This window comes from Hordeum vulgare, chromosome 3H (genome assembly GCF_904849725.1).
Source record: "Hordeum vulgare subsp. vulgare chromosome 3H, MorexV3_pseudomolecules_assembly, whole genome shotgun sequence".
Taxonomy (NCBI): domain Eukaryota; kingdom Viridiplantae; phylum Streptophyta; class Magnoliopsida; order Poales; family Poaceae; genus Hordeum; species Hordeum vulgare.
In genome coordinates this window covers 40,992,634-41,064,722 of record NC_058520.1, presented here as the reverse complement: position 1 = coordinate 41,064,722, position 72,089 = coordinate 40,992,634, and the positions used below count along the sequence as shown (strand labels likewise).

Here is a 72,089-nt window from a genome sequence, read left to right as displayed (position 1 = left end):
CCCGGAAGTTCTTCTGGAAAGACATCTTGGAACTCTCGGGCCACTGGAATGTTTTCAATCCCTTCAAGAGGCGACGCATTTAATGCATTCAAAGCATACAGCCGTGCCTCAGCATTACGGACGAGATGAGCATGGTAGCTTACTAGTTCATCTGAAGGGTGTAGGAGGTGGACGGTTTTGGTGGCACAAACGATCGATGCCATATGAGCTTTCAACCAGTCCATCCCCAATATGAGATCAATGTTGGATGACTTTAGTAGGATGGGGTTGGCAAGGAATTCTAATCCTTCAATTTCAACTGGAACATGGGGGCAAACCACAGAGGTTCAGCATTCGCCCCCAGGGGTGTTTACCACTATCGGGATGTTCATCTCTTCGCTCCTAATGTCATGCATGTATGCAAAATTTTCCGACATAAAGGAATGCGATGCTCCTGTATCAAACAATACAGAAGCAGGTACTGAGTTAACGAGAAGTGTACCCATCACGGTAGCAGGCTGGTCTTGAGCTTGACCCATATCAATGTTGTTGGCCTGACCACGAACATAAGCAGGCTTAGTGTTGAAGTTGCGGTTCCGGTTGTTGCCACTGCCAGTTGCGGGAAGTGCCAGCTGATTCGGATTCTGCCTGCAGTCTCTAGCACGGTGACCTGGACGGCCACACTTGAAGCACAGCCCGTCCTCAGGACGGGAAGGAGGAACTCGAGGCGGTGGAGCTGGAAGCCTCGGCTGCCTAGGTGGTGGAGGAGGCAGGCGAGGTGCAGCATAGGACGGCCTCGGAGTAGGAGCAGGTGCATGGTACATGTTGTTGGGAATCCAAATCTTCCGCTTCTGTGCAGATGAGCCCGAAGATGAGCCCATGTCACGGTTGCGCTTGTTGCTATCCTTGTATTCCTGCAGACCAGTCTCAACCTGAATAGCCTTGTTCACGAGGGTGGCGAAATCAGCATAGTCCTGAACGAGGAGTGTCAGCTTGATATCAGGGTGGAGGCCTTCACGGAACTTCTCCTGCCTGCGTGCATCAGTCGCAATGTCTTCTTCAGCATAGCGAGATAATTCCAGAAATTCCCGCTGATAAGCATCCACAGTCTTGTTGCCCTGGACCAAGTTGCAGAACTCACGCTTCTTCCGGTCCATGATTCCTTGAGGAATGTATCGAGCACGGAAAGCAGCCTTGAATTCTACCCAAGTGATGATAGTTCCATCGGGCTGAGAGCGCCTGTGGTTGTCCCACCATTGAGCAGCGGGACCCTTCACGAAGTAGGCGACAAAGTTGACATAGCTCGCCAGGGGCACATTGGCAGACTCTAGCTCGTAAGAAATGTCACGGAGCCAGTCATCAGCATCTAGAGGCTGAGTTGAGCTGCGGTAGATCGCAGGGTTGAGACGGCACAAGTCTTGCAGTGTCACGCCTTGTGGTTGGTTCATGTTCGGCCTTTGGAACTGATCCATGAGCCCTTGCATAAACTGGCGGTTCAGCTCAAACTGTTGGATCATCCCCGCCATATACTCAGGAGGCGGGGGTGGTGCATCGTTGGTAGGGGCACGCGGGCGGCCAACTGGTCTAACCATCCTGTTAAATATTTAGCAGGGATAGTTTAGCTTAAAGTAATTGAAAGGCATCGCACGCATTCATGAAGTAATCAAGCATAATGAAAGGGAAATGCGATAGATACTCCATAGTAGTTGAGTTCGACATACAGACCCATACATAAGTTCGATTACAGACTAACGATTAAAAACTCGAAATTTGGCGATAGCCTGGACGCATTTGACGATACCCTGGACTCACTAGGCGGCGCGCAGGCACGCGGTGGAAGAGTACCACAACGAGATGTAGCGATAAGGCTACATCAACGTCGGAGAGGACGATCGAATCCTGGTAGCTGGCGGTGATAGAAGGTAGGGACAGGACCCTGTGTCCCGTTGTGACTCTGGTGAGGGTACCGCATCCAGTCGAGCAGCTGAGGTCCAAGTGCAGGGGTTCTACCCCCAACATCAGTCCACTCGAGAGCTGATGGTAGCTCTGTCCTGCTCGGCTCGCGGATGCGCATAGGTGGAACCCTCGGACAGTGTGATGGTTGTAGCTCTGTCAACGCGTCGTAAAGACGAGCGCGCGTAGCATACAACTCCACAGTCAGAGCTCGGAAAGCACGATCCATTGCCTCAGTGTACTGCACCAGAATCCGCGCGTCGTAGCGACGCGTCACGTAGGGGGCGCAGACAGCGACGTAGGAACGGTCGCTGCGCTCCCGAACGTCAGAAGCGTAGGCAGTGAGATCAGACCCAGTCTCATCCCCAGCAGGAGCATGCGGGATGTATCTGAAAGGGCTCTCCTCCAAGTGAGGGTACGCTCCACGGAGACGGGTGATGGCGATGTAGGCCGCATCATGGACGGCCATCTCGACCGACACTCCAATACCACAGAACACGTGGCGCTCGAGGGTCTCGCCGCCCCTCTGGTCGAAGATGCGAACCTCAGCCTGGTACTGGTACTGGTTGTACTCGCGGAAATCCTCGAACACAGTGTACTCGGGGTACCAGCGATATCCCAGCCTGGTCAGGAGATCGACCAAAATGGCCGGGAACCCAGTCGTCTCAGTGGCCTATGTCAGGCGCACGTGCTGTCTTGCGGGACGCATCTGAAAATAAGATTGACGGATGTCAATGACAGTGTGTGTAATACATATTCAGGAGAAAAAGAGTAGATAGTCCAGTGCTCCGGATTGATGTGATTCGAGAACCTAATGTTAGAGTTAGTAAAATCTTTGACCCAAAAGAGAAGAGAAAGTAGAGCCCAGAGTATAGAAAAGGAGTAAAAGATACTAATACCACCCAATTGAGATGTGGGCCCGTAAGCCACAACATCAGTGTTAGTAAAGTTTTTCAAACACTAGACTCAACTTCGGCCAAGGAGTTGGAAAGGGGGCTACCTACAGGCAGTTGGCTCTGATACCAACTTGTGACGCCCTCGGCTTAATTGTACGCTAACCAAACACGCAAATGCGTACGATCAAACCCAAGGACTCACGGGAGGATATCACAACACACCTCTAAACACAAATAAAAATAACATCAGCTTCATATTACAAGCCAGGGGCCTCGAGGGCTAGAATACGAAAGCTCGATAAACACACGAGTCAGCGGAAGCAACAAATATCTGAGTACAGACATAAAACAACATGGGGTGCCTTAGAGAAGGCTAGCACAAAAGATACAACGATCGAACGAGGCGAGGCCTCCTGCCTGGGAACCTCCTAACTACTCCTGATCATCAGCGGCCTCCACGTAGTAGTAAGCACCGTCGGGGTAGCAGTCGTCGGCTGCGGGGACCTCCATCTCCTGGGCTCCATCATCTGGTCGTAGCAAACGGATCAAGGGGACAAGGGGGGAGCAAAGCAGCGGTGAGTACTCATCCAAAGTACTCCCAAGTCTTACATCAGAACTATTCTAATTATGCATCAGTATCAAAGAAGGGGGTTATGTGTGGACTGACTGCAGCAATGCGAGAATAGAGAGAGAAAGCCTAGTCCTATCGAAGACTAGCATCTTCAGGGTCTTGCAGCAATAGACGAGAGTAGAACAGGGGTAAAACATTAATAGTCATATTGTTACAACAATATTAAAGTGAGGTCACGCCTAAAGATCCTCCCTCGACTCCCCGCGAGGAAGCAATCCCGAGGCAAACTAATTCCAGTTAAGTAACAATTGTAGTTGTAAAAGATCGGGGCACAACTCCAAGTCGTCCTGTAACCGTGGACACGGCTATCCGAATAGTTAATTTTCATCCCTGCAGGCGTGCACCACATGTCCCGTCACGCTCGATAACACTCTGGCCAGACATACTTTTCTGGGTCCTGCCCGGCCTCGGAATATCGACACGTCGCAGCCCCACCTAAGACTAATCAGAGAGGCCAGCCCGCCGGTCTAAATCCTAAGCACAAAGGGTTCGTGGGCCCAGTTCCCCTTCACGCTCCTGCACGTGGCGTGGGCGGCCGACGTCAGTCCTAGCATCCCTTAATCACAAGCGCGATGCATCTCGGGACCACTCGGGCGCGCGCCGCTACATTGCTGGCATCTGAAAAGCTTCGGCTGATACCGCGACGCCGAGTACCCATAATTCTTCCCGCGTAGCCGGTTAGTGCGAAAAGGTCTCCGACCAACCCAGATCAAATACCCAAATCCATTAGCATTTTAATTAGGCCAACAACACAGTCTCACGGGAATCCACCCGGCTTACAACTAAACACCAATGATCCAAGTAACATGGTCGAGTAACTGTGTGGTCGTAACATCGGGGGGAATCCGAGGTATCACCCTCGTTGGATCCCGAACGATGTACCCGTCAAGGTGGGCTTAGAGGAATCACCCTCGGGGGTCCCACACTCGCGGGGTTGCACGACAGAGGCGTCATCGGGAATGGTGAAAGAGGAATCACCCTCGATAACCACGACCGACTAGCTATACTACAGAGATATCATCAGGAGTACTTAGCGAGGTGTCACCCTCGGTACCCGATAGTATCTCTGTAGCGTCGTACAACGAAGGGGGGTGAATGTGCTGTGTCGGGTCTGGCTCGTCGATCAAAGATCGAGATTTGAAAACAAGCGGGGCAACTGAGCTACGGGGTCAGAGGGGATGACTGCTCCACCTATACTAAGCAGATTTAAAGTACAGTACTGAAGTAGCAGTTCATCAAAAACAGGCTATGCATCAGATATAGGAGCTAACTACAATAGTAGCAAAATACTAATGCAAGCAGTAGGAAGAAAGACATAGGCGATATAGGAATGATCAAGGGGAGTTTGCTTGCCTTGCTGCTCTGCGGCAAAGGACTGATCGGCAGGGTCGTAGATGTACCCGGCAGCAGCGTCAGTCTCGGGGTCTACCGGTAAGAAGAGGGGGAAGAAACAATAAATAATAGCACCGATGCAACACAAAGTATGACTTGGCAAGATGCAGGCTAGACATGAGCTAACGCAGCAACATCCGTCATAGACGGGTCGGAAGAATATCTGACGATATTTTCCGGGTCTCGGGCTACTACCGGTTACACTAGAAATGATGGAAAAGTTCCATGTTTGTTATGCTAGGGACGCGTGACAGACGGACGGACCGTGTATCCGGGTTCGTCTCGTTTTGCTGATCAACTTTCATGTTGAAATTATTTCGATCTGACTTACGGATTATTTAATATTAATTTTTAAAGTTTTATTAATTATTTAGGAATTAAAAACAGATTTAAAAGATTTAATAAAATTCCATTATGACATCATCGCGATGTCAGGCTGACATCAACATTTGACCGGTCAAGTGACCTGCGGGTCCCGAACGTCATAGGCACAAGTTTTATTTAAGATTAAATATTATTTAAATCAGATTAATTTAGTGGGGGACCCGCGTGTCATACTCTCATTATGTTAATTAATTATTTTAACTAATATATCTTTTTAACTAATTCATTAACTCATTAATTAATTATAATATCTATCTATTTATTTATTTAATAAAAACATTATTTTTATTATTTATATTAACTCTCGCGTGGGGCCTCCCTGTCATAGACAGCGGGTGCATTGGCCCCACCGGTAAGTGACCTAAGGCTATTTTCTCATCTTTTTATTATTAGATACCTAACCGTGCAAATACCGTATTCCTCTAAATATCCATATACGCAAATACATACATCACATCTCATACATACATACATACGCATCTAATACATCATTTGTTTTTATTTCTTTTCTCTCAAAACTCTCATCTCCCTCTCTGTTAACACACAAACACAGAACTGTGTGTGCTCCAACTCAACCTAGAGGAACCAAATATTCAATCCTTCCTACCGGAGTCTACCGTCGACGGATCGAGGCCCCGTTTGCCGGAACGGAACCGGGACGGCGAGGAGATCGACATGGTGGGAGGAGCCCGAGGAGGGGCTCACCAACGGTGACGAGACGGGCCGGTGAAGCCGGAGTTCGCGGGAAGGGGCGGAGGAGACGGCGTGGTTCCGGTGGTGAAGGAGACGGTGATGATGGTGGTGACGTGCCGGCGAGGGGGAGCCGGCCGGATCCGGCGAGGTGATGACGTCTCCCTGCCCGGTCCCTCCCGAACCGAGCGGGAGAAGGCCGACGGGGGTCGGGGCTCGCCGCGGGAAGAAGGAGGCCGAGGGGCTCGCCGGCGGGAGGAGGTGGCGCGCCGGCCAGGGAGGGGGGGCTCGCCGGATAGGGAGGCAGGGGAGGCCGTGAGGGGGGCTGCCGGCGGGAGGAGGAGAGGCCGCCGGCCAGGGAGGGGAGCCGAGGTGGGAGGGGGGCGAGCCGGCGCTCGGGGCGGTCGCCGGTGGGAGGAGTAGCAGGGGAGGGCGAGGTGGAGGAGGGATCTGGGGGAGTGGGGCGGTCTGGCGTCGCTCGGAAGGGGAGGGAGTAGCGAGGGGGGGTGGCGGCGCCTAGGAGGGGCTCTAGGGTTTGGGTGGTTGGGCCGATGGGGCGAGGTGGGCTGGCCAGCTGGGCCCTTTGGCCCAGCTCGGCCAGGGGGTGGGGGTTGCTTTCTTTTCTTTTTCTTTTTTTTGTTGCTTTGTTTTGTTTTATTTTGTTTTCTTTTTCCCTTTTCTATTATTTCTTTCTTTCATTATTTATTTTACTAATTGATTTTTCTTTTTAAATACTTTCTTTTATTATACTTTCTTTTTCAATTTATTATACATACTTCTAAATCTCTCTTTCATATACATATTCCTTTAATATTTGTAATGAACTTATAAAGTACTTTTCGTTTGTTTTTAAATTTTGAATCCGGACATACTCGAATCAACGCGGGTCTGAGATGGGAATTCGATGACGTGGCATCATTAGCGGTTGATCACTGTAGCTTAATTACAATAATTACTGTTGCAAAAGTCGAGGATGTCACATGCATTGTGTCCATCTTAGTAGATCATGTTGTTGATACACGTTGCAGTGCCTAGTGCATTTAGGATTTGTGCTTGACAAGTACCCTCTTAGTTTATTTCCGCATCAGGTTCAAGCCAAATCTGAAGAAGTTTTTAAATAGCCTATTCACCCCCCCTCTAGGCGTCATCGAGGTCTTTTTCAAAGGGAAGAAGGTTGATGATGACGATGGCGACGATTTCCTTGATCCGGAGCCCAAAACGGACTCCAGATCTGCCCTCCAGATGAAGAATAGGAAGTGGCGGCGCCTCCGTATCGCAAACGCGATGAAATCTTCTCTCTTGATTTTTTTTCGGGACGAAAGGGAATAAATAGCGCTGGAATTGGGGGCGGTAGGGCCACGTGGGCCCCACAAGCTTGGTAGCCGCCACCAGGGGGGCGGCGGCTACAAGGCTTGTGGCCCACTGGCCCGTCCCCTCCGGTGGATCTTTGCGCAGGTATTTTTCATATTTTCCAGAAATATTCTCCGTAAATTTTCAGGACGTTCCGAGAACTTTCATTTGTGCACAAAAACAACACCATGGCAATTCTGCTGAAAACAACGTCACTCCGGGTTAGTTCCATTCAAATCATGCAAATTAGAGTCCAAAACAAGGGCAAAAGAGTTTGGAAAAGTAGATACGATAGAGACGTATCCACTCCCCCAAGCTTAAAACCTTGCTTGTCCTCAAGCAACTCAGTTGACAAACTCAAAGAGAAAGAAAAACTTTGACAAACTCTGTTTGATCTTGTTGTTGCAACTATGTCTAACTCCTAACCAGAATTTCAGCAATATCACAAGTTAACCACATAAGCAAGTGACACAAAGGTCTCACGGTAAACTAATATCAATGGCATAATCAGCTAGCAAGCAAATAATAATGAGTTCCAGATACCAACAATTCAATCAAAACAAGCATGAAGCAATATGAATAAGTGGTATCTCGCTAGCTCTTTCTGAGACCGCAAAACATAAATGCAGAGCACTTTCAAAGATCAAGGGCTCACTAAACATTGTAATTCATAGCAACGAAGATCCAGTCATAGTCATACTCAATATCAATCAAAAGCAAAGCATAAAAATGATAGAGGTGCTCTCTAATTGGTGCTTATACAAGAAGAGGATGACTCAACAGGAAAATAAATAGACAGGCCCTTCGCAGAGGGAAGCATTGATTTGCAGAGGTGCCAGAGCTCAAGCTTTGAAAACAGAGATAATAATTTTGGGTGGCATGCTTTCATTGTCAACGCAATGACCAAGAGTTCTCAATATCTTCCATGCCACTGATGCTATAGGCAGTTCCCAAACAGAAAAGTAAAGTTTTAACTCCCCCACCACTAATCAATCACACTCCACGGCTAGCCGAATCCTCGGGTACCGTCCATACTAACATCAATCCGGGGGGAGTCTTGTTTTACAGTTATGTTTTTGATTTAAGCATGGAACTGGGCATGCCAATTACCGGCCCCTTTCTCGTGAATGACAGTGAATAAACACATGTCGAGGATAACATGCCTAACATGGAAGATACCAATAGCCCCCTGTCACCACATGAGCGGTTCGGGCATGCAAAACAGATTATTTCTTGAAGGTTTAGAGAATGGCACATGCAAATTTACTTGGAACGGCAGGTAGATACCGAAAATAGGTAGGTATGGTGGACTCTCATGGAAAAACTTTTGGGTTTATGGAAGTGGATGCACAAGCAGTATTCTGCTTAGTACAAGTGAAGGCTAGCAAAAGACTCGGAAGCGACCAACTAGAGAGCGACAACGGTCATCAAGATGCAATGAGTTTGACTAACATTGAGTGCAAGCATGAGCAGGATATAAATCACCACGAATACGAACATCATAGAGGCTATGTTGATTTTGTTTCAACTACATGCATGAACATGCACCAAGTCAAGCCACTTGAATCATTCAAAGGAGAATACCATCCTATCATACTACATCGTAGTCATCTCAAAATCTATGTTGGCATTCAAGACAAACCATTATAAGCTCTCAGCTAATTAAACATGGCATCAGAAACTATGATCTCTAAGTTATCATTGCAAACATGGTTCTCTCACAACAAAGCTGAATCTGGGACGACAAGCTAGTCATATTTACAAAATCAAAATAGATAGAGTTCATACCAGCTTTTCCAGTCTCAGTCACTTCATCATATATCATCATTATTGCCTTTCACTTGCACGATCGAACAATGTGAACAATAATAAGAGTGCTCGTGCATTGGACTAAGCTGAATCTGCAGGCAAACACAAAGGAGAAGACAAAGTAATATGGCTCTTTGAAAGCTAAACAGGTATGCATGCAAGAGCCACAAAACATTGTAACCAATATCTTCTACCTTGACCCAAAGAAAAAGAAAACTATTTACACGGGAAAACTCCCAACAAACAAAAGAAGAAAGGAAAATATTTTGGGGTTTTCTCAAAAGGACACAAAACAAGAAAACTAGAAAACGAAAATAAACTAGCATGGATAATACAGTGGCATAGTGTAAACACCGACTAACAAAGTGAAAGCATAAGCATGAATGTAAGGTCAGTGAGAACACGTACTCCCCCAAGCTTAGGCTTTTGGCCTAGCTTGGTCTACTCCCAAGGCGGGAAATAACCAGCTCCGGGATACTCTGGAGCGGACTGTGGATGCCACTGTTGTGTGAGCTCCTCTGGCTCCCACTGATAAACTGGCGTCTGGTACTCGACTGGCGGCTCGGGCACGGGCACCTATGGTTGGGCCAAGCCCCAATATGCGTAGATGTCCGAGGGCATAATAGTGTACATGCCTGCATGAAGATCGAACAAAGAAGGAGCAGGCAAAGTAATAATCTCTCGAGTACCCTGACTAAATACCAGGTTATATTCATCCGTCTACTAGCATCTCTATCCAGAAAATCATGGCGAACCATGTTGTCATAATCCAGATATTTCTTAGGAAGAAGCATCTCTCCTTCCTCCCCCAGTCTAACGGGTATCTCAAAGTGTTTGGCAAGACGGGTAGCATAGATACCTCCATAGGCGACACCCTTGGAACGGTTTGTGTTCAACCGCTGAGCTACTATAGCACCTAGGCTATAAGTCTTATCGTTATAAAGTCCTTCGCGCAAAACCGCAAGGTCTGGAGAGCTAAGTGATCCAGCCTCCCCACGGCCAATCAAACATTTTCCCACAAATAATGAGAAGTACCGAAGCACAGGAAAATGTATGCTAGCAATTCTAGCGCGAGACACTCCTCTCTCCTCTCCAATAGCAATAGTACCTACGAAATCCTCCAAGTCCCGTGGACGAGGGTCATGAATATCCCCAACATAAGGTAATTTGCATACATTGCAAAAATCCGGTAGTGTCATGCACTGGGGGATGTCGTATAACATGAACTCAACCATGGGAGGATTCTTCCTCGGATAAAAGTTGAAGCTTTGAACGAAAATATTGGTGAGGAGGAGGTATTGTGAGCACTTATCTTCAACGAACGTGGTAAGACCTGCGTTCTCCACCAAGTAATAAAAGTCTTCATAAAACCCAGCGGCGCGCAAAAATTCATCACTTGGCCACTCGCACGCTCGAACTTCTGTGACTCGAGGAACCACATAGTTGGGGTGGTTCTTCTCATCCTCCTTGGGGTTACGGCTTGAAGAGCCTCTCAAGAACCTCCTCATCTTTTCCTTTTTCTAGCTCTGAAAAATTCTGAAATTTTTAGAGACTTCGGAAGAAAAGTGAGTAAGGATTAACCCAACTCGTAGCAACTAATCCTACTAGTGCCTAGAGACCGTATCACGTGCTAAAACTACTTGGGACCAGCTAAAATCAACATTTCAAGCTCAAGAACAGGGTCACCAAGGTAGCAAGAATACGTGAAGGATAAAGCACTAGAGCAAAAACTAATTGGACCAATGGAGGAGTCACTTACCAAGAAGTAATTTCCCCAAAATGGTTCGGAGAATGGTGCTTTGAGCTAGGAGATCGAAAATCTCAGCCAAATGAGCAAGAACACGGGTTTGAGCTGCGAAACGATTTTTTCTGGAGGTAGAAGAAGAGGATGGGAGCTGGAATGAGTGGAGGGGGTCCCTGTGGGCCCCACAAGTTTGGTAGCCGCGGCTAGGGGGGTGGCCGCGGCTACAGGGCTTGTGGCCCACTAGTGTGGGCCCCAGGCCAGCTCTCAGTCCCAGTATTTTTCAAATATTCTAGAAAAATCATATTTTATTTTCAGGACCATCGCAGAACTTTTATTTTTGGGGTATTTTTCTCCGGGACGCTAAAACAGAAAGCAGGAAAAACTAAACTAAATCTATCATTTTCCTTCTAAGCAACAGAAAGTGAAAGCTTAAAACAGAGGTATGTGACTCCTTGATTCATCCATTTCATGGTCATCGAAAGAAATTCGTCAATGGGGTTGATCAAATCCTCATGACAAAACCTTTTCGAATCGCAAGAGGAAACGGAGAATTGTCGAATAGCCACTAAGTCACCTCAATGGGGATATGTATCTCCCCAACAAGCAAATCATACTTCATCTTGACACGAGGAATAGGGCATTCAAAGCTCCCAATAAGAATCGATTAAGTTTTTTCGATAGCATTGATGCAATGTACTTGATATCGTTTCTTCGGAAAGTGCACTATATGCTCATTACCGTTGACATGGAAAGTGACATTGCCTTTGTTGCAATCTATAACAACCCCTGCAGTGTTTAAAAAGGGACTTCCGAGGATGACAGCCATGGCATCGTCCTCGGGAATATCCAAGATAACAAAGTCTGTTAAGATAGTGGTGTTAGCAACCACAACAGGCACATCCTCGCAAATGCCGATAGGGAAAGCAGTTGATTTGTCGGCCATTTGCACAGAAATTTCAGTGGGTGTCAACTTATCCAGTTCAAGTCTACGATAAAGAGAGAGTGGCATAACACTAACACCGGCTCCAAGGTCACATAAGGCAGTTCTTACGTAGTTTCCTTTAATGGAGCAAGGTATAGTGGGCACTCCGGGATCACCAAGTTTCTTAGGAGTTCCACCTTTGAAAGTGTAATTGGCGAGCATGGTGGAGATCTCAAGATCTGGTATCTTCCGTTTATTAGTCACGATATCTTTCATGTACTTGCCATACGGAGACATTTTGAGCATTTCAATTAACCGCATCTGCAGAAAGACGGGTCTTATCATTTCAATAAAGCGCTCAAAATCCTCATCATCCTTTTTCTTGGATGGCTTAGGAGGAAAGGGCATAGGCCTCTGAACCCATGGCTCCCTTTCTTTACCATGCTTCCTAGCAGCGAAGTCATTCTTATCGTATCTCTTAGGTTGTGGGTTATCAGGATTAACCGTAGGTTCAATCTCCACATCCTTATCATTGCCAGGTTGAGCATTATTATGAACATCGTTGTCCATATTGTCACTAGGTTCATGTTCATCACCAGATTGTGTTTGTGCATCAGGCGCAGAAATATCATTTGGTTCTTCAGGTGTGACAATATTTGGTGAACTGACATGTAGGTTTCTATCATCCTTCATCTTCTTTGGATGACCGGGTGTATCAGCATTAATTCCTTGAGAATCTTGATCAATTCTCTTAGGATGCCCTTCAGGATAAAAGGTTCCTGAGTCATTTTTCCTCCTCTAGTAATGACTCTGAAAGAGTTGTCATTTAATTCATTGAGCAAGTCATTCTGAGCTTTAAGTACTTGTTCTACCTGAGTAGTAATCATAGAGGCATGTTTACTCAGAAGCTTCAAATCATTGACATTTATGTCTACACAAGCACTTAAATGACTAAGCCTACGAGTACTTTGTTCCAAATGTCTGCTAACATAATCATTGAAACTCTGTTGTTTGGCAACAAAGTTGTCAAATTCATCAAAGCATAGGCTAGCAGGTTTGTCAAAAGGAATATCACTCTCATCAAACCTACGCAGAGAATTCACTTCTACTACTTGTATCGTGTTATCGAGACCATGGATCTCTTTGATAGGTGGTAGATTTTTGACATCTTCAGATCTAATGCCTTTCTCTTGCATAGATTTCTTGGCTTCTTGCATATCTTCGGGACTGAGGAATAGAATACCTCTTTTCTTAGGAGTTGGCTTAGGAGGTGGTTCGGGAATAGTCCAAGCATTATCGTTGATCAAGATGTTATTTAGTAGAATCTCAGCTTGTTCTATAGTTCGTTCCCTAAAAACACAACCGACACAACTATCTAGGTGGTCTCTAGAAGCATCGGTAAGTCCGTTATAGAAGATATCAAGTATCTCGTTCTTCTTAAGAGGGTGATCAGGCAAAGCATTCTGTAGCTGGATGAGCCTCCCCCAAGCTTGTGGGAGACTCTCTTCTTTGAGTTGAGCAAAGTTGTATATTTCCTGCAAGGCAGCTTGCTTCTTATGGGCAGGGAAATATTTCTCACAGAAGTAATAGACCATATCCTGGGGACTACTCAAACATCTAGGAGCAAGAGAAGTGAACCAGGCTTTAGCGTCATCCTTTAGAGAGAAAGGAAACAACTTAAGGATATAGTAGTAGCGGATCTTCTCCTCACTAGTAAAAAGGGTGACTATATCGTGTAGTTTGGTAAGATGGGCTACGACCGTCTCAGACTCATAATCATGGAAATGATCAGATTCGACTAGAGAGATTATCTCAGGGTCGACAGAGAATTCATAATCCTTATCGGTGATAAAGATAGGTGAAGTGGCAAACTTCGGGTCGTATTTCATCTTAGCTTTTAGAGATTTTTCCTTCCACTTGAGAAGTAAGTTCTCAGCGTCATAGGCATCCTTACATGCAAGAAAATCCTTAGCTATCTCTCCCTCCATAACATAACCCTCAGGTATATCAGGCAATTCATATCTAGGAGAGCTAGATCTAGCAGGAGCAAAAGCAGGTTCTATCTCAATAGTATCGGCAGTTTCAGAAGCATCACGAGCATTGGCAGTAACTCTAGCAATATGAGCATCAAGGAATACCCCTAGTGGCATATCAGGCAAAGTGGTATCTCTAGCAGTATCAAGCATAACATCATCAAGCAAAATAGCATCTCTAGCATCATCAGGCAAAGCAGTATCAAGCATAGCATCTCTAGTAGTATCAGGCATAGCATCTCTAGCAGTATGAGGCATAGTAGCATCAGGCATAGCATATTTAGCAGTATCAGGCATAGTATCTCTAGCAGTATCAGGCAAAGCAGCATCAAGCATAGCATCATCAAGCATAGGCGACATATCAAGATTTCTAGCAGGAGGTGGTGTCGCAAACTTACTCATAACTGAAGGTGAATCAAGTGCAAAGCTAGATGGCAGTTCCTTACCTCCCCTCGTAGTTGAAGGCAAAACTTTGGTTTTTGGATCTTTCAGATTCTTCATAGTGATCAGTAGATATAAATCCCAAGTGACTCAGAGAATATAGCAATCCCTTCCCCAGCAACGGCGCGAGAAAAATGTTGTTAGCAGTTCCCCGGCAACGGCGCCAGAAAAATGTTGTTAGCAGTTCCCCGGCGACGGCGCCAGAAAAATGTTGTTGACGTGCAACTATTCCTGACTTGATGCCTCCACGGCAACGGAGCCAGAAAAGAGCTGCTCCCAATTGCTCAACAATTAGAAATTGTCTTGCAATAGCCCACCAGCGCGTGGGATCGAGGCAGTTTTTGAGGGTAGAGTATTCAACCCAAATTTGTTGGTTCGCGCGACGAGAAGTGAAAGAATATTCTCAAGTATTAGCAGTTGAATGTGTGAGATTCAACCACACCTGAAAGATTAGTATCTGCAAGCAAAGTGTCAACAGCAAAGTAGTATGATAACAACGGTGCCAGAAACGATCTGTTGACGGCAGACTATTCCTAACTGTTGTATCAATGGCGCCAGAAAAGTATTGTAGCAGGTAGCAGCAGTGTAATGAGTAACAACAGTGGCAAGTAACAGCAGTAGTGACAGCAGTAGCAAGTAGCAACAACAAGTAACAGTAGTGGCAGCAGCAGCAGGACAAAGCAAGTAACAGTAGCAGCAAGTAACAGTAGCAGCAACAGTAGTAACAGCAGCAGAGCAAAGCAAGTAACAGCGGGGTCCAAAAGGATACTACGAGATATTAAGGTTCTCCTTTTAATAAAGAACCGGAACAACGCATTAGCACTTGGTGAACACATGAACTCCTCAAACTATGGTCATCACCGGGAGTGGTTCCGGTTATTGTTACTCCGGGGTTGCCGGATGATAACACATAGTAGGTAACTACAACTTGCAAGATCGGATCTAAAACACACATATATTGGTGACAACATAATAATTTCAGATCTGAAATCATGGCACTCGGGCCCTAGTGACAAGCATTAAGCATGGCAAAGTAGTAGCAACATCAATCTCAGAACATAGTGGATACTAGGGATCAATCCCCGTCAAAACTAACTCGATTACATGATAGATCTCATCCTACTCATCACCGCCCATCGAGCCTACGAATATATTACTCACGAACGATGAAGAGCTTCATGGAATTGGAGAGGGAAGAAGGTTGATGATGACGATGGCGACGATTTCCTTGATCCGGAGCCCAAAACGGACTCCAGATCTGCCCTCCAGATGAAGAACACGGTGTGGCGGCGCCTCCGTATTGCAAACGCGACGAAATCTTCTCTCTTGATTTTTTTCGGGATAAAAGGAAATAAATAGCGCTGGAATTGGGGGCGGCAGAGCCACGTGGGCCCCACAAGCTTGGTAGCCGCCACCAGTGGGCGGCGGCTACAGGGCTTGTGGCCCACTGGCCCGTCCCCTCCGGTGGATCTTTGCGCAAGTATTTTTCATATTTTCCAGAAATATTCTCCGTAAATTTTCAGGACGTTCCGAGAACTTTCATTTCTGCACAAAAACAACACTATGGCAACTCTGCTGAAAACAGCGTCAGTCCGGGTTAGTTCCATTCAAATCATGCAAATTAGAGTCCAAAACAAGGGCAAAAGAGTTTGGAAAAGTAGATACGATGGAGACGTATCAATCATCCATGCTAGTTTATTTTCTTTTTCTCGTTTTCTTTTCGTGTGTCTGTCTAGTTTGAGAAAACCCAAAAAGATTTTCTTTTTCTTCTTTTGCTTGTTGGGAGCTTTCCCGTGTAAATAGTTTTCTTTTTCTTTCGGTCAAGGTAGAAGACCATGGTTACAATGTTTAGTGGCTCTCGCATGCATATCTGTTTATATGTCAAAGAGCCATATTACTTTGTCTTCTCCTTTGTGTTTGCCTGTAGATTCCAGCTTAGTCCAATGCACGAGCACTCTTATTATTGTTCACATCATTCTGTCGTGCAAGTGAAAGGCAATAATGACGATATATGATGAAGTGACTGAGCCTGGAAAAGCTGGAATGAACTCGATCTATTTTTTTTTTAAATATGACTAGCTCATCGTTCGTGATTCAGCTTTGTTGTGAGAGAAACATGTTTGCAATGACAACTTAGAGATCATAGTGTCTGATGCCATGCTTAATTAGCTAGGAGCTTATAATGGTTTGTCTTGGTTGCCAACATGAATCTTGAGATGACTATGATGTAGTATGATAGGATGGTATCCTCCTTTGAATGTTTCAAGTGGCTTCACTTGGCACATGTTCACACATGTAGTTGAAACAAAATCAACATAGCCTCTATGATATTCATGTTTATGGTGATTTATGTCCTACTCATGCTTGCACTCAATGTTAGTTAATCTCAATGCATTTTGATGACTGTTGTCGCTCTCTAGTTGGTCGCTTCCCAGTCTTTTGCTAGCCTTCACTTGTACTAAGCGGGAATACTGCTTGTGCATCCACTTCCATAAACCCAAAGTTGTTCCATATGAGTCCACCATACCTACCTATATGCGTTATCTACCTGCCGTTCCAAGTAAATTTTCATGTGTCACTCTCTAAACCTTCAAGAAATAATCTGTTTTGCATGCCCGAACCGCTCATGTGGTGACAGGGGGCTATCAGTATCTTCCATGCTAGGCGTGTTATCCTCGATATGTGTTTATTCACTATCATTCACGGGAAAGGGGCCGGTAATTGGAATTCCCAGTTTCGTGCTCAAATCGAAAAGATAATTGCAAACAAAACTCCCCCTGGATTGATGTTGGTATGGACAGCACCCGAGTATTCGGCTAGTCGTGGAGTGTGATTGATCGGTGGTGGGGGAGCCAAAACTTTACTTTTCTGTTTGGGAACCGCCTATAGCATGTGTAGCGTGGAAGATGGTGAGAACTCTTGGTCATTGCGTTGATAATGACAGCACACCACCCAAAATTATTATCTCTGTTTTCAAAGCTTGAGCTCTGGCACCTTTGCTAATCAATGCTTCCCTCTGCGAAGGGCATGTCTATTTATATTCCTGTTGAGTCATCCTCTTCTTATAAAAGCACCAATTAGAGAGCACCTGTGTCATTTTTATGCTTTGCTTTTAACTGTGATGAGCATGACTGTGACTGGATCTTCTTTGCCATGAATTACAATGTTTAGTCAGCCCTTGGTCTTTGAAGGTGCTCTGCATTTATGTTTTGCAGTCTCAGAAAGAGCTAGCGAGATACCATTTGTTCGTACTGCTTCATGATTGTTTTGATTGAAGTGTTGACGTTTGAGACTTATTATTATTTGCTCGCTAGTTGATTATGCCATTGATATGAGTTTACCGTGAGACCTAGATGTCATTTGCTTATGTGGTTAGCTTGTGATCTTGCTGAAATTCTGGTTATGAGTTAGACATAGTTGCAACAACAAGATCAAACAGAGTTCGTAAAAGTTTTTGTTTTGTCTCTTTCAGTTTGTCAACTGAATTGCTTGAGGACAAGCAAGGCTTTAAGCTTGGGGGAGTTGATACATCTCCGTCGTATCTACTTTTCCGAACTCTTTTGCCCTTGTTTTGGACTCTAATTTGCATGATTTGAATGGAACTAACCCGGACTAATGTTGTTTTCAGCAGAATTGCCATGGTGTTGTTTTTACGCAGAAATAAAAGTTTTCGGAATTACCTGAAAATTTACGGAGAATTTTTGTGGAATATATAAAAAATACTGGCGCAAGAATCAGCGGAGGAAGTGGAGCGTGGAGCCCACAAGCCCACCAGACGCGGCCCCCCTGGCCGCGCCTAGCAGGCTTGTGGGGCCCACAACGCTCCACCGCCTCCAAGCTTAGCTCTATTTAGTCCGTCTCGCCCGGGAAAAATCACGGAGAAGAGTTCATCACATTTTACGATACGGAGGCGCCGCCACCTCCTCTTCTTCATTTGGAGGGCGGATCTGGAGTCCGTTTTGGGCTCCGGAGAGGGGAAATCGTCGCCATCGTCATCATCAACCTTCCTTCATCGCCAATTCCATGATGCTCTTCACCGTTCGTGAGTAATATCATCGTAGGCTCACTGGGCGGTGATGGGTTGGATGAGATCTATCATGTAATCGAGTTAGTTTTGACGGGGATTGATCCCTAGTATCCACTATTTCTGAGATTGATGTTGCTACTGCTTTGCCATGCTTAATGCTTGTCACTAGGGCCCGAGTGCCATGATTTCAGATCTGAACCTATTATGTTGTCGCCAATATATGTGTGTTCTTGATCCTATCTTGCAAGTTGTAGTCACCTACTATGTGTTATGACCCGGCAACCCTGGAGTGACAATAGCCGGAACCACTCCCGGAGATGACCATAGTATGAGGAGTTCATGTATTCACCAAGTGTTAATGCGTTGGTACAGTTCTTTATTAAAAGGAGAACCTTAATATCCCGTAGTTTCCATTAGGACCCCGCTGCCACGGGAGGGATGGACAATAGATGTCATGCAAGTTCTTTTCCCTAAGCACGTCTGACTACATACGGAATACATGCCTACATTAGATTGACGAACTGGAGCTAGTTACATATCTCTCCGTGTTATAACTGTTGCATGATGAATAACATCCGACATAATCATCCATCACCGATCCAATGCCTACGAGTCTCTTACTACTGGTCCTTGCTATGTTACTTTGCCGCTACTGCTGTCACTGCTGCTACTGTTACTCTGTTGCTACTGCTGTCGCTGCTGCTACTGTTACTCTGTTGCTACTGCTGCTATCACCCTACTTTGCTACTGATACTTTGCTGCAGATACTAAATCTTTCAGGTGTGGTTGAATTGACAACTCAACTGCTAATACTTGAGAATATTCTTTGGCTTCCCCTTGAGTTGAATCAATAAATTTGGGTTGAATACTCTACCCTTGAAAACTGTTGTGATCCCCTATACTTGTGGGTTATCAGTGTGCAGATTGGGTTTTGATTTTAGGTTGTCCGCGGTCGTGGTGCGGTGGTGGTGTTCAGTGTAGTTCTTCTGGTGGTGTTGAGCGTAGATTGTGTGAGATTTGTGGTTGAAGCATCGTTTGCTGGCCGGTGGTGGTATGTGTCTGATCCTAACTCCCTCCCCCGGCGGTTACATCTAGATTTGTGAATCTATACCAATCTGTACACCTGCATTTGTTTTGAAATCAGAGGTGTACTTAGATGATGTATTACGTGAGGTGTGTCTGGTTTAGATTCATCAGGCAACTGTAACCTATGTTAAATGTACTCGTTAATTGTAGTTACCATGAATTTCATATTTTTTGACTTCAAATTACCAGTGTTGTCAGATTTTTTTTCTGTTATCAGTTGTGGAAGTTATCATGTCTGATAAGTATTGGTTTCCGATCTCCTGCATATAAGTTACCACAATAGTTTTTGTTAGGATCTTGGTTGCTATGTCATTCAGTTCACCTTTTTTATCTATTTAATTTGGCAACCTTTAGTTGTTGTTCTTCTTTTCATTTGGCAGGTGCACAATGTCGCTAAGGAAGCGCAAAGCAGTTGGTGGTGACCATGGGGAAGTTCCTTCGAAGAAGCCAAAGTGTCCTCCCTCTCGGAACATGGTTTCCCCTACCATGCTTCCCCGATGAACACCGCATCAATAGCATTCCTCATGGCAAAGTCCTGATATGTGATTATATTCTTTGGCGCGACCCCACCCATCGCATGTAGGAATGTGTTAAAAAGCCAAACAAAGTTTTCAGTGAGTTCATTTTGAACAAAACCACACCCAGATTGGATGGATTGCCCGTGATTGTTAATGCCAATGAATGGCGCATATGACAACTTATACATATTGGTCATGTATGTCGTGTCAAACAACACAATGTCATTGTATTTAGCGTATGCCCTACGCGATGGACCATATATCCAGTACATGTTTTCCACCCTGTCTTCGTCATGAAGTTTAATTCTCCAATAGAAATCTGGATCCTTTGCCCTCAACTCCTCAAAGTATGCAATCGTGTTGCCCACGTCTGCGTTGCGGTACTCATTGCGAATTTGGCTCGCTGATTTGCTAGGTCTTGCGTTGTGTAGGGAACAACATTAGGATCATCGTAGAACCATGAAATCAGTTGCATCTGCCTTGCGGTTTCTATGTTGCGTGCAGAATCCGTAAGAAGTCCACCTCTTCCTTGGGGATGTGCCGATGTGATGCTAGGAATTTGGTCAGGGAAGGCTTTCTAATCAGTGGGTGGTTATAGTTGTCCTCAAAGAGTCCCACTCTCCACCAAGCATCCGTGTGCTTAAGATAGAGGTGTGCTGGACACTCAGTCCTCACAATCTTCCCTCCTTTTATCTTCTTCACAATGCCTTTTTGGTTCTGCACATCTTGCTCCTCCTCCTTGTTCGGCTTTGGCTTGCCGTATTTTCCACATCCTAGTTCTCGTGTACTCAGTCCTTATCCCAAACCCATTCCTAAGCGCATATAGCTTGTAGTGGGCAATAGCGTCCTCCAATGTGTCAAACTTCATTGTACTATCAGTAGCCTTAGGCATGGAGTACGCCTCAGTGTTAATGCGTCCTTGATCTCCGTTCAGTGCTCCTGTTTCTGGACTTGCCGCTCGCTGACCGATATATCAAAGAATATTTCCTTCGCCCCAATGCTGGCACCTGTTTCACTGCCTAGCCCAAGGATCCTCTGTTTAGATGTAGGTGGAGCACTTGCGCGTTGTTCACATGAAACAAACTGTCAGCTTTAAAATCTTTTTTGACAGTTCTGGTGGTAACTTGCACTAAAATTGCGTGGTAACTTAGAGTATGCAGTGATGATAACAAGTGACAATACAGACTGTCAACTTTAAAATCTTTTTTGTCAGTTCTTGTGGTAACTTGCATTAAAACTGTGTGGTACTTATAGTATGCAGTGATCATAACAAGCGACAATACAATTCTTCCTTCCTTTTGTTGGTTTAGTATCAGTATATGGTTGATGTGCAAGGCTGATAACTTCATTACATTCTGCATATATAATAGACATGTAGGTGACACTTTTTGTAAGTGAGTATTCTCTTACCTGACAATTGTGGTTGATGTTGGCAGAGCGATAGCTAGTAGTACATGCATCATCGTCTTGTCGTTTCTCTTGGTCAGCACTCTCCATGACATTGGTGTTGTCTCTGTGGTTTTCTGACATGTTTGCTCTAGCACGTGCGTACACATGTTAATAGCATCAGTCACATGTCAATTTCTTACATACATCAACGAGAGCAATAGTTATCATTTTTTCTTGATGGTAACTACAGTTGACATGGATGTTACCATTTTTTCTACAGGGAACATCTTGTTACTCATGCTCGATACTATTACACTTCGCAACAACATTCACCACTGCAAAAATCTGTGGGCTTTTTCTTGATGGTAACTTGCATCACACATGTCTGGTAACATGCAGCCTGTTGTCATGGTAACACAAGACAAATCTTTTGCAGTCTGTTTTTCTTTAGTGATAACTTTGTATGAAAAAAGCTGGTAGCTTTTGATTCTATATACATTTTGTAACAACTATGGATCTAGTTTGGTGTGTCTTGTAACATAATTTCACTTTTCTGTGAAATAAGTTGAAAGGGAGCTGCTTTTTTTAAGAAAAAATCTACACATGTCCTGACAACTCAAACATGGCTTTACAAATTTGTTATTCACCCTGGTAACCTAGTAGCATCTAGCTGGTAGCTTCAGTGCAATCAGTGTGATAAGATCTGTTCGGAGCGCCTGGTAAGATCTGTTTCCCCTGGTGATAGTTTAAACCTAGATGTGTTGGTAACTACAGTTCCTTCATGCCCTTACCTGGTTTGGTCGATCAGATCGGGGTTAGGGTGTGGGGAGGGGTGGGGTGGGGGTAGGATTGCTTAATTTTACCTGGCTCACCTGGATTCTTGTTGGATGTAGGATGCTTGATAATCACTTGTGCTTCTGGTGGTAGTTTTATGAGGGATCTGGTGGTAACTTTCAACTCCCCATATGCCCTTGCAATTCTGTGGTTGAATTTGTTGGATCAATTAGGGGGGTGGGGTGGGGTGGGGGTAGGGTATCACTTCCTTGAGTTCGTCGACCTAGGAGAGAAAGAGGGAGAGGTGGATCGATGGAGAGGGTTCTTTGCCTTTTCTTGCAATGGAGGCAAGAAACTAGCGGTTTAGGGAAGGTGGTGGTTGCGTGGTGGGGTGTGGGCCAGGGTGAGGGGTGAGGGGGTGAAGGGGCCGATTTGGGCAAAGCTGTTGGTCGACATCACGGCTCGGCCTCACGAAGGTGTGGGAGGGTAGGGGTCGTTCGGATCTATCCAACACATTCGAATGTTAGGATTGTATCGCTGTTCTAAATTATTATCTATTTCTGACTAGATTAGTATCATAATATGTAGACATTTTTTCTTAAAAAAATGACCATCATCATGCTCTCATTGACAAAATTGTCTTACACGTGCTCTCTTAAATAAATTTAAAACTGTCTTATCGATAGCCAAGCTTGCTCCTCTTTTCCTAGTACATTTTCCATTTCTTTTCACTCCCCCCTACCGAGGCCCTCGCTCCTGAGTCCTGACCGTCCCTTCCTCACGGCGGAGGTACATACAGCCGCGGCCGCCTCGACCCGCCCCCTCCTCTCGCCTCTCGGAGGACGCGCGTCGCCGCCGCCGTTAACTTTCTTCTTTGCCCCCCGGGGCATCTTGCTGCTGTCTCCACCCCGTCCCAGTCTCTCGCCATTGGGGCTCCTTCCTTCCTTTGAGGTATGAGCAGCTAGGTTGTTTTCATCCAGCGCAAGTATCAATTCTCCGTGCTGTTAAATCAATCAATCCCACTAGGGTGGGGAGGGGACCTTCACAATTTCTGGGCATGCCGGTGCACACCCGGCACACCATCTCGTCCTTCTTAAAGATTTCTGCTTTCGACTGAATTTCCACGCCGCACGCTCAGTCCGCCCCTTCTTGGTGTACGGTTTCTGGGCAGTGACTAATTTCTTTTTACACGAGCAGTACTGTAAGTGTATCAGTTAATTTCGGCACAAGTGATTGGGGACCGTTCATTTTTGTCCAACCATTTTCTTGTTTTTTCCCCTTTCACATTTCCAGTTTCTTTGCACTTCATAGAATTATTAATTCTAAATTCACTTCATAAAAAAAGTGCTAGTCTCGGAGTGATATGTTAAATTTGATGTTAATTGAGTACTTGCTGTCATCAATTTAGTATTTGGCGTGCTGTTCTTTTTCCATGATTTCTAGATGGTCAATGTTACAAGTCCAGTTCAATTTCTAAGATTAAGATTGCACTGGCATCTCTGGTACACCAGAGTCAAAGTTCAGTGACGTCTCTCGGCTTATGAATGGTACTTCTTGGACACAGTACCGCTTCCTGTTGTGTGCCATTTAGTAATCTCAAACTTCTTTTTTACCGATTATGGATATTGTCGGCAAAATTAAACCTACTCTATGCATTTCCTTTGAGCTCACAGTATATTCGGTAGATGCATATGCAAGTTTCCCTTAATGAAACCTGCAACATGTTCTTATTTAAGCATCCAGTATTGTTCCATCTTATGAATGTCAGAATGCCGTATTTGCTTTTTGCAAAAAAAAATAAGAATGCCGTACTTGCAGTAGAATAGCAATACTACTTGTTTCCTTAAACCTTGAAGGGCCCACATACTTCATTCTCTCTATGATGTCACTGCAATTATTTCTCTTCCTTTTTATGGAACAAATTTTTTGAATATCATTAGCTTCCTATAGTCTACAATGAAATAAATGGGAAAACTAACATGGCAATTTCCAGCAAGACTATTCTAGAGCGCACTGCAACTGTTTGACGTTTATTTTTAACTTCTACCCGTCTGAAATGTTATACCATTCGGCATGCATTCTAGCATAACCATCGATATATTTTTCCTACCAGGATAACCATTGATCCTGGATTTAGCTATTTCTTGTATGTGATAAGCAGATAAGCTGCAATGAAGGATTCTCAGGTGAATTTGCTTGTTACTGTCAGTTGATGAAAATACTCTTTGTAATTCTTTTCTCAGGTGAATTTGCTTGTTACTGTCAGTTGATGAAAATACTCTTTGTAATTCTTGTTATCTTTGAGCTTAAAAATACTAAAAATTTGTTTGGTTAGTCTAACCATATGGTGGAAGTGCATAGAGCTTCTATTTACTACTCCCTCCGTTCCTAAATGTAAGACCTTTTAGAAATTGCACTATGAACTACATACGGATGTACATAGACATATTTTAGAGTATAGATTCATTCATTTTGCTCCGTATGTAGTCTCCTAGTAGAATCTCTAAAAGGTCTTATATTTAGGGACAGAGGGAGTAGACAAGAGAGTGATATAGTTATAACATTATGCATTGGATATGAACCAGAATTTCGCTACAGCTTTTATTGGTAATTGGTAACACAACACCTCTAAGTTATCGGGTGAATATAGGATTAAGATTGAACACATAATATTTTGACTTAATATCAAGAACTGCGACACTTTCTTTAGCCTACAGTTCTCTGGTATTTAGCAATAGTGGTGCCAGTCAAGGTACTGTTGTTACCTCTAATATTAGAGAAAACGTTCCTCAACACCAAGGCATCTTTTTCCTCTTGTTAATAGCACCAATAATTGACTGATACTGTTTTCAGTATTAGCATCCATTTTGTTTTGTCTTTAGCAGGTGATTGATTTATGTTACTTATGCAAATTTCCTACAGGATATTCAGAGCACGACAGAGCTGCAGATGTCACCCCAAGGTACCAATGAAGTGCAAAGTAACCAACTAAACACAATGGCCACTGATGCTCCTGCAGGAGATCCTGGTTCTTTGGCAGTTGCTATTAATGATAATAGAAAAGTTTCCCGTGAAGACATTGAACTTGTAAGATGTCTAGCTGTTGTTCTGTAGTCTTTAGCTTTTTTAATGCTAATTTATCACCATATTGCATCCCTGTACAGTGGGTGTCCCACACTCTTGTCAATTAATTAATGAAACTTGACATCCTGCTGCAGGTCCAGAATTTGATAGAGCGCTGTCTGCAGTTATACATGACCAAAGGAGAGGTTGTTAGGACGCTTTCTACTCGAGCGAGAATAGAACCTGGCTTCACTACTTTAGGTAATGTTGCAAATTCAGTTGCTGATGATATTCCTGTTTGGGGTTCTCTTTTGTACTTACTAGTTTATTTATCTGTTTGCTTCTTTCATGTAACTCAGAGCAAATCAGTAATACTACTACAGTATGCACAAATCCTGTCCACCAGATTGATGAACAAATTAGATTGATATAATGAAGTTGTAGCCCTGTACTTACCGGTTTGACCTATGATCATCGATACCTACATGGATAGTAATTTCTCAGGACAGACGGAAAATCTGAATCCTCTCTGCGCTCAAGTTCTTTTATACTATATTTCTTGAACCTCAAGCATCTAGATATACATCCATTGGAGTTCTGAAGTCTTTCTGCTTACTTTCTTTGATATTTTTTTGTATTTTCAGTATGGCAGAAACTCGAAGAAGAGAACCCTGAATTCTTTCGGGCTTACTATATAAGATTGAAACTGAAAAGACAGATTATCTTGTTCAACCATTTGTTGCAGCATCAGTGTAATTTGATGAAATATCCAGCACATCCTAATGTTCCACTAGCTCCAATGCAAAACGGGATGCATCCTATGCCAGGTAATGTCCGTGTTCGACGTGTCTATCGCTCAATAGAGGCTAAACAAGCACATTATAGTTTAAGATTTCTAGTATATGCTGTCTTTTTTCCTTAGCTGTTATTTTTACTACAGTTTACTTTTCTTTCAGATATTTTTCTCCCCTTTCATGTGATTCTACTGAAAGGATTTTGCAAGTCCAGATCTTATATCAAAATATCTTATCATCATAAGAAACTCTGCTCGCCCTCTTCTTTCTCGGGTCCATATTATGCATCATTTATTGCAGTAGAATCACGTGGGATATATTGGTTTAATCATGTTCTCGGGTCCATAAGCAACTATGCTCGCCCTCTTCTTTCTCGGGTCCATATTATCCATCATTTATTGCAGTAGTGTTGGATGGGTATGGGAAGACTCTGTACTGATATCTATCTATTGGAGTAAAGATCTTATGATGATGGTCTTTTTTCTGCACTTGTACTGGGTTTCATGGTGCATTTTATCCGTAGCGTGATTTAGACAAGTTTCAGGTTTAGCTTTAATCGTCGACTGGTTTAAGACATTTATAAAAGTATCGTTATCGTTTTTGTTGAATGCAAGTCTGAATCTGGTGCAGTTAACAATCTACCGATGGGGTATCCAGTACTTCAACAACCTCTGATGCCTGCTCCCGGCCAACCTCACATTGATCCTATGGTTTGTGGTCTATCCAGCGGTCATGTGGTGAATGGGATCCCTGCACCAGGTGGCTATCAACCAATTCGCATGAACTCCGGAAATGAGTAAGCATTATCTTTATCTGTTTAACCATGTTCTTTTTTCCTTCACGTGGGATATATTGGTTTAATCATGTTCTTGAGAATATTTTTTGTCTGGCAAATCATTTTATATCTATGTATGTACATTGAAAAATTGGATCATTTTATCTTCGATATTGCTTCTGTCCACATAGTTGTCGCACATCCTGCATATACACATACTGAGGTAAGGCACATACAATTATTTTTGTTGCTGCACTAGTCAAACTGCTAGGGAGCAAATGCTTACTCAAGTGGTCGATTCCTTGGGATAATTCACAGGATGTTATTCGCTAATTTATTTAGTTTAACTATGATGCTTATTTATCGATTGGTTTTTATCATTAGTCTTCTAAAAATGTTTCATGGAAGGTACTTTTCACTAGAAAAATATCTTGTTCATTTTTGTAGTTATTCATATATCTGTTTCACATGATATAATCTGATGTTGCTGGAACATGTTTTATAATCACTGTACGCTAGGCTGTTATTGCTGCAAATGTAGGAATAAGGATTGCAGGTTGCAGCCTTCTGACTTGTTTTCTTACCAATAGTCTTATCCATAATCGTGTATTTTTTCTTTTCTTTTGCTCTTGCTATTCACATTTCATGGCTAATATTATCTTAACCTGAATACCTGATGCTTCCTGAAGCATGGTTGTGGACAACGGTGCACCTGAAGTTGCACATACTGGTGCCATGTCATCCGAGATGGCTGTGAGTCCCTCATCAGCAGCATCAACCAACCATGCTCCTTTCACTCCGTCGGAGATACCAGGGATGGCCATGGATACATCAATGCTAGATTCAGCATTTGGTTCTGACATAGGGAACACAGAACCTCTGCAATTAGGTCCAGATGGTTCGTCAAGGGATTCCATCCGATCCTTGGGGCAGCTCTGGAATTTCAGCCTCTCTGATCTTACAGCTGATTTGACAAGTTTAGGAGGTGATCTTCTGGCTTTGGCAGTTTGACTTTGTTTGATAGTATTGATTTTGATAACCAGCTCTTCGAGAACATGAAACTGTGATCTACTCAGGATGAAAGGATGAACACATAGCCTACTTTGATTAGCTAATTCTGTGTTGCTGATTGCTGTCAAGTTAAAAAAAAGTACTGTCAGATTTATTTTATTTGCCTGTCATTCTAAATTTCTAATCACACTGTTGCATTCCACATTATATTCAGATTTGGAGGCTCTTGAGAACTATGAAGGTACCCCTTTCCTGCCCTCGGACTCGGACCTCTTACTTGATTCCCCAGACCATAATGATGACATAGGTAATTTTGGTTGTGTTTGTGATTTAGCTCGGCCGTGAAGTGTCAATTAATCATCACACCTGATAATAATTTGTGGTATTATCCCCAGTTGAGTACTTTGCCGACGCCATCAACGGGAGTCAATCAGATGAAGAGAAGTCATAGAGAAGATGACAGACTCAAATAGTCTCATTCAGTTTGGGACCTGGCCAGAGCATCATCTCATGTAGTGTAATCCTGTAGCTGCGCAGACTGCCGCAAATCAGACTGGGCATTCATCCAGAGGTGGGATGATTGGCGAATTTTGTAGCGTTCAATGCTAATTATTTGGAATAATCAGTTAGGGCAGCCTTCACCGGATAATGTTGCTGTCTACAAGGTTGAAAAGTTTAGGAAATTGTGTCAAACCTCAGGAACAACCCCTTTGTAATTGCTGAAGAAGTGGACAGTTCATCTGGTATTGCACCATTCCTTGTCTCCCTGTGCCTGTTTCTTTTCTCTTTTTCCTGAGACTACGTAATGTCGCAATGTGTCAAAGTATTTACAAGGTGTGGACAATGGAGTATTTTGCATGTGAAATTGTGAATACAGTAAATGGGGAAACAATGGCCTACGTATGGTAACACATGGTAACAGTCTTGTGCTGTGGGCCAGGATAACGTCGGTCAGCGGGACCGTATTAACTGTCACCCTGTCTGGTGCATTTTTTGTGAGCCGTGGCCCGTAAAGTTTGATGGCAGATGGGTAAATGCGCCTTTCTTGATGTAATGCAATTGATGTAAAACCTACTTTTGATTATTGCTTGAGAACTGCATAGCTGTACTTTACGACAAATTTTGAACACTGATTACCTTAATAAAACAGCATTGTTACATTTAGATAAAAGAAACCATGTGAACCATTGACGTCATATAGGAAATTGTTAGTACTATATTTGACAATTATTGATGCATTGTTTGTCAAACTATATGCACGCCATTGTTTTACTTAGCCATTTATGTCCAGTTGATAAGCAAATAATGTCATGGTATTTATGTGCTTTGCATAACAAATTATCTGTTAAAATTTGCAAAAAAAAAAAATGTGAACATTGGTTAACAAATATGTTAGGTGTTAATATTTGGATAACGAAACAACTATGTGTTAATATTCTTTCCTTTCAATATGAAATTATCTCTTAGTATATTGAAAACAAATTTTTGGATAACAAACTAATTATGTGTTAATATTTTTTCCCTTTCAATAAGAAATCATTTCTTAGTATTTGCATAACATATATTTGGATAACAAATAAAAATAGGTGTCAATATTTTGATAAAAAATAGTTGCGTGTTAATATGTTTCCCTCTCAACAACATATCATCTCTTAATATTTCTGGAAAATTGAGAAACAAATAATGTCCTAACCAATTTATGTTTTGATGATATTGTTCCCTTCATGACGACGGCCCAAACCTGGGTAAACCCTTTGTGCGAGATCCCTTATTTTACCAAGGGATGACTTTTGTATATTTGATAACGGGAAGTAAGAGCAACTCTAGCCGACCCCCCATCCGTCCGGCCCGCAAAACGTGTTTGCAGTTCGCGGAAAAACGTTTTTGCAGGCTGGCGCCCACGGCCGCGGATGCAGACCCTGCATAACGGACCCGTAAAAAAGCATATTCGTGGAATATGCTTTTTCAGACCCCGCGTGGGCTGAAATGTCCCTCCCACCAACTGCTTCCGCTTATATGCAGGACACCGCAACGACGAGGGGAAAACCCATGAATATGCGGGTTGGGGCCGAGATTTTGCCGCGGCCCGCAAAAATATTTGCGGACCGGGGAGGGATGCGGGGTCTGATCGGGCAGGTTTTTTCGCCCCAACCCGCATTTTGGCGGTAATTTTCCGGGTCGGGCGGGATGCGGGGTCTGCTAGAGTTGCTCTAAGGCTGCTCAATCCTGTGCCCCCAGCTCAGATCCAATAGCTCACGTGGTCCAAGGATCAGGGGAGCATTGCATCATCTTCACTAACTCATGATTGGCACGCGTTGCTACGCCTGTCTATTTTTTCAATAGAGTGATAGTAATTTTACAAATAGATAAACATGGAAGGACCGAATTCCTATTTTCAGTGAAAGAACTTTTGAACCTACGCCAATATTTATTATTTTATATAGCTATCATCTTGTATATTTCCCGGGTCATATTGTCCATCTTCTTAGTTCAATGCCTACCACGTATTTCTAGCATCTCGTAAATAGGATCATAAATCCACAACATAAGCTGATCACTATTCTAATCTTGACAAAGCTTCTCAGTGAAACACGTTGAAATAATAATAGTGTGACATTCTCCTACTTACATAAATGTAAGTGACATGAACAATACAATTAAAGGATGAAGTATTCGATGAAACTAAAGCAAATGGATTACTCAATGGCATATGGAAAGCTACAATGCTCTCAATGGAGGACGAGCTCCTTCAATCGTTGGTGCATTTGATACTCCCAATGCTTGTGTCGTATACATTTGCATAGGAAAAAAGATCAGTGAAAGTACTACATATACAGATCTGAAATGCAACCGTGACCTTTCTGTCCAGATCAATACGAATGCAAATTTTGTATAAATAACAGTCCAAGACACTAGTGAGCCATGTGGCCCCGCTTGGTAATGAAAATTACAAAATTAACTATATAAAAACTATGCAAAGTTGAGCGCACATTATTCTTACGTGGGAAGAAGCTACAGAATCAATTGCCAGCTTTAGTTGGTTCAGTGTATGTTCATAAATCACCGACACTTACGGTCACAACAGCATCAGTCTCTCATCAAATCTGATGAACATATGCAAGGACTAAACTGGACTAAATCAAAGATGCATCATAAAGGGTAATATTGTGATAAATTTTTATGCAACCAGATAAGATGCAACAATGCCCTATGCTCATGTGAAACCATCGATGTAGAGGTTCCGATTAAGACAAGCATATACAGTAGGAGGATCAATTTGGCAGAAGAAAACCATAAAATGTAAGAGTTATTTATTCTAAAATATAATGCAAGGAAAAGATAATCCTACAATGAAAGGACCATACAACAACCATTCATCTAAATACCTTAAGAATCAAGGGAATATTTTTTCCAAATACTAATGTATGAAGATAAAAATGACGCCTAAAATTCTTTATTCCAGATCATAATGCAAATAATTTAGCATATCATTATTGCACGGCAAGATGAAGCAATAATTTGGCATATCATTATCATTTATCATATCGTGGCCATTCCACAATTGTCTATCAATGTTAAACTCTAAACACACGTGATACAGAGGGTCCCAAACCGAGTAGCATCCATTTTATACATGCCAGATAGTTTTATCAGGAACACTAAGTTTAGCATACTAATAACTTGTTCTGAATGCGTGCTTTGCCGCGCCAGTCAGTCTCGTGGAAAGAATAATATAAATATTTAAGAAAATTAAACCGCCGATACTCAACTCATCTATGGATGAATCTATTTGGCTGACATCCAATAAACTCTGCAGTTATTATTTTATACATAGTTAGACATGGTAAATAATAATGACAACTATGCCATTTGTTGTTACTCATATAATTGGAATCAGATCTAATGATAGTTTTTTACTTAAGCAAAGGTTAAATGCAAATTATAAATCCTTAACAACCTTCATCATCTCCGCTGGTTCCACAACATTTTACAAACACCTAATTGCTAATTTATTCAAACACGGTTAAGATAATCTACTTAGAAGTGAGGACATGAGACTTGGCAACGGGATAGTCTCAGTGCAGGTATTTGAATAAACCATGAAGCACTAATCGAGCAACCGCACAAAAAATCTTATACAAGACTAAAGGATAACCTGGTAACTGAAATTTGATTGCATGGTAATTTTACCATTCAATTTCACATAAAGTAATGTTTTACTTACATATCTAACACGACCAGGATCAATATGTCAGAAGAAACATCCATTGTTTTGTGAGTGACCTGCAAAGAGTTGCAGAACCTAATTAGTATACATGACATCAACTGTAGTTACCGTTAACTTGATTAAAAAAAGAACGCCTTGTAGACAAACATGCTTATAGTCTCCTAAAGAAAATCAATGTTGTGTTTGCTGGGCGCCTCTGATTCCATTGATATATATCCACAACCCAGGAAGCCAACACTTTCACAAAGTAGAACTTTGAGAACTACGATCCTAACCTGCAGACTTATAGTACAACGCAAATAGGTACTATGCATGTAACATCTTCAATCATATACCGAGAACCCAGAATTTACCTTTGTCATGTCAACTAATGGAAATGGGAGGAGGGTAAGTTCAGGGAAGAACAATGAAAACGCGGCCAAATCCTGCCAACCAGTGAAAAATCATGAAGTTAATAATTGCTTGAAGTGGAAAATGTATAACAGACAGAGCCACCTTAATTTAACAATAGAAAACATGATGCGACGAGAAATAAATCTGTACATGTAGAGGCGCCAGCAGAGGAGATCCATGGCAACAAGCAGCGACAGAGTCGCGGTTATCCTACAACGGGGAGGACGGCAACTCACGACTCACGAGCAGTCCATGCAAATTTAGAAAATGTGGCTAGGTGAAGCAGGTGGTAATACTATGCAAGTTAGAAAAGTAAAAATAGTAATATCAAGCTTAGTATGGCCATGCTATTTTTCTTGGATCACATAGTCACCAACTCTATATTTTGACATAATTTGGTACAAGGGAGAAGGCTACCTAGAAGAAACAAACTTGAATCCATAAACACCTGCATTCATTTCTGAATTTGGAGAACAAATAACATCATGAATAGGAGTGTGAAATAGGGTTTTTTCAAATGAGGGGAGATTGGCAGAATTTAGAAGACCAAGGAGATCAAACCAAAGGAGAAAGAGAGAGACACACATGTTCATCGCGCTCCATGGGCATCAACTCGTGCTGCCGCGTTGTAGGTGCGTTCCTGCCGCCATTGATGCCAGCCATAGACCGCAGAAGTGGCTCGATCGCCCGTCCCCATGCCCCACCCTCGCCTCACCGAACACCCTACGCAACCCGGCATGCACAAATCCCCCCTCCCTCACACCCCAGCTTGGGCAGTTCCTCTGTATCGAGCGACAGTCGTGTCGAGTGAAGAACTTTTTCCTACGGAGACGGGAGTTTCCATGGGGCACGGTGCAGAGGGTTGAGGGGATCGTCGTGCGGCTCCGATTGTACCGCTGTCGTCGTAGATGGAGGAAAGTAGGGAAGTCGAAGTGAACCGTCGCCTTTCGCATCCTCACGCGAACCACGAAAGACGGCATCCCTCGCAACCTGATGGGCCGGTCTCTACGGCCCAATTGTTCAATCAACCAGCAAATTGCGTTTCGGCCGCCGGAGTAGCTTCCCCTTAGGACGGCCAGCCCATGAAACAAAAACGTTGTGTCTAGATTAGATTGGACGGTCAGAAACTGTTTGATCAGAAAAACGGACGGTCAAAAACGCAAATCGTTGAGAGGGCTGGGATTAGGCTCATAACCCGAAGCCTCGGTACAATGATGGCGATCCAAAAAAAGTTTGATCCAACCTCAGCCTATTCAAAGGTAAGCTCGCACCATCCGGTGCTTCGAAAGGGAAATCGTTGGATGTCGAAGAATAGCGGACCGTTTCATTGTATATCTTCACCAACCTAACAGAAGTGCGGCCGTATATCGAGTAAGTTCTCGGTAAATTATTGTTCCGCAACTTCTAATTCCTTTGAACTACTCTTATTCCCGGATATTTGATATAGTCGATACGCTGCCGAATTCTCAGATGGAGCGGTCATCGAAAAGGATTCCGTCGAAGAGTATGAGCTTCTCGCAAAGCATGGAGGCGACTATCCCGGTTTCATCTCTTGGTTCAAACAAAGGGTAGTTAATTACCATTAATGGCCCATTTGATTTCTTGGTCTAATTTGCGGCTAATGCATCCATTCCTTCGTATTAAACTGGTAGGCTGATGCAGAGTCTATGGACGCCGAGTTGAGACAAGTCGCTAATGATTTTGACTATAAGGCCCATTCATTTGACAAATACAACATCAACGGGTATCACTTTTGTACCTTTGGCAAAGAGCTATCTATGCCCGACCTAAAGACTACAAATTGTTCTGTCTCTGCTATCGGCGAAGGAAGCACCGAGTATTATGGAAGAGTTGAAGCAATTTATGAACTTCTATTCTATGGTGAAAATCCACCGACCATCGTAGTCTTCAAATGTTATTGGTTTGAGCCGAGGGAGACTAGAAGGACTCATGACAGTTATTATCTTATACATAGCTAGACATGGTAAATAATAATGACAACTATGCCATTTGTTGTTACTCATATAATTGGAATCAGATCTAATGATAGTTTTTTACTTGAGCAAAGGTTAAATGCAAATTACAAATCCTTAACAACCTTCATCATCTGCGCTGGTTCCACAACATTTTACAAACATCTAATTGCTAATTTATTCAAACACGGTTAAGATAATCTACTTAGAAGTGAGGACATGAGACTTGGCAACGGGATAGTCTCAGTGCAGGTATTTGAATAAACCATGAAGCACTAATCGAGCAACCCCACAAAAAATCCTATACAAGACTGAAGGATAACATGATAATTGAAATTTGATTGCATGGTAATTTTACCATTCAATTTCACATAAAGTAATGTTTTACTTACATATCTAACACGGCCAGGATCAATATGCCAGAAGAAATATCCACTGTTTTGCGAGTGACCTGCAAAGAGTTGCAGAACCTAATTAGTATACATGGCATCAACTGTAGTTACCGTTAACTTGATTAAAAAAAGAACGCCTTATAGACAAACATGCTTATAGTCTTCTAAAGAAAATCAATGTTGTGTTTGCTGGGCGCCTTTGATTCCATTGATATATATCCACACCCCAGGAAGCCAACACTTTCACAAAGTAGAACTTTGAGAACTACGATCCTAACCTGCAGACTTATAGTACAACGCAAATAGGTACTATACATGTAACATCTTCAATCATATACCCAGAACCCAGAATTTACCTTTGTCATGTCAACTAATGGAAATGTGAGAAGGGTAAATTCAGGGAAGAACAATGAAAACGCGGCCAAATCCTGCCAACCAGTGAAAAATCATGAAGTTAATAATTGCTTGAAGTGGAAAATGTATAACAGACAGAGCCACCTTAATTTAACAATAGAAAACATGATGCGACGAGAAATAAATCTGTACATGTAGAGGCGCCAGCAGAGGAGATCCATGGCAACAAACAGCAACAGAGTCGCGGTTATCCAACAACTGGGAGGACGACAACTCACGACTCACGAGCAGTCCATGCAAATTTAGAAAATGTGGCTAGGCGAAGCAGGTGGTAATACTATGCAAGTTAGAAAAGTAAAAATAGTAATATCAAGCTTAGTATGACCATGCTATTTTTCTTGGATCACATAGTCACCAACGCAATATTTTGACATAATTTGGTACAAGGGAGAAGGCTACCTAGAAGAAACGAACTTGAATCCATAAACACCTGCATTCATTTCTGAATTTGGAGAACAAATAACATCATGAATAGGAGTGTGAAATAGGATTTTTTCAAATGAGGGGAGATTGGCAGAATTTAGAAGACGAAGGAGATCAAACCAAAGGAGAAACAGAGAGACACACATGTTCATCACGCTCCATGGGCATCAACTCGTGCTGCCGCGTTGTAGGTGCGTTCCTGCCGCCATTGATGCCAGCCATAGACCGCAGAAGTGGCTCGATCGCCCGTCCCCATGCCCCACCCTCGCCTCACCGAACACCCTACGCAACCCGGCATGCACAAATCCCCCCTCCCTCACACCCCAGCTTGGGAAGTTCCTCTGTATCGAGCGACGGTCGTGTCGAGTGAAGAACTTTTTCCTACGGAGACGGGAGTTTCCATGGGGCACGGTGCAGAGGGTTGAGGGGATCGTCGTGCGGCTCCGATTGTACCACCGTCGCCGTAAATGGAGGAGAGTAGGAAAGTCGAAGTGAACCGTCGCCTTTCGCATCCTCACGCGAACCACGAAACACGTCATCCCTCGCAACCTGATGGGACGGTCTCTACGGCCCAATTGTTCAATCAACCAGCAAATTGCGTTTCGGCTGCCGGAGTAGCTTCCCCTTAGGACAGCCAACCCATGAAACAAAAACGTTGTGTCTAGATTAGATTGGACGGTTAGAAACTGTTTGATCAGAAAAACGGACGGTCAGAAACGCAAATCGTTGTGAGGGCTGGGATTAAGCTCAGTTTTACTGTCCTAAATGGGACCAGATACGCACCGACGGAAAAATATGGTTCAGAATATATATAAAAAAAACGAGCAGTATCCACCCATACATCGCCGATCTAATTAAAAACGGGCTTTGACTGGGCTATTGAAGTCCTCCCAAAACCCGAGACAGGCCCATTAACTAACACGATTTTTTTTTACGAACATACTCCATTTACCATGGCGACTGCAGAGTCAGATCGACACGATTCTCCCCCACCTACCGCAAACCCCCAAAGCCACAGCGAGCTCGAGCTTCCCCCAATGGCAGCCCCGCCCATCTCCGGCCACCCCCATCCCCCCGGCGACTCGCCGCTCCCGACCGACGCCCTCCTCGCCCGCCACGAACCCCACTCCGCCCCCGCGCCCCAGCCCCCCGCCGCCTCCCGCTTCCTCATCGTCCTCACCGCCGCCCTCGCCGTCTCCACCTCCTACCTCCTCCTCCTCCGCCATCCCTTCTCCGCCGCCTCCGCCTCCACCGTGTCCTTCGCACGGCCGCTGTCCAAGCTCCCGAAGCCGGTGGTCCTCCTCATATCCTCCGACGGCTTCCGCTTCGGCTACCACCACAAGGCCCCCACCCCGCACATCCGCCGCCTCATCGCCAATGGCACCTCCGCCGCCGAGGGCCTCATCCCCGTCTTCCCCACCCTCACCTTCCCCAACCACTACTCCATCGTCACCGGCCTCCACCCTTCCTCCCACGGCATCATCAACAACTTCTTCCCCGACCCCGTCTCGGGGGACAAGTTCACCATGGGCTCCCACGAGCCCAAGTGGTGGCTCGGGGAGCCGCTCTGGGTCACCGCCGCCGACCAGGGGGTCCAGGCCTCCACCTTCTTCTGGCCGGGCTCCGAGGTGAAGAAGGGATCCTGGGACTGCCCCGACAAGTATTGCCGCCAGTATAATGGCTCTGTGCCATTCGAGGACAGGGTTGACGCCATCCTCGGTTACTTCGATCTCCCGGCTGACCAAATGCCGCAGCTTCTGACACTCTACTTTGAGGATCCAGATCACCAGGGGCACCAGGTTGGTCCTGATGACCCAGCCATCACCGCTGCCGTGACGCACATTGACGAGATGATTGGGAGGCTCATTGCTGGTTTGGAAGCTAGGGGGGTGTTCGAGGATGTCAACATTATTTTGGTTGGGGATCATGGGATGGTTGGGACCTGCGACCAGAAGCTAGTGTTTCTCGAGGAATTGGCTCCATGGATCGAGGTGAAGGCTGATTGGGTTCTGTCGAGGACACCATTGCTGGCAATCAGGCCGCCAGATGGTGTATCACCGGCAGAGGTCGTGTCCAAGATGAACGAAGGGCTGAGCTCTGGGAAGGTGAAGAATGGGCAATATCTGAAGATGTACTTGAAGGAGGATTTGCCTTCTCGCCTGCATTACTCGGAAAGCTATAGGATACCACCAATTATCGGGCTGGTAGATGAAGGTTATAAGGTGGAGATGGAAATATCAAAGAAAAAACAGTGTGGAGGGGCGCACGGGTATGACAATGCCTTCTTCTCAATGAGGACCATATTCATCGCACACGGACCTCGTTTCGAGGAGGGTAAAATTGTGCCCTCCTTTGTGAATGTGGAGATATACAATGTCATTGCTTCCATTCTCAGTTTGAAGCCAGCTCCAAACAATGGCTCCAGTTTTTTCTCTGGAACAGTTCTTTTGCCGAGTGAATGATCGTCGATGCACGTGAGGGCTGTGGTTCTGGAGGAGGAAAACCCACACTGATGGTATTATCTTCTGGTTGTAGTTGTATTTGTACACTATTTAAATTCAATTCTGCCACGTGCAGCTATTCGCTACTGCTAATACTGCAAACAGAGAATCCTTTTCCTTAAGGATGTCATTTGCCAATGCAAATCACATCCAACCTTTTCATCTTCTGTGATGCTAAATGTATGATGCTACTTCTTTTAAGTCCCATGTTTTCAGCTTTAGTTGATAATGATGGCGATGTCCATCCAGTGGTAGATGCAAGTGGAACATTTGGGGTCTTTTGATCTCACATGCCTTCTGTTGTTGTCAAAAGTAAGCCTTAGTTCTTTATGTAATTCTTATTTATAGGTCCATGCAACTCCCAAGAGATTTTAGTAGAAATTACCTTAGTACATTCAGTTATATCTTACCGCAGGCTCAGGGTATAGACTTCGGTTCAACTGCTTACTCAACCTATAGAAAGAGATTGTACTGCAGTAGTCTCATTTATTTATTTCACAATTTTTTTGATAAGATCATCTGCTCTTGTTTCTTGTCTTCTATTGAATTTGCGTTCCTCCATAAACACATGTGCGTAATTTGATTTGGCAGGAAATTGTATAGTTGGTTCATAGCATAATGTATAACTGAGCAGTGAATAATTTTATCTTGTTGGGTCTCTAAGACTACTTTTGGCCTTTCTTTTACTCTTCATATCACAAATATGCGTATGAATGTACTGTTCCTGTTTTCCATGACCAGAAGAATCAAGTTCTCAAGATCATTGTTTGCAAGGCTGCAAAACTATGTAAGAGTCTTGGACAATACAGTTACACTCTAATAGCTGTGGTGAATGCATTGTAACACCATAACTGCTTTCTGTGCTTGTCGCTTTCTATATATAGCCAAAAATTACCAAAGAAAAACAGTGTCAGCAATTCATTTCTTATTTTCAAAAGCACTTCATTATGTTCCTTCTGTTTTTTTGTGTGCATATAGCAAGCATGAGTACCTATTATGAGTACTTAAACTGTATTATTTCTGTCATTTGTGCCGCCTTTTGTGGGTTAGTATCAGGTTGAAACCACCCTCTCCATGGGAGTCACGTGCGAAGTTCTAAAAGATCTCAATAATTACCAATTTACCATATATAGACGTGGTGGCATTATGTAATTCTGTAATTTTAAGAATAATTCAGAAGATACATAAAATACAAAATATGAATAGTGATTTTCACTGTCACTCTTCATATCCTTTTTTTTCTTCTTAATTCCATATTTCCAAAATTGTTGTTTTATCTTGTAATTTTACAAGTTCATACTCCCTTCGTCCCGAATTACTTGTAGTAGAAATGGATGTATCTAGACATATTTTAATTCTAGATACATTTTTATTTCTATCCGTTTCCGTGACAAATAATTCGGGACGGAGGGAGTAGAATATAACTGCCATACATATGGTATTTTTTAAGGATCTTCTAGAAATTCTATACGTGGTTTCTACAGAGTTTTCATGGAGAGAGGGGTTTCCACCTGAGATTTGCCCACCTTTCTTTTACCTGTTGGTGGCTAGAAGTTCACTTCTCTCATTGATTCAATCATGGAAAGGCAGAAGCTCTTCACGGTTGAAAAGGTTATTGTGCTTTCTTGAGTTTACTCTCGTCCACTACTATGATGTCACTGTCTTGAAGCATTAGTTCAACTTATAATTAATGCCCTAATTCTGTTATTTGTATGGCTAAGTCGATATTTTGCTTTTTAAACTTGGCAGCTAGATGAGACTGAGGGGCAAGAATCCCCGCCCCCCAGTTTTCATTATAAGATAGAATGTGGGGAGACTTGTGTACAGAGTGAAACTGTTACCGGTATACATTATAACCGGAGGGGGCCCAAGGGCGCAGCCACTTAAGGGCCTGGTCCAACTTATCTTATCGTTAGGGGCTTAGCCCAGTTTATCGTATTTGTTGGCGCTAGGGAGATTATATATACTCATGTAAGGACTCAGTTTTGGTGAAGCAGAAGCAATCATATTTGCTCGGCTCCCATCAGGAGCCGGCGCCCCAAACCCTAACCTCCTCGGTTCTCTCTTCCTCTCGCGATCACGGCGCCCCGGTGCCGTCGACCGCGCGCCTCACCTCGCCAACCCCTCTTCCACCCCTATAATCTGAGGCCTCGCCCTGGTAGGGACTCGGTTCCTATCAGAAACCTTGTCTCGCTAGCCATTTTCTCTAGGAGAGTTCCCTAACTTGGTAACTGATGATCCATATGATATAGTTCTTTTACATCGTCAGTTTTGCCAGCTATTTAGGTGGGTGGTCTGTAAATTGTACAGTGCGTGAAATGCTGTGGGTTCTTTCCGATCTATACTGAAAGTACTTCTGGAGTGAAATAGTCAGAGATTCAGGATTTTTTTCTGCTGGAGCATACGAAATTCAGTGGCCTGTTGAGCCATGAACACAATCTTCTGGTAAAGTTTTCTTGAGTTACTATTTCTGTAAGGGTTATTGTGGAAAACTTGCACTTAAACTGCGAAAAGTAAGTTGCCAAAGGTAACTTGGTTCATTTATTAGTCAACGTTCATGTGGCGTATGCATATTATAAGTTTATAACTGCTGCCTTGGCTTGGTAAGCAGGGCGTTCCCAGGACATCAAACCTTAGTAATACTATCAATTCAGAAGGGCATTATGTGCACAGTTTCTTTACGCATTAAGTTCCATTTTCTTGCCTTATTGTAATTAGACCTTTCTCGTTGTTTATCCCATTTGCCTCCAAGGCTTATATTGCTCTTTCTTTTGTTTATATTTGTTGTTGTCGGGGAAGGTTTTGTGGGGGCATTTTTTGCTAGCTTGCAAGGGAGCACGACATCTGCTTAAATACATCTATAATTTGATCAAATTGAATCTGCATTTTATCAAAAAAAAATGCACTTTCAGTTGGCTGTGTTGAGCGCACAGGTTTTGCCTAGCTACCATATAAAAGGCCTCTGCTAACCCTACTATATTTTTAACTACATCCTGCTAGAGTTCATAGTCTAAGAGACTCTTGGAGCTGCAGGGTGGAAATGTAGATGTTTTTTGTGAACTAACAGACCCTTATCAACTGCATGTGCCGGGCTCTGTGTATACCTATCCTGCCAGTCAGGGCCTTGGTGGATAAAGTAGCTTCATAAAAAGTACTCCCTCCGTCTCAAAATTCTTGTCTTAGCTTTATCTAGAAATGGATGTATCTAAATACTAAAACTTGACTAGATACATTCATATCTAAACAAATCTAAGACAAGAATTTTGGGACGGAGGGAATAGTTAGACATCCATATTTTAGTGGATATTTTTCTCTTGTTGTACATTGTGCAATTGAACTTTTTGAACTAATTTACGATGTTGTTAGCCCAAGAACCTACCAGTTAAAAAGCATGGCAGATCCATCAACTGGACGCGTTAAAATATGACACTTGTTGTCTTTCTATGTTGAAATTGGGTTAATGAGTTTCTGTCGTTTTATCTGTTCAAGACTGAGCAAGAGAAGTTGGTAACCCCCCCCCCCCCCCCCCCCCCCCCCCCCCGGTTCAAAGTGATCTTGATGGCATGATGTCTTCTATCCACCACAGTGCAAGATCAGCCTGTGGTGAAGATGGTACCGCTAATTCTGGTCCATTGTCTCCACCTTCTTTTAAGCCATATACTTGTGAACAGTTGCTCTCTTTTACAATAATGCTTGTTTGTCTAGGTTTTAACTGTATATCTCATTATTATCGTCTGTTCATAACAGTGCTGATAACAAGTGTGTCTGTATTACGATAATTTTCTCCCCAGTCCCGTGATAAATGCAATCCGGCACAAGCACGATGGGCATGCAATCCAGTGGGCCTTTCAACTTTGTTGGACGGTGTCCTGCGTGCAAGAGCTGCCATAATCTGGTCTCCTAAACTATTTCGTGAACAGACGGAGCCACTATATGATGAACACTAGCAAACGTGACCTTATATTATGTGTACAATGAACCTTGCATGGACCAGGTTACATGGAAATAGTGCAATAGTAGGGGGCCATAAATTAAGAGGGTCCAGTTGCCACCCAAGTTGTTGGTTTTAATAGGCTCTGCAATGCTGTCTGGTAATTTCTTTTAATCCATATATTAATGTGCATATCCTCGTTTCATACTATTTTTTACCTTTGCCACTCCACTTGCAGGGCCTCATCTTGTATCACGCGCGTGCTATTCACGGCGCAGAGGAAGAGATGCTGTGGTAATATGTACTTGGTGGTCTGCCAGGAGAAACAGGCGTGCTGCTGGCAGCTGCAGGATGATCTACATCTACCAGCAGATTAATCTGTAGGCAAATTACTCCCTCCTGTCGCTCCTCCATTCATCATTTGGTGAGTAGTTTCTTCTGCTGGACAATAGGGTTTTTTACCTCACGCATTCACCGTCGTCATCCAGCACAACTTTGTTCTAGAGGGGACATTCGACATAGCTTTTCACAGCCGGCAAGCGCATAATAATTGCAAAAACCCTGTCAGATATCTTCATCTTTACCGTTTAGGCGCACCTCCGTGGTAACAGGGAAACGCGTGATGATGATGCTGCACTGCACTGCACGGAGACTGCACAGCGCAGGAGGATTATTTGTGGGCACTCATTCCAAGGACCGGGAGGGAACGAACGAGCCTGAGCCTGAGCCTGTACTTGGGTTTCTGTTGCTTGCCCCCATACAGGGATCCCCTCCCCTCCTGGCCTCGATCCGTCAACCTCCGAGCCCATCTCGCCCCTGTTCACCATGCCCCCTCCCTTGTACCCACACCACGCACGCACCCCGTAAAGCTCTGAAAACTGCGACCTGCCAGTGTCCTCCTCGTCGCCCCGCATGCAACAGGAGCACGGCTCCGTGCGGGGTCGCTATTGAGATCCCCCATCATCACCCCCCCTTTGCCTTGCTGATGGTTGCTGCTGCTGCCGCCCGGAAAACGTTGTTCCAGCGGCTGTCCTCTGGCACTCGCCCCGCCATTGATTCCTTTTGCTCCTGCCTGCCCTGTCAATCCCAAGGCGATGCTGATGCTGATGCTGATGCCCTCCCGTCTATCCGTGCGTACACGACCGGCCTGTTTTGGATTGTTGCGTGCGGCCTTCCTGTGTTCTTCCACTAACACATTACTTTCGATGTCGTTGTCGAATCGGCGGCTGAAGTTTCGTAATCCTTTGATTTCTTTCTTTGTAGGTAGCTCACTGGTTTGTTCTGTTTGTTAGGGCTCAGCTACCTTGTGTTTAGCGGAATATTCAGATCGACTTGTTGGGGTGATAATGTCGCCATCGCTTTGACCGGGAATTCTTGGCAAACCATCATGACGATCGGTGCGCAATGCATAGATGGGCCACATCTACAATGGGGTGTTGCCGTGTGCATGAACCAAAACTTTGAATTCTCGTATTTCTTGCTGTCAAGTGGGGTTATGCATATTCAATTTAATTAAAGGATCGTACTACCAGCAATTGCTGTGAAGCATCCTCGGCAAACTGTTATTATGCAGATTTTGAACGTTCTCCTCATCGGTCGGCATCAAATTCAAATTCAGGCAAGAAGTCAGTTGCTTATTTCTAGTTTTCAGTTTTTTCATATGAAGATGGCGTCTTTTCTACTTTTGGAAAAGAATCAAGTGCTGAAACACACAAGACTAAAAGCATATGATTTTTCTATGCATCTGTTTCGCTCATGGATTAGCTATAATCGACGAAAAACCCAGCCAACATGCACGCAAGCTCCGCTCTCTTTGGCCTTTGCCTTGTTCTTATACATACCCTCATGCTTGCTTGCTACTCCCTCCGTTCCTAAATATAAGTCTTTTAAGATATTTGAATAGAAGTCTACATACGAAGCAAAATAAGTGAATCTATAGTCTAAAATATGTCTATATACATCTGTATGTAGTCTACTAGTGAAATCTTTAAAAAGACTTATATTTAGGAACGGAGGGAGTAAATGCTAAGTACAGGGCCCCACCTATGTATACCTAGACTAAATGAAGTTCAGTTGTAGCTGGATCGGGTTGAGATTGCTGACACATGAATGGGGACTGATGTTTCTTCAAGGTCTGACTGACAAATGAATGGGGACTAATCGCGTGACCCTACACAATTAGTATAGGAGTATGTGGCTGTGTTTGCCCGTCAAATGACAGATGCAAAGCTAATAAACCTAGGAAAACAATGCAAGGGGAGGGACACACACGTAGTGGGGATGCTGCTTTTGATCGTGAGACTAGCCAAGTGATTGGAGCGTGAGGTGAATCATTCTGGTGGCGTGGGGTTTGGGTTCGGTCGCATCGCATCATTGCCTTGCCTGATGCCGCACCGTGTGAAGGAATCTATGCAAAAGCTCGTTCTTAACGTGTATTCTATCTCGGCCTGATCTGAAAAGGGTTGTTGGCATGCATTACCGTGGGCCGCGGCCGGAAGACTTGGAGTGGTAATTTGCATCTATGATGAAGTGCTATGAACTGCTCATCATATATATAGTGCATGTCCGAGTGCTATGAATTGCTCCAGGACGCACACGTTTTCTTCATCTTTTTTGAAACAAAGATGTTCTCCACCTCGTGTCGAGCATGGGACTCGGGCCATGAGGCATGATCTACGTGCTCTCCACGCACTAAGCACTTGGTTTTCCCACATATGGTTTGGCGTGTGTAACTACGCATCGCATGATATGGTACACCGGGGGGATTGTTTGTTTCTTCGTAATCAGATGGCCTCTTTCATTTGTAGAATCTCTCAAATGCATGAATGGAAGAACATGAGAATAGCGTGCCATGTCATCTTGGATACTACTATATGATGATTGTACAAAAACGTCTGATCGTGTGCAAAAAATATTTTAAAAATAGGAGTTTCGCATAGTGCAGTGGATGAAAATTTTGCTATAAAACCCTAGTGTAAATGAATCATAAGAGCAACTCCAACGCGCCGACCCATTTCGTCCGCCCGCGTCTGTTTGGGTCACGACGGACAGAAAAGTCGGCCCAACGCGTCCATCCAAACGGGCGTGCGTCCGTTTTTCGTCCGCCTGCCAACCCATTCCGACTCATTTTTAGCCTGATTTGCATCGGCGCGAATATGAAACGGATGTACGCGGCACCCGCCTACTCTTCCCACAGGCCCACTAGTCGGTGGCACATTGGTCATCCTCTCCCATCCCATATCGACAGGAAGCCGTCGCCCATTTGTCAGGTCGACACACCTCCCCCAATGTCGCCACCTCGCCGCCATCACCGCCTCACCGCCGAGACTTCTCCAGGCTAGCCACCTGGTCCAAGGGAGGCGCACGTCTCTTCGCCGGCCAACTCCTTCGACGACGCCCGCAAGCTACAAAATGGACTCTGTCGATGAATTATGTTTCCTCAATTTCCTTTGAGACTCTGACGATTCCTCGTTCGATGATGAGGATGAGATCTTGGCTGCCGTGTTGGTACATCACCACCTTAATAGCCAGCAACCGTTGTTCCGTGGCTCGATCCCGGGACACCTTCCATGTCGAATCGTAATCGAGAGAGTGGTCATTTCCTTCTTTGGGAGGACTACTTTGACACAACCAACCCGTTGTTCAAACATCATAAATTCCGACGGCGTTTTCGTATGGCTAGGCATGTTTTCAACCGTATTAGAGAGGGGGTGGTCGTATATAATAACTATTTTGAGTGTAGAGAGGGCGCCTTTGGAAAGATTAACTTCTCATCTTATCAGAAATGCACCGCAGCCATCCAGATGTTTGCATACGTAGTGCTCGGTGATCTCATTGATGAGTAAGTTCGTATGAGCGAGTCTACATGCTTAGAGTCCATGTACAGGTACTGCAAAGCTGTGATTGCTGTGTTTGGTCCTGAGTACTTGAGAGAGCCGACTCCTTAAGATACAACCCGCTTGTTGACGATGAATGTCAACATGGGCTTCTCAGGGATGCTTGGCAGCATAGACTGTATGCACTGAGAGTGCAAGAACTGCCCTACCGCTTGGCAAGGGCAGTATAGGGGCCATTTGAGGCTTGCACTGTCATACTTGAGACCGTGGCCTCACAAGATCTTTGGATCTGGCACTCCTTTTTTGACATGGTTGGATTACATAATGATATTAACGTGCTTCAATGCTCGTTGGTGTTTGCAAGGCTTGCGAAAGACAACATGCCACCGATGAATGTTATCATCAACGACCATAACTACGACAAAGGATACTACCTAGGTGACGGTATCTATCCTCATTGGACCATTATTGTGAAGACAATCCTCGACCCTGTCGGTGAGAGGAGGAAAATATTTGCCCAAGAGCAAGAGAGTGTCAGGAAGGACGTCGAGCATGCCTTTGGTGTTTTGCAATCTTGATGGGGCATCGTTCGGTACCCTGCTAGGACTTGAAGCACCAAGTAGTTGTGGGAAGTGACGACGACTTGTATGATTATGCATAATACGATTGTAGAAGATGAGCGTCCGGAACGTATCTACCATCAAGGGTTTTAATTTTACGATGAGAATGTTATGCGTGAGCATGGAGGAGCGGCAACGTTTGAACAGTTCGCCTAATTTCATTATAAAATGCGTGATTGGGAAACTCACATGCAAATGCAAAATGATTTGATTGAACATATGTAAGCTCACGTTGGCGACCAATAGATGTGCTTTTTCATATGTATTTGAGACAATTTAATTTTTATTCCATCTGTAAAACTATACATATTTATTTGAAAACTATGCTTTATTTGATTGTGAAATTATGTTGTTTTTTAATATGTCTACTTGTAAAATAATGTAAAACTTGTGTATATTTGTTGAAAAAGAACGGTCAGCGGTCACATCGATAAAAATGGATCGTGGAGGTTCGACGCATCGTCAACCCAAATCTTAAACACAACAAACGCCGAACGACGGTCAATCCAAACAGATAAAAACGAACAAAAGCGTTGTCCATTTGAATCGAATCAAGCGTTGGAGTTGGTCTAATGACCCTACAAATCAAACAGAAGCACGCAGGAAAAGAAAAACTGAACTGCGATTCCAACTACGACGGCCGCGACATGTTGCACGGGTGACTGAGTGAGCGAGTGAGTGAGTGGCCGGAATCTCGCTTTCGGCTCTTCCTTGACTTGTCCGTAGAATCTCGCCGGTGGCAAAGAGTAGTGCTCTTCGTACGGTACGTCCACATGGCGCGTGCGTCTGCCAATCCGATGGTGACGAGGTGCCGGAAGTCCGGAACGGGAGGGATGCACGTGCTCAGCGGATTGGCTGCGGGCATGCGCATGGCGCGCGTAGTACCGGCAGCTGCAAGTCCGGTACCAGCGGCCGGCGAGGACGCGCAGCTCTTGGCGCGTCCAGTTATTGGTGCGGCCGGCCGTCCGGCGCGGTGCTCGTACCACTGTCGTCCTTCTTGCCGTTGCTGTCGCTGCCTCTCTTCTCTTGCTTGCCCATCTTGTTGCTGCTGGGTCGTCAGCCTCGTTCTCTCTCTTTCATGATGATGTGATGCCATCTCGTGCTTGCTTGCTTGTTTGTTTGTTTATCTGGGCGTATTTGGGTCCGTACGTACGTAGACTACTCTTTAAGATTTAGTAGAAATCTCCCAAGACACTGTCTTAGTGAGAGTGTACGGACTACGGACCCAGTGTTTCTTCTGAGCCTGACTTGCATCGAACCCATTAGAAACCGTAGAGAGGTGGTTGAGCGCCTGCATTAGAACCCATTGGAAGCATGTATCGGCAGACGGTACAAGAACGTTGTTTTCCTTGCAGAAATGAGTTAGTGATGTGTGCCCCAAAAAAAACACCAAGACAAGACGAAAGCTGTTGCAATCGAAATCCGGCTACGTGCGTCGTGTAGCGGGGTTTAATAACTACTACGATTGATCAGTATCAGCTGCCTAAATGCTTATTGTTATTCTGGGGGCTACTGACTGGCGGGTCCTGCTTTCTGGTCAGATCATGCAGCAACAAACCGAGAAGAGCGGTCAACAGGAGAACGCACCACTTGCTGGAGTGGTGATTATGACTCCAAGCCGAAATTCTCTCGATTAGTTGAGCTGCGTGTATTCAAGCATACTCAAAGTATTTCTTTTTTAAAACCCGGCCGAAAGGAGATGAATCAAAGTGCGCAATGATTCGGACCAACTGGTTCGTTTATTTACAACTTGCCGCTTCTTTTTATCTACCGTGGGGTAATGTTTATTGCATGATCAGATTCTTCATGGGGTCGTCTAGCTTTCGTTTACCTTTTCTAATGCAAGTTCAAAGATGCAACCACAGTTGCTAATCAATTCGGATCACATATGCACCAGGATAGTGCCATCCATGATTGCGCATCATGCTTTCTGCGTTTAGGATTCTTTTTACTATTTTGTGTGGAGCTATGAGCAACAACTGAAATTCATAATCTACTGACATGGATACATTTTAGTTTCTCTATCTATTTCTTACCCCAGTTGATTCCTGTAGCCCAGCTCTGTTCTACTGAGTTTGTGAGAACCAGACGATCATTGTCGTTGAAGCCGAAGCAAGAATGCCGCATATCCACGTCCGCCCACCATAGCTCCCCGAAAGAAGAAGCACCCGATCCACTTGTCAAATGCTTTCCTAAAATCAAGCTTAAGCACAAGTCTTGGTGGTTTCTGAAGTTTTTCGAGAGCTTCTAGGATATAATCAGGAGATGTTCATGGCTTTTTATGTGATTGATGCCGCGGTGTTCAATGCCTAATTAAAAAACCATTGACAATCACTCGGTCATCTTCCGTGGCTTCGGGAGGTCACCGGGCTATATACTAAATTTTGCAAGAGCTCTGTTGTGCCCATTTCATTCGGTGCAATCATCTAAACTTAGGATACATCCTACAAAGCTTGCCTGCAACTAGACCGTCATTGCCTTTAAGATACTCGAGGCCTTCCCCTATCCATTTGGCAACTCAAGAAGGCAGAGTTGCAATTTTTCGAGGACAAGGTTGCGAACAAGTTGGTCACATATGAAGGCCAAAACATAACCATCATTGGGCGTACAACGCTAGTGAACTCCGTCATCACTTCCCAAGCGGTCTACTTCATCACTCCGTTGGTTGTCGCACCAAGCACACTAAAACATGTCAACAAGCTTGAACAAGGGTCCCTTTGGTCCGGGTCAAATATGACGACGGGCGCAAAGTGCAAAGTAGATTGGGAGATTGTTTGTCGGTCGTGTGAGTATGGTCATCAACACCGACAAGTTTGTGGGCGCCTTGCGCTTGAGGTGGCTATGATTTGAATGGACGGAGCCAAGCAAGATGTGGGCCGGATTGGGTAATCCATGTGACGAGGAGGTTCTTTATTTCTTCTATGCTTCTGCAACTATCACCATGGAGAATGGTGCTAAAACACAATTTTGGGACCCCCCTTGGCTCCGTGGAAGCAAGCCAAAGGACGTTGCTTCAATCATCTTCCAGGCTTCCATGAGAAATAATTGGAAGGTGTGTGAGGCCCTAAAAAATAATGCATGAATCCTCTGGATGAACCCCTCCATCGTCATCTCCATTGAAACACCCGTCAATTCTTCACCATTTGGACACTCATGAATGATTTCCATCTCGATGAGCTTTCCGAGGATATCATTGTGTGGAAGCACATGGATAGTGGGCATTACTCCACGACCTCATCCTACAAGGCACAATTTCTAGGCTTGGTCCTCTCCTATGGATCACATGGTTTGGAAGGTTTGGGTGTTGCCAACGGTAAAGTTCTTTGCTTGGTTCTCTATCCAAGATAGAATCTGGACCACCGATAGGCTTGCCAAGTGGGGATGACCGAATTGTGGGATTTGTCCTCTTTGCAAGAGGGAGCAACTAAGAGGGGCACATCTTTCTTTTTCAAATGTTGCTACACCATTCGGCTATGGAAGTTGGTCAATGAGAAATTCTGCCTAGAGAATATGGACACTTCCTCGTGGCATCTTGAGATCTCCGCCAAGAATTGGTGGGAAAATATAACCGACATTATTGTCCCCAATAGAAAGGCAATGGTCTCACTGACCATGTTCTGTGACATGGACCATTTGGAATGAAAGAAATGCACCTATTTTCGTAAAAAAAAACACTCTGTCACTACAGGAATCAGACTCTTTGCCGTCTGCCATAACGGACGGCAAAGAGGTGATCCACCGACGGCAAAGGTCTTTGCTGTCAGCCTCTTGTCGGCAATTTTCCTACGACTACTTTCGACGGCATATCACCTTCTTTGTCGTCAGTCTCTGGCTCCGAGAAGACGACACACATTCTTAGACGGCAGCCGACAGGCAACGCCTCCGTTAGGGCTAACGGAGGCTTTGCCGTCTGCCTCCCTCCCTCTCTTTGTCGTCCGCCTCCCTCCCTCTCTGTGCCGTCTGCCTTCCTCCCTCTCTGTGTCGTCTACCTCCCTCCCTCTCTGTGTCGTCTGCCTCCCTCCCTCTCTTTGCCGTCTGCTTCTATGGGCTAGCACAAAGTTGGGCCAGCACATGAATCATCCCTTTGCCGTCAGCCTCCCTCCCGCTGTGCTGTCAGCCTCCCAAGGTAGTGGACGACAAAGATACTATATGGCCAGCTGCTGCTGCCCCAGGTTGCACAGCTGGGTGCCACGTGACACCTTTGCCGTCTGCTGCCTGATGGCAAAGGCCTTTGCCATCAGCTGGCAGACGGCAAAGAGCCCATATTGTCACAGTTTTTTTTGTTTATTTCACAACACATATACATATACATATCACATATACATAGCACATATATAGGTCACAACACATATACATATACATAGCACATATATAGGTCACAACACATATTCATAGCACAAAGTTTCATCCATATATATACATATACATATAGCTCCACATATACTGTTGATCCATATATACATATACATATAATTCCACACTGTTCATCAACTCAAATGAAAACTAGAACTAAAGCACTCCATCAATGCCAGCTTCCATGCATGTAGTACATCCAGTCTGCAAAATGGGAATAAGAAAGTGAGAATAAGAACAACAACAACATATATATGACAAATAAGTTGAATTGAAGAAGAAAGAGAAGAAGCAAGAACAGAAGAAGGAGAAGAAAAACGAGAAGAAGAAGAAGAAGAAGAAGAAGAAGAAGAAGGAGGATGAGGAGGAGGAGGAGAAGCAGAAGGAGAAGGAGGAGGAGAAGAAGAAGAAAAGAAGAAGAGAAGAAGAAGGAGAAGGAGGAGAGAAGAACAAGGAGAAGAAGGAGGACTCCTTCTCCTTCTCCTTCTCCTTCTCCTCCTCCTTCTCCTTCTTCTCTTCTTCTTCTCCTCCTCCTCCTCCTTCTTCTTCTCCTTCTCTTCTTCTTTCTTCTTCTTCCTTCTTTTCTTTTCTCCTCTTCTCCTCTTCTTGGAGCTAAATTAGCTAAGTATGTATTTTTGGACCTTAATGGGCTAATTATGTCATTCTAGAGGAAAACAAGCTAAGTATATAATATTAATGAGCTAACCAAGGTTCTTATGCCATTTTGAGCTTATTATGTCTTCTAGGAGCTTAATTAGGCATTTAAATGAGCTAACCAAGGTTCTTATGATGTTTTTACCTAACTAAGCTAATTATGTCATTTTGGAGGATAATTAGCTAAGTATGTCTTTGTTGGGGGAAATTAAGCTAAATTGAAGAAGAAAGAGAAGAAGCAAGAAGAGAAGAAGGAGAATAAAAATAAGAAGGAGAAGGAGAAGGAGGAGGAGAAGAAGAAGAAAACAAGAAAAAAGAAGAAGAAAAGAAGAAGAGAAGAAGAAGGAGAAGAAGGAGGAGATAAGAAGAAGGAGAAGAAGAAGGAGAAGAAGGAGGGCTCCTTCTCCTTCTTCTCCTCCTTCTCCTCCTTCTCTTCTTCTTCTCCTCCTCCTTATTGTTCTTCTCCTTCTCCTTCTCTTCCTCATCTCTTCTTCTTCTTCCTTCTTTTCATTTATCCTCTTCTCCTCTTCTTGGAGCTAAATTAGCTAAGTATGTATTTTTGGAGCTTAATGGGCTAATTAAGTCATTCTAGAGGAAAACAAGCTAAGTATATAATATTAATGAGCTAACCAAGGTTCTTATGCCATTTTGAGGTTATTATGTCTTTTAGGAGCTTAATTAGTCATTTTAATGAGTTAACCAAGGTTCTTATGATGTTTTTACCTAACTAAGCTAATTATGTCATTTGGTAGGATAATTAGCTAAGTATGTCTTTGTTGGGGAAAATAAGCTAAATTGAAGAAGAAAAAGAAGAAGCAAGAAGAGAAGAAGGAGCAGAAAAATAATAAGGAGAAGGAGAAGGAGGAGGAGAAGAAGAAGAAAAGAAGAAAAAAAGAGAAGAAGAAGGAGAAGAAGAAGGATAAGAAGGAGGAGAGAAGAACCTCCTCCTTCTTATCTTCTTCTCCTCCTCCTCCTTCTTCTTCTTCTCCTTCTCCTTCTCTTCTTCTTCTCTTCTTCTTCTTCCTTCTTTTCATTTCTCCTCTTCTCCTCTTCTTGGAGCTAAATTAGCCAAGTATGTATTTTTGGTGCTAAATGGGCTAATTATGTCATTTTGGAGGACAATTAGCTAAGTATGTCTTTGTTGGGGGAAAATAAGCTAAATTGAAGAAGAAAGAGAAGAAGCAAGAAGGATAAGAAAAAAAGGAAGGAGAAGGAGAAGGATGAGGAGAAGAAGAAGAAAAGAAGAAAAATAGAAGAAGAGAAGAAGAAGGAGAAGAAGAAGGAGAATAAGGAGGGATCCTTCTCCTTCTTCTCCTCCTTCTCCTCCTTCTCCTTCTTCTCTTCTTCTTCTGCTCCTCCTTATTCTCCTTCTCCTTCTCTTCTTCTTCTCTTCTTCTTCTTCTTCTTCTTCTTCTTCTTCTTCTTCTTCTTCTTCTTCTTCTTCTTCTTCCTTCTTTTCATTTCTCCTCTTCTCCTCTTCTTGGAGCTAAATTAGCTAAGTATGTATTTTTGGAGCTGAATGAGATAATTATGTTATTCTAGAGGAAAACAAGCTAAGTATATAATATTAATGAGCTAACCAAGTTCTTATGCCATTTTGAGTTTATTATGTCTTTTAAAAGCTTAATTAGTCATTTTAATGAGCTAACTAAGGTTCTTATGATGTTTTTACCTAACTAAGCTAATTATGTCATTTTGGAGGATAATTAGCTAAGTATGTCTTTGTTGGGGAAAATAAGCTAAATTGAAGAAGAAAGAGAAGAAGCAAGAAGAGAAGAAGGAGAATAAAAATAAGAAGGAGAAGGAGAATGAGGAGGAGAAGAAGAAGAAAAGAAGAAGAGAAGAAGGAGGAGAGAAGAAGGAGGGCTCCTTCTCCTTATTCTCCTCCTTCTCCTTCTTATCTTCTTCTCCTCCTCCTCCTTCTTCTTCTCCTTCTCCTTCTCTTCTCCTTCTCTTCTTCTTCTTGTTCTTCTTCCTTCTTTTCATTTCTCCTCTTCTCCTCTTCTTGGAGCTAAATTAGCTAAGTATGTATTTTTGGAGCTTAATATGATGCAACCAGCAAGTTTTGTCGATCGAGGGAATGCTGACAAAGTATGTAAGCTCCAGCGATCCATTTATGGATTCGTGCAGGCATCTCGGAGTTGGAATCTTCGCTTTGAGGAGGTGATCAAAGTGTTCGGTTTTATACAAGTTTATGGAGAAGCTTGTATTTACAAGAAAGTGAATGGGAGCTCGATAACGTTTCTAATATTATATGTGGATGACATATTACTGATTGGAAACAATATTGAATTTTCAGAAAGCATAAAGATATATTTGAATAAAAGTTTTTCAATGAAAGACATCAGAGAAGCTGCTTACATATTAGGCATCAAGAACTATGGAGATAGATCGAGACTCTTAATAGGACTTTCACAAAGCTCATACCTTGATAAGGTTTTGAAGAAGTTCAAAATGGATCAGTCCAAGAAGATTTTCTAGCCTGTCTTGCAAGGTGTGAAGTTGAGTAAGACTAAATGCCCTATGACTATAGAGGATAGAGAGAAGATGAGTGTCATCCCCTATGCTTTAGCCATCAGCTCTATTATGTATGCGATAATGTGCACAAGACTAGATGTCAGGCTTGCCATAAGTATGGGTGGAAGGTTTCAAAGTGATCCAGGATTAGAACACTAGATAGCGATCAAGAATATCCTTAAGTACCTGAAAAGAACTAAGGAGATGTTTCTCTTTTATGGAGGTGATCAAGAGCTCGTTGTAAAGGGTTATGTCGATGCTAGCTTTGACACTGATCCGGATGACTCCATGTCTCAATCCGGATACGTATTTATTCTAAATGCTGGAGCAGTAATATGGTGCAGTTCCAAGCAAAGCATGGTAGCTGATTCCACATGTGAAGTGGAGTACATAGCTGCTTCATAAGCAGCAAAGGAAGGTGTCTGGATGAATCAGTTCATGAGGATCTTGGAGTTGTGCCGAGTGCACTGGATCCAATGACCCTGTTTTGTGACAACACTGGTGCCATTGCTGTAGCCAAGGAACCAAGGTTTCACAAAAGGACCAGACACATAAAGCATCATTTCAATTCCATTCGCGATTATATCAAGGAGGAGGACATAAACATTTGCAAAGTACATATGGATCTGAATGTTGCATATTCATTGACTGGACCTCTTCCACGAGCAAAACAAGATCAACACCAGAACTCTATGGGTGTTAGATTCATTACCTTGTAATACTATATTATTGACTCTAGTGCAAGTGGGAGACTGTTGAAAATATGCCCTAGAGGCAATAATAAAGTGGTTATTATTATATTTCCTTGTTCATGATAATATTTTATTATCCATGCGATAATTTTATTGATAGAAAGCTCAAATACATGTGTTGATACATAGACAACAAAGTGTCCCTAGTAAGCCTCTACTGAATTAGCTCGTTGATCAAAGATGGCTAAGGTTTCCTAGACATAGACATGAGTTGTCATTTGATAACGGGATCACATCATTAGGAGAATGATGTGATGGACAAGACCCAAATGTAAGCATAGAGTTTGACTGTATCAAGTTTACTGCTATTGCTTTCTACATGTCAATGTATCTGTTCCTATGAACATGAGATCATGCAACTCCCTGACACCAGAAGAATGTCTTGTGTGTATCAAACGTCACAACGTAAATGGGTGATTATAAATATGATCTACTGGTATCTCCGAGGGTGTCTGTTGAGTTGGCATGGATCAAGACTGGGATTTGTCAATCCGTATGACAAAGAGGTATCTCGGGGCCCACTCGGTAATACAACATCATAGTAAGCTTGAAAGCAATGTGACTAACGAGTTAGTCATGAGATCTTGTATTACGGAACGAGTATAGAGACTAGCCGGTAACGAGATTGAACTAGGTATGGAGATGCTAACAATCGAATCTCGGGCAAGTAACATACCAATGGACAAAGCGAACTGCATTCAGGATTAGCTGAATCCTTGACATCATGGTTCGACCAATATAGATATTTGTAGAATATGTAGGAACCAATACGAGCATCGAGGTCGTGCTATTGGTTATTAACTATAGAAGTTTCTCGGTCATGTCTGCATAGTTCTCGAACCCGCAAGGTGTGCACACTTAACATTCGGTGACGATCTAGTAATGTTGAGTTATTGTGTTGGTGATCGAAGGTTATTTGGAGTCCCAAATGAGATCTCAGACACGATGAGGAGCTTCGAAATAGTCCACAGGTAAAGATTGATATATTGGAAGTTGGTATTGGAGTACCAGAAGAGTTCTGGAATGTTCCTAGTTTTGTAACGGAGATTTCAAAAGAGTTCCGGGGTCTACCAGGAGGGTCCACCTGCCCTGAAGGGATCCATGGGCTGTGAGAGCTGGCTCACCAGCCCCTCGTGGGCTGGCCGCCCCTCCCATCTAAGGCCCATGCGGCCAAGGAGGTCAGCTGGCCCAGATGTGTTTGTCGCCCCACCTACTTGGGGACCAAGCCACCTAGGTGGACGCCACCCCACCCTAGGGGAAAACCCTAGGGCACCACCACTCCTCCCTCCATCCTATATATACTAGAGAAGAGGGAGGGTAGCCACACCTAAAACAGCCACGCCCCGCCCTCCTCTCTCTCTCGTAGTTCCTCTCTCTTGTTTTGTCAAGGCACCGCTTGGCGAAGCCCTGCCGGGACAGCTCCGCCACCACTACCACAACACCTCATGTTGCCAAAGGACTCAAGATACTTCTTCACCATCGCTCGTTGGATCGAGGAGGTGAAGGCATCATCGAGCCGTACGAGTGCTGAACGTGGAGGTGCCGTCTGTTCATCACTTGATCGGGACGTTCGTGATTGGAACGCGAGAAGGATCATGATTGGACCCCGAAGATGTTTGAGTACATCAACCGCGTTCCTTAACGCTTCCGCTTAGCGATCTACAAGTATATATATATATACACACACACACACACACACTTCCCCTCTCGTAGGTCTTGATCTCCATATATTGATCTTGGTGAGCGTAGGAATTTTTTTGTTTCCCATGCGACGTTCCTCAACGATTTGTCCATAGGCTTTGTTTGAATATCATTCATTGGTTTCAAGGTTATAAGTAGAGGATAATGTGTTGACCAAGATTCTAATCAAGGATTTATCCGAAGATTCGTCATGTAAGAGTTCAGCCTATTGCGATCATTTCTTGAAGAAGAAGATTGTATGAACATTGATGTTCACCTTCAAGACATCATCTTAATGAAGAGAGAAGATGAGATACAAGGTTGATCAAGACTATGTGCTAAGTGTGGATTCAAGTTGATCAACACATAAAGCGTAGAAGATGTATTGAGCGGGATCAAGTGATCCCATGGTAAGCATTAAACATTACGCTTTGTGTACTAAACCATTGTTGGAGATATGCCCTAGAGTCAATCATATATGATGATATTTCCTATGTATTTATGAATAGAGATGGTCCTTGGACATTATCAATGATGTGTATTAATGAGTATGTGGCTTGATTGTGAGACTATGCAATATATAATGACTGTCCTAAATGGTCCCTAGTCGAAAGGGTTGTGGTGGACGGACAACCAATTAGACTAGCATATGACACAGTGGATGGTCTGGTCTCACTAACCACGTAACATGGATGCTAGCCGGGTAATATGGACTCCGAAAGATCTGGTCGAATTCATCGTAGTTGGATCCGAGTCGAGATAAGGTCTAGGTTGGACATACCCAACTATGAGACGCAATGATAGGTCATCTATGAGTCTCTAGTACAACATACGTTCTATGTCCTAAGACCTGAGGCGGCGCATGTTCTCAGAATGGTGACACACCTACTTTGGGCTAACCAAACTATACTCCGTGAATGGGTAGTTATAAAGGTAGGTTTTGAGCTTGTTCAGACCCATGCTGCAAGACATGGTCGAGCAAGATGAGATTTGCCCCTCCGATTAGGAAAAATATACTCTGGGCCCCTCTGGTGATCCGACCTGGATAAGTATGGCCATTCGATGCAGATTATGAAACCGAAGATGGTCAGATTCACCAAAACGTGAAACATGTCGTGCCGCAACAAGAATGACCATGTCACCTTCAGCATATATCATGTGGCAAAGAGAACATAAGTGTCAAGTACAGGTTCGTCTGCCCAGAGTCGGCGTGCTTTGCGAGAGGCCGCTACCGACTAGTCAAGTCACATGTGATCTGACTGACGACCAAGTGAACGAGAACCTAAGGGGTCGTACGTTTAGGGAAAGGAACTTCTGGGCTTTAGGATCCGTGCAAGCCCGAGAGTTAAGCTCGCGACGGATGCATATATATATATATAGTGGAGGCGCGACACAGTCATTTAGTTGATTGCTTCGGCACCGTCACTAGGGATTTGCATGTGTTGCAACTAGCCACATCCACTTACTTTCGAGTGCCGAATGTGTGATCGGACCTATAAGTCCGTCGCACGGTGTTCCTCCTGCACGCGTGCATACCATTAGAGGCGATGCACTTGTGCTGCTCCGACAAACCTATACATGGGATCTGACGACCGACTGTTCAAGGGAGATTGAACGAGGAGGATACAGACCTCGCAGACGCACTGTCCCAATTCTACTTCTGATGCACCACACTACGCGTCTAGTGGTAACGATCCGCGATCCATCTATGTAGCATGATCCTGGTTGTTCCGCGCATAGGAAAATTTTGTATCACATGCAATGCACCTATGGTAGAACCCAACACCTGTGATCTATGCGAGGTTTCTTTGCGGGGTTTGGTATGTTTCCATGGGCGTGCATGAAAATGAAGATCTCATATGGTCTATGGAGGCTCACATCAAGTAGTGATCGTATCAACATTGTGATGTGCAAGTTTAAGTGGAGCATCACGAAGAGATCATGATTGAATCTCGGACATGAGAATATGTGCCTTAGATAGGCTCACCCATAATGGAGTATGGGGGAGCAATTAACTAGTCTTCATCAAGTCAAGGAAATCAAAAAAGGTGGTCCAAGTTGAGGAGGTCAAGATCGTCATCATCTAGCTCATGTGGACTATGTGCAAGGAAAAGGTATTACATTGATAGGTTTTCTATCTTATAGGTCTCATGGTGTTAGTTGGAGGACGAGGTTATAGGATCGATAGTCGTAATATCAAGGGAGGCTCTCAAATGAGTAGCTTGTTCGTATCATTCGTGGATAGCTCAAACCTTTGCTCATTGACATCATATTTATTGGTTCTTGTTTGGAATTTATCTATGTGATTTTTAGAGCTTGTGCTCATCTCCATGGCAAGCTCAGGTTCATCAAAAATGTATTTCGGATGCATCATCTATTGTGTTTCTAATATTGGAGATTTTACCGGTTCTTCACTAGTGGTGGTTTCACACCTCTATATCATTGGCATATTACTCTCGCCACTTCTAAATATTTCCATCAAGCATGAGTATGGAGCAATTGTGATTTCACAACTCTTGTCATTAGCTTTCCATCAAGCATGAGTTTGTCAAATTCAAAATTCATTTGCAAGAGTTATGAAATATTTTGTCTTACATGTTACCCTAATCCGGTTGTACCGCTCATGGGCGTGGTTGTACCAGCCTAGCTGGTACTTTTGGTGCAACCACCATTCGAGGGATGATTCCCTTGGGCCAGCAGTACTCCGGATAGTGGCAAAGTCGTTGTACCACTGCCTCTGTGGCGGTTGTATGGCCAGGGCCCTTGCCACTACAGGAGTACTAGGTGGTGGTTGAACTAGGCCAAGTACCACCCCAACCATTGGAGTCGGGTGACTCCGTTCTGGTAGGTGGGCGGTGGTGGCCTAGTTGTCCCTCATGGCATGTGCGCACCGGCACAACAGCTGGGCACATTGCAGTTCTATAGCCCATGACTTAGCCACTACAAAGGGTGTGACATCCTCAACTTTCGCTACAGTGTTGAATGTAATTAAGCTACAGTGATCACACGCTAATGATGCCACATCACCATGATTCCCTATTGTTGATCTCGCGTTAGTTCAAAACAACTCAAATTTGAATTTTAAAAATAAACTCAAACGGGAAAAGTTATCGAATGCGAAAATAAAGATGTTGGGTGAGTTATAAAAATTCCCTAATAAATTATAATTGTGAATCGGGCACTTTTGGAATTGTTTATAAACCCTATATATTTAAAAGAGAAACTACAAAAAAAAGTAATTAAACATAATAATAAAAGAATATAAAAAAAAAACAGAACCCCCCCGGCCCAACTGGGCCAAGTGGCCCAACTGGCCATCACCCACCGGCCCACTACAACCGCGTGGGGGTATAAGACCCCAGGGGCAAGTCAACCCTAGCCCACCTCCAGCGCTCCACTCCCTCCCCCTGGAGCCGCTGCCACCCAACCCCCACGCCGGCCTCCCTCACCCCACCTACCGAGCCTTCCCTGCTCCCGCTGGATCCCCACCCAGGGGCGCTCACCTAACCGCTCGCCAGCCCCACCCCGTCGCCCCCCTGGGATCTCCCGTCGCGCCCGAGCGCCTCCCGCTCATCCCTGACCCCATCGGCCCCTTGCGCCGGCCCTCCCTCTCCCGAGCGCACAACATCGCGCCTCTCTCCTCCTCCCTACTCCCTTCCCTCGACGGCCGACGCCCATGCCGTCCCCCTACCGGCCGGCGCCGCCGGCCCCTGCCTCCAGCCGCTCCACCACCGGCCGGACCCTCCGGCGTCCCCCTCCGGCGACCTTCGCAACCGACGCCACCGGCCGGCCCCTCCTCGTCACCCGGCCGGCCCCTTCGTCAACAACCTCGCCGGAACCGCCACCGCCACCACCTCGTCCTCCTCCACGCCGGATCCGAGGCATCTCCTCCGCCCCTTCCCGAGAACTCCGGCTTCACCGGGCCTTCCCGTCAACGCCGGTGAGCCCCTTTTTCGGGCTCCTCCCACCGTCTTCTTCCTTGCCCCGTCACGGTTCCGTTCCGGCAATCGTCGCTCTGTTCCGACGTCGTTAGGATCGTGTAGGTGTAGATGAAGTTATTTGTTTTCTCTCTGTTGAGAGATGAGCAAAGAGATGAGAGAGTTAGGAGAGAGATGTTAGAAAGAAAAAAAGAAAATAAAAACATGTATAATAATGTATATGTGTATGTATGTATTAGATGCATGTATGTATGTATTATTATGTATGTATGCATGTATAGGGAAAAATACTTATGTTTATGAATGCAAATATGTGTGTGTAAATTGTGGTGTGGCCTATGCCACTTAGAGCATCTCTAGTAGAACCCTCAAACCCTTAAATGTAAAACCAGTTTTAAGGGTTGAGAATTGCCCATTTTTGACACTTTTAAGGGTTGAAAAAGAGGGGCAAAGACTAGAACCCTCAAACCCAACCCTTATAACGGAATATTCCGTTATAAGGGTTGGGTTTGAGGGTTCTAGTCTTTGCCCCAACCCCAAACCTTAAAACTGCCATTTCATCACATTTCATCATATGACATATCACAAATTCAATCACATTTGACATAAAACAATAATCATTCTAGTTATTATTACAACACCGAATAAAACAATAATCATTCAAATCATTCTAGTTATTATTACAACACCAAAGAAAAACAGGGGCGGCGGGGCGGCGGCGAGGCGAGATGCGGAGGGCGGCGGGCGCGGAGGGGCGGCAACCGGGGCGCGGAGGGGCGGCGGGGCGGCGGCCGGAGCACGGAGGGGCGGCGGGGCGACGGACGGAGCGCGGGGCGGCGGCGGCCGAGCGAATTCCTCCCGCGCGTGGGAACCAACTGCCTCCCGCGCGAGGTGGGAAAATGAGTGCGGGTTGGGGGCAGTTCCCCCCCCCCCCAACCCTCACTTCTATACGCTGGGAAGGGGTTTGAGGGTTGGACCTCTAATTTTTTTTACGGGTTTAAGGGTTTAAGGGTTCTAGTCTACGCCGTTTTTCCGATGAAAACTGTAAAAAGCGGTTATTTTTAAGGGTTGAGGGTTTGAGGGCTCTACTAGAGATGCTCTTATCGGTGGGGCCAACCCCCCCCCCCCCCCCACTCCCAATGACAGGGAGGCCCCACACGTTGTTAAATAAAAATGATAATAAAAATAAAATATATAAATATATATATATTTTTATTAATAAAATAAATAAATAAATAAAATAGATATATTAATTAATTAGTTAATGAACTAATTAAATAGATATATAAGATAATCTGTTAATTAGGATAAATAATTAACCTAATAGAGAATGACACGTGAGTCCCTCACTAAATTAATCTGCTCAATTAATATTTAAACTTAATTAATAAATTGTGTCTATGACACATAGGACCCACTGGTCAGTTGACCAGTCAACTGCCAATGTCAGCATGACATCATGCTGATGTCATAATAGTATTTAAATAATTAAATAAATCTGTTTTAATTCCTAAATAATTAATAAAACTTTCAAAATTAATATTAAATAAACGTAAGTCAGATCAAAATGTTTTTAACATGAAGTCGATTAGCAGAACGAGACGAACCCGGATACACGGTCCATTCGTCTGTCACGCGCCCGTGGCATAGCAAACGTGGAACTTTTCCATCGTTTTCAGTCTGACCGGTAGTAGCCCGAGACCTGGAAATATCGTCCGATATTCTTCCGACCCGTCTATGACGAATGTTGCTGCGTTAGCTCATGCCTAGCCTGCATACTGTCATGTCATGCTGAGTGTTGCACCTGTTGCTATTATTTATTGTTTCTCCCCTCTCTTCTTACCGGTAGACCCCAAGACTGACGCTGCTGCCGGGTACATCTACGACCCTGCCGACCAGCCTTTTGCCGTAGAGCAACAAGGCAAGCAAACCCCCTTGATCATTCCTATATCGCCTATTCTTTCTTCCTCATGTTTGCATTAGAATTTTGCTACTGTTGTAGTTAGCTCCTATTTCTGATGCATAGCCTAATTTTGATGAACTGCTACTTTCAGTATTGTACCTTTAAATCTTCTTAGTATAGGTGGAGCAGTCATTCCTTAAGACCCTGTAGTCCAGGTGCCTGATGACTGAAAAGCATATGGGATCGCAACAGTTTTTGAGGGTAGAGTATTCAACCCAAATTTGTTGGTTCGCCAAGGGAAGCGAAAGAATATTCTCAATTATTGGCAGCTGAGTTTATCAGATTCAACCACACCTGAAAGATTAGTGTCTGCAAGCAAAGTATCAGTAGCAAAGTAGTATGATAGCAACGGTGCCAGAAACGATATGTTGATGGTAGACTATTCCTAACTGTTGTATCAATGGCGCCAGTAAAGAGCACGTGGACGGGGAACTATTCTTCCCTAGCAACGGCTCCAGAAAAGTCTTGCAACAAGTAACAGCGAGGTTGCAAGGAATAGCAGTAGTAGTAGCAGCAGAGTAATAGCAGTAGCAACAGTAGTAGCAAAGTGACAGCAGTAGCAGCAAAGTGGCCCAATCCCTTTTGTAGCAAGGGACAAGCCTAAACAAAGTAACGTAGCGAGAAACAGTAGTAAAAGACTCGTAGGCAGTGGATCGGTGATGGATGAGTATGACAGATGTGATTCATCATGTAATAGCTATAACACGGAGAGATATGTAACTAGCTCCTGATACACCTCCATCGTATTTACTTTTCCAAACTCTTTTGCCCTTGTTTTGGACTCTAATTTGCATGATTTGAATGGAACTAACCTGGACTGACGTTGTTTTCAGCAGAATTGCCTTGGTGTTGTTTTTGTGCACAAATGAAAGTTCTCGGAACGTCCTAAAAATTTACGGAGAATATTTCTGGAATAAAAGAAAAATACCTGCGCAAAGATCCACCGGAGGGGATGGGCCAGTGGGCTACAAGCCGTGTAGCCGCCGCCCCTGGTGGCGGCTACCAAGCTTGTGGGGCCCACGTGGCTCTGCCGCCCCCAAACTCACCTCTATAAATTCACTTTCGTCCCAGAAAAAGTAAAAAGAGAAGATTTCATCGCGTTTGCGATACGGAGGCGCCACCACATCCTGTTCTTCATCTGGAGGGCAGATCTGGAGTCCGTTTTGGGCTCCGGAGAGGGGAAATCATCGCCATCGTCATCATCAACCTTCTTCCCTCTCTAATTCCATGAAGCTCTTCATCGTTCATGAGTAATCTATTCGTAGGCTCACTGGGCGGTGATGAGTAGGATGAGATCTATCATGTAATCGAGTTAGTTTTGACGGGGATTGATCCCTAGTATCCACTATGTTCTGAGATTGATGTTGCTACTATTTTGCCATGCTTAATGCTTGTCACTAGGGCCCGAGTGCCATGATTTCAGATCTGAAATTATTATGTTGTCACCAATATATGTGTGTTTTAGATCCGATCTTGCAAGTTGTAGTTACCTACTATGTGTTATGACCCGGCAACCCCGGAGTGACAATTACCGGAACCACTCCCGGTGATGACCATAGTTTGAGGAGTGGATGTGTTCACCAAGTGCTAATGCGTTGGTCCGGTTCTTTACTAAAAGGAGAACCTTAATATCCCATAGTTTCCGTTTGGACCCCGCTGCCACGGGAGGGATGGACAACAGATGTCATGCAAGTTCTTTTCCCTAAGCACGTATGACAACACACGGAATGCATGCCTACATCACATTGACGAACGGGAGCTAGCAACATATCTCTCCGTGTTATAATTGTTGCATGATGAATGTCATCCAAATAAATCACCGACCCATTGCCTACGAGTTTGTCCCACAGATGCTGTTACTTGTTTTGCTCTGCTGCTGTTACTACTGTTGCTGTTGCTGCTACTTGCTTTGCTCTGCTGTTACTTGCTACTGTTGCTACTTGCTACTGCTGTCACTACTACTGTTCCTTGCCTCTGCTGTTACTTGCGACTGCTGCTACCTGCTACAATACTTTTTCGCTCGCCGTTGGCGGGAAAGAATATTTCCCGTCCACGGGCAACTTCTGGCGCCATTGATACAACCGTTAGGAATAGTCTGCCATCAACAGATCGTTTCTCGCACCGTTGCTATCATACTACTTTGCTACTGATAATTTTCTTGCAGATACTAATCTTTCAGGTGCGGTTGAATCCGACACATTCAGCTGCTAATACTTGAGAGTATCCTTTCACTTCCTGTCGGGCGAACCAACAAATTTGGGTTGAATACTCTACCCTCGAAAACTGCCGTGAACCCACGCGCTGGTGGGCCATTGCAAGATAATTGCTAATTGTTGAGCAACTGGGAGCAGTTCTGGCTCCGTTGCCGTGGAGGCATCAAGTCTGGAACATGTCAACAACATTATTCTAGTGTCGTTGCCGGGGACTGCTAGCACTCCCGTTCGTCAATCTAATGTAGGCATGTATTCCGTATGTAGTCATACGTGCTTAGGGAACAGAACTTGCATGACATCTATTGTCCATCCCTCCCGTGGCAGCGGGGTCCTAATGGAAACTACGGGATATTAAGGTTCTCCTTTTAATAAAGAACCGGACCAACGCATTACCACGCGGTGAATACATGAACTCCTCATACTATGGTCATCTCCGGGAGTGGTTCCGGCTATTGTCACTCCGGGGTTGCCGGGTCATAACACATAGTAGGTGACTACAACTTGCAAGATAGGATCTAAAACACACATATATTGGCGACAAGATAATAGGTTCAGATCTGAAATCATGGCACTCGGGCCCTAGTGACAAGCATTAAGCATAGCCAAGTAGTAGCAACATCAATCTAGAACATAGTGGATACTAGGGATCAATCCCCGTCAAGAACTAACTCGATTACATGATAGATCTCATCCAACTCATCACCGTCCAGCAAGCCTACGATGAGATTACTCACGAACGATGAAGAGCATCATGGAATTGTCGATAGAGAAAGGTTGACGATGACGATGGCGACGATTTCCCCTCTCCGGAGCCCGAAACGGACTCCAGATCTGCCCTCCAGATGAAGAACACGATGTGGCGGCGTCTCCGTATCACAAAACGCGATGAAACCTTCTCTCTGATTTTTTTCTGGGCGAGACGGAAGATATAGAGCTGAGTTTGGGGGCGGTGGTGCCACGTGGGCCCCACAAGCCTGCACGGCGCGGCCTAGGGGGGTGGCCGCGGCCTGTGGGCTTGTGGCCCACTGGCACGCCCCCTCCGGTGGATCTTTGCGCAGGTATTTTTCTTTTATTCCAGAAAAAATCTCCGTAAATTTTCAAGACATTCCGAGAACTTTTATTTCTGCACAAAAACAACACCATGGCAATTCTGCTGAAAACATCGTGAGTCCGGGTTAGTTCCATTCAAATCATGCAAATTGGAGTCCAAAACAAGGGCAAAAGAGTTCGGAAAAGTAGATACGACGGAGACGTATCATTGCCCCGCTTTGTTTTCAAATCTCGATCCCTGATCGACGAGCCAGTCCCGACACATCACATACACCCCCCTTAGTTGTATGACGCTACACAGATACTATCGGGTACCGAGGGTGACACCTTGCCAAGTACTCCTGATGATACCTCTGTAGTATAGCTAGTCGGTCGTGATTATCGAGGGTGATTCCTCTTTCACCATTCCCGACGATGCCTTTGTCGTGCAACCCTTCAAGTGTGGACCCCAGAGGGTGATTCCTCTAAGCCCATCTTGACGGATACATCATTGAGAATCCAAAGAGGGTGATACCTCGGATTCCCCCCGATGTTACAACCACATAAGCAAATGACATCTAGGTCTCACGGTAAACTCATATCAATGGCATAATCAACTAGCGAGCAAATAATAATAAGTCTCAAACGTCAACACTTCAATCAAAACAACATGAAGCAGTACGAATAGATGGTATCTCGCTAGCTCTTTCTGAGACCGCAAAACATAAATGCAGAGCACCTTCAAAGACCAAGGGCTGACTAAACATTGTAATTCAAGGCAATGAAGATCCAGTCACAGTCATACTCAACACAGTTAAAAGCAAAGCATAAAAATGACAGAGGTGCTCTCTAATTGGTGCTTTTGTAAGAGGAGGATGACTCAACAGGAACATAAATAGACAGGCCTTTCGTAGAGGAAAGCATTGATTTGCAGAGGTGCCAGAGCTCAAGCTTTGAAAACAGAGATAATAATTTTGGGTGGCATGCTTTCATTGTCAACGCAATGACTAAGAGTTCTCAACATCTTCCGCGCTACACATGCTATAGCCGGTTCCCAAACAGAAAAGTAAAGTTTTGACTCCCCCACCACCAATCAATCACACTCCACGGCTAGCCGAATCCTCGGGTACCGTCCATACCAACATCAATCCTGGGGGAGCTTTGTTTGCAATTATCTTTTCGATTTGAGCATGGAACTGGGAACTCCAATTACCGGCCCCTTTCTCGTGAATGATAGTGAATTGTAGCGACCCGACTCAAAACGAGTCAAGCCTCTGTGTTTCTGTGCCATCCCTGGATCAGTATGCTGGCACACACAGTACATCAATGTATATATCAAAGTGCAATCACATGCAAATAGCGTAAAACTGATATATACCTTAAATATCTCAGCGGAAGCAGTCAAGGGAGTGGAGTCCCAATAAACACCAACGACAAGTTGAGTGTAGACCGTAACCCTGAATCGTACTCTTACTCGTCGAAGAAAAATATCTGCAACATAAGACGTTGCAGCCGTGTAGGTCAACATATTGAATATGCCGGCAAGTCACATAAGAGAGGGGTGAAAAGTAATCATCTATACTATATGCATATATGGCAGGTGGGGCTATAAGTTTTTAGCGAAAAGCAAGTTTTTTCCTACATCAAGAGAGGCTTAAAAGCAAAATGTTACTACGTTGTTTGTTGTTAATGAGATGGTTCCGCCAACCAATTCTCGTACCCATGGTGTCAATAATACCCACATCAATATCATTATTTGTGTTGAGAAATTCAGATAACTTCAGTTCCTTTGGCTCAAGTTGTCCATGACCGTGGACACGGCTAATCGATTAGGTTTGAGTACTCTGCAGAGTTTTGCACACGTTCCACACAAGATTTGATCGCCTCCGTGTATGTCCTCGCACTTCAGGGTGTTTGAAGACCGGATGATCAAAACATGGTCTTTCAACGGGTCCCTCTGAATCCCTGTCGGTGCCCATCCAATCCTACCGTTCTTCTACATCTGCTAGCACCGCCTGTCCAGAGTCGCCGCGTTGTCCAACCAAGCTAGAGCCCATAATGACTTGTGGCTGTGCAGGTAAGCCTTGGGTCTTGAATATATCCGTCCGTCTCTTTGAGCCTGGGTGAAGCTTTCCGCAGGATGTCATGGCCGTCCCCAGCATCCCGGGTCATCCACTGGGTTCTCCACGGAGCCGATCAACCGTCCTTCACCCAGAGTTGCATTGCATCCCGAGGTCTTGAAAATCTTGTCTTAACCGGTCTTGATTATTTAATCAACCTCGCATCACTCGTGTTATGCACTCAACCGAAATCCCGTCTACTCAAGCATAGCAATATGAATTTTGTCGTCCCGGGGCCAAGTATCGGGGTTGTTGTGTGCCTACCACATGATACTACAATCTATACTAAAATTTCCAAGTACCTACTCAGCATGCAATTGGGCATAGGATGGTAGAACGATGCATAAAACATAGGTGATAGTATGATCAAAATGACTTGCCTGGTGAGGTTGACGAAGAAGAATTTCTCGAGAAATAACTTGATAGACTACTCGTCACTCTCCGATGAAATCTATATAACAAACATATCATTCACATAAGCACTCATACTAGCAATCATTCTAGCAATCAAAACAAAGGAGAGAGTGAAATGAGAATCCGAAGGAAACTTCAAATAAGACTAGGGAGTCTTCTACTACATCAAACACTATATAGTTTTTGTTCTAACTGAAAATAAAACACTAAAATGGAAAAAATAACAGAAAAAAATATATAAAATAACTAAGATAACAGAAGAAAAATTTACAAAACGACATTATTTTATAAGTATTTTCAAAATAGGAAATCAAACTAGCAGTGCAATCAATTCGCAAGTTAGTATAGAACTAGAATTGATTCCATGCAACCAAATAAGAATAAATAAAATAAAATTTTGTTGTTGTTGAAAATTTACTGGTAAATATCAAAAAACAAAATATAACTTGTCACAATTACAAAAAAAAACAAATTAAGAACAAATAATACAAAAGAAATAGCAAGAAAACAAAAAAAAGGCTAAAACAGAATCTGTTTTGCTTAAAACCCTAAGTAAAATGATTTAACAAAAATTGAAACTTAAACTACTGAAATATATGATCAATAGGAAGCATCAGAAAAAAGAATCAAATTAAAAGCAATTTTTAAACTCCCGGAATAAGCAAAACAAGCTTTAATTCAAATCTAATCTAACTCAATTTTTATAAATCCAAACATAGACAAATTATATATTTTTGAAAACTACAGGAAATTTGTGAGCTACCGGAAAAAGAATCACTATCATTGGACTTCGGGATCAAAAGTTATGGCCAAAACAGAACAGAAACTTTGCTGTTTTTGGAACTAAACAGAAAAAAATAAAACAATAAGGGGTGTTTGCTAAGGGGTGGCAGTCCCTGATTGGCTAAGGGGTGTTTGCTGCATAGACTAAACAGCGGATGGCCGCTAAATAAGAAAGATGCTTCGGTTCACTTAACTGATGGACCGGTTCTTTTTAGAAACCGAAGGGGTAAGTACTTCCTAATCTACACCGTGGGATCTAGATCTAACGGTAATACAAAAAAAACAAGTAAAAGAAAAAAGAAAGGAGGGAGGGGCCTTACCGTGGTAGAGTTGCTTCTGTGGCTGGAGTAGCTCCCGTGGCTGGAGCTCTGGTGGGGTGGGGGGGTCGCCGGCGAGGGGAGTGGTGGAGGGGGGGGGGGGGCGAAGGGTGGAGGGGCTCCAGGGAGGGGAGGGAGGCGAGGTGGAGGGAGGGCTGCAGGGGGGGCGAGGTGGAAAAACTGCTGGCGATGGGAGGAGCAGCGAGGTGGAGGTGTGCAGCAAGGTGGAGGGGTGCAGCGAGGTGGGGCTGCAGGGGGGCGGTGGAGGAGGTGCAGGGAGGTGGCGAAGGGTGCAGCGAGGTGGGGTGGTGGAGGACTCGGCAGGGAGGGGAGGGTGCAGGGGGTGACGAGGTGGAGGAGCTCCTGTGATGTTCTCTGGTGCCGACTCCGACGAGGTGGCGTGCGAGCTAGAGGCGAGGAGAGGGGATGGTTTCAACGGGAATGGAACGAGGAGGTGAGGGAGGTTCTTATAGAGGTGACGGGAGGCGCTGGGAGGGAAGGTACTTCGCGAATCCCGGAGGTGGGGATTCTTCTCTCCATGGATGGAAAGTTCTGTCACGTGAGAGGAAACAGAGGAGGAAGAAGATCTTCCTGGGCCAGAGAAAAAGGAAAGCTCTTAATGGGCCACCTGGAGTTTCCTAATAAAAACGATTCCTTTCCTATTTTTAAAACTAGGAAACTAAAACGATAAAAAGGAAATCAAATCAATTCGGAATAAAGAGTTTTTATATACTAAAATTATCAGGAAAATAAAATATAAATGATGGTCATTTTTCCACGGCAAAAATAAAAACTTCAGAAAAAATTATTTTCACAAAATTGCCTAAAAGGTTTATTTTCTTTTGCAAATAATTTTCAAATGACCCTCTAAGTTTGAGGGTTCAAATAACTTTCAAAATGCCCGTGGGTTCGAGGGTCATGTTCCTCCTCTCTAGAATGTATTTCCCGGCATTTCTTGCACGAAGAAAACGAATGGAAATGCAAAAGAATTCAATGCAAATATCTCCGTTCAAATTCTTTATAGTTGAAGAAGTCATGTCATCTTCTCTCTTTGCTTTTAAAAGATTGAATTTCAATTCACCGGAGAAGGGGAAAGTCATTTTATTCCCTCTCATTCAAAAGTTTCGAAAAGTTTCAAATTTCACACAAGTTTCAATCACTCAGGCAACCAACAAACAATCTAATAATAATTATATTAACATTCGAAAATTTATAATTTTGGGATGTTACATGAATAAACACATATCGAGGATAACACGCCTAGCATGGAAGATACCAATAGCCCCCCTGTCACCACATGAGCGGTTCGAGCATGCAAAACAAATTATTTCTTGAAGATTTAGAGAGTGGCACATGCAAATTTGCTTGGAACGACAGGTAGATACCGCACATAGGTAGGTATGGTGGACTCATATGGAACAACTTTGGGTTTATGGAGGTGGATGCACAAGCAGTATTCCCTCTTAGTACAAGTGAAGGCTAGCAAAAGACTGGGAAGCGACCAACTAGAGAGTGACAACAGTCATCAAAATGCATTGAGATTAACTAACATTGAGTGCAAGCATGAGTAGGACTTAAATCACCATGAACATGAACATCATAGAGGCTATGTTGATTTTGTTTCAACTACATGCGTGAACATGCGCCAAGTCAAGCCGCTTGAATCATTCAAAGGAGGATACCATCCTATCATACTACATCATAGTCATCTCAACATTCATGTGGGCATCCAAGACAAACCATTATAAGCTCCTAGCTAAGTAAGCATGGCATAAGCAACTATGATCTCTAAGTTGTCATTGCAAACATGTTTCTATCACAACAAAGCTGAATCAGGCATGATGAGATAGTCAGATTTACAAAAAACAAAATAGATCGAGTTCATACCAGCTTTTCCACGCTCAGTCACTTCATCATATATCGTCATTATTGCCTTTCACTTGCACGACCGAATGATGTGAACAATAATAAGCGTGCTCGTGCATTGTACTAAAGCTAGAATCTGCAGGCAAACACAAAGGAGAAGACAAACTAATATGGCCCTTTGAAAGCTAAACAGGTATGCATGCAAGAGCCACTAAACATTGTAACCAATATCTTCTACCTTGACCTAAAGAAAAAGAAAACTATCTACACAGGAAAGCTCCCAACAAGCAAAAGAACAAAAAGAAAATCTTTTTGGTTTTTCTCAAACTAGACATACACACGAAAAGAAAACGAGAAAAAGAAAATAAACTAGCATGGATGATACAGTGGCAAAGTGTGAACACCGGCTAACAAAGTGAAACATAAGCAATAATGTAAAGTCGGTGAGAACACGTACTCCCCCAAGCTTAGGCTTTTGGCCTAACTTGGTGTACTCCCAAGGAGGGAAATAACCAGCTCCGGGGTACTCCGGAGTGGAATGAGGATGCCACTGCTGTGTGAGATCCTCTGGCTCCCACTAATAAACCGGCGTCTGGTACTCGACTGGTGGCTCGGGCACGGGCACCTGTGGTTGGGCCAAGCCCCAATATGCGTAGATGTCCGAGGGCATAATAATGTACCTGCCTGCATGAAGATTGAACAAAGAAGGAGCAGGCAAAGTAATAGTCTCACGAGTACCCTGACTAAATACCAGGTTATAAATCATCCTTCTATTTATATCTCTATCAAGAAAGTCATGGCGAACCATGCTATCGTAATCTAGATATCTCTCGGGGAGAAGAATCTCCTCTTCCTCTTCCAGTCTAATGGGTATCTCAAAGTGTCTGGCAAGACGAGTAGCATAGATACCTCCATAGACAACGCCTTTAGAACGGTTCAGGTTCAACCGTTGAGCTACTATAGCGCCCAAGCTATAAGTTTTATCGTTATAAAGGGCTTCGTGCAAGACCTCGAGATCTAGGGAACTAAGTGACCCAGCTTTCCCATGGCCAATCAAACATTTTCCCACAAATAATGTGAAGTACCGAAGCACGGGAAAATGAATGCTAGCAACTCTA

The 72,089-nt window shown here is 44.0% G+C and overlaps 2 protein-coding genes and 1 long non-coding RNA gene across 6 annotated transcripts; all 3 read left to right on the top strand.

Annotated features, from left to right (window-relative positions):
- Positions 1-22,739: 22,739 nt before the first annotated feature.
- LOC123442879 lies at positions 22,740-28,570 on the top strand. Of its 3 annotated transcripts, XM_045119051.1 has the most exons (10): positions 22,901-22,969; positions 23,045-23,219; positions 24,132-24,204; positions 24,941-25,105; positions 25,237-25,342; positions 25,726-25,908; positions 26,506-26,671; positions 27,340-27,635; positions 27,876-27,968; positions 28,057-28,570. In XM_045119051.1, exons 3-10 carry the CDS (start codon positions 24,190-24,192, stop codon positions 28,110-28,112), a joined length of 1,080 nt encoding a protein of 359 aa, XP_044974986.1. In that variant the 5' UTR covers positions 22,901-22,969; positions 23,045-23,219; positions 24,132-24,189; the 3' UTR covers positions 28,113-28,570. The 3 variants fall into 3 exon arrangements, with proteins under 3 accessions (XP_044974987.1, XP_044974985.1, XP_044974986.1); XM_045119050.1 differs by lacking the exon at positions 23,045-23,219 and having other exon boundaries at positions 22,881-22,969; XM_045119052.1 differs by lacking the exons at positions 23,045-23,219; positions 24,132-24,204 and having other exon boundaries at positions 22,740-22,969.
- Positions 28,571-36,459: 7,889 nt separating this feature from the next.
- Positions 36,460-38,186, top strand: LOC123442878 (ectonucleotide pyrophosphatase/phosphodiesterase family member 1-like). Its single transcript, XM_045119049.1, has one exon. It carries the CDS (start codon positions 36,522-36,524, stop codon positions 37,944-37,946), a length of 1,425 nt encoding a protein of 474 aa, XP_044974984.1. The 5' UTR covers positions 36,460-36,521; the 3' UTR covers positions 37,947-38,186.
- A 3,347-nt stretch (positions 38,187-41,533) lies between these two features.
- LOC123442881 lies at positions 41,534-43,672 on the top strand. 2 transcript variants are annotated; one of them, XR_006630536.1, is made up of 3 exons: positions 41,538-42,076; positions 42,155-42,340; positions 43,209-43,672. It is a non-coding gene; the product is annotated as an uncharacterized LOC123442881 (long non-coding RNA). The 2 variants fall into 2 exon arrangements; XR_006630535.1 differs by having other exon boundaries at positions 41,534-42,340.
- Positions 43,673-72,089: the final 28,417 nt, after the last annotated feature.

Bases quoted from the DNA above. Each gene is read 5' to 3' on its own strand.
- LOC123442879 (XM_045119050.1), top strand. The intron at 25,343-25,725 runs GTAATGTTGCAA...TTGTATTTTCAG, and splicing joins ACCTGGCTTCACTACTTTAG to TATGGCAGAAACTCGAAGAA. The intron at 25,909-26,505 runs GTAATGTCCGTG...AATCTGGTGCAG, and splicing joins CGGGATGCATCCTATGCCAG to TTAACAATCTACCGATGGGG.
- LOC123442878 (XM_045119049.1), top strand. From the start codon at position 36,522: ATGGCAGCCCCGCCCATCTCCGGCCACCCCCATCCCCCCGGCGACTCG.